Below are 72089 nucleotides of genomic sequence, written 5' to 3' on the forward strand. Positions count from 1 at the left end.
AAAATTTTGTTTCTAAGTTCGGTCCCAGCATAGCGTGATTCTCTTGTTAGCTTGAGCAATTCTTATTTTATTATCCAATTATCATATGATGCTTGTCTTAGATGTAAAGTGAATTTGTCGAGAATAATTAGGTATATGAAATTATATTTTTCTTTGTTGAAGTGGCAGACTGTAGCATGATAAAGGTGGATACGTTCTTGAAGATAATGTTTCATTCTGATTTCTGTCCACAAGTTTAATGGATTTTTTTAAAATAAAATAAAATAAATAAATATTTTCTTAAATTCAAAATTCGAATTTTATTTTTTAAGATACAATTTTTTTTTATAATTAAGAGAAGTTCGATATACTTTCGACGAACTATATGTTAGGTTTCGATAATAAAAACATAGTTGTTGGAGTGCAAATCATACTATTGGTTTTCATTTTTAAAGTTGATATTTTTGTTACGATATCAAAGAATTCATTATTATCCATTCAATAAGATGGTGAAATAGTATATGATGAAGAGAGTTCTATAGTTTTTAGATTGGGGCAACGGATATTCACCTACATGACACTAGAGGTTGACAGTTTAACAGTTTTGAAGAATTTGATATTGCATTCTGTCGGACAGCAAGAGGAAAAGATGGTTAAAAAAATTTACTACAGATATCCGACCGAAATAGATGGCAATTTGTTTTATAAAAGGTATATTACACTTGTATTGTGTTTGCATTGTTACTATTATGTTTTTGAGATTACGGTAGTGAGAAATGTGTTTGTTGTATTGAATTAGGTACCGTTTGTGCAATGATGAGGGCATACGACTCATACGGTTGTGGCACAACCGATGGACAAATATCCATTTGCTGGAATTATTCGTGTATCTCGTTGAGATGGGTGGCCGAGGATCATCTGCAGATACGGTTGATAATAGTCCGTTGAATGGAGCTGTTAGATGAACTATCAGAAGGACTATGGTGGATCTTAATATGCCACCTGAGGGGAGTCAGGAGGGGTCAAATGTTGAAGCTTGTAATGTTGACTTGATGGACGATGGGATTGAAAGTCATGATGGTTCAGCTATTAAAGATCTGATGATGGATCAATATGGAGTTAACCCCGATGAGGTAGACGACGCCAAGGAAGAACCAACTAAAATTCCCGACAATGGTGACAGGAAGAAGGGATGAACTACTACGGTGACACTCAGATCGCTCTTACACAGTCCGCCATCTCTTAACCGTATGACCGGCCGGATCATTTCACAAAATTGAATCTCGATACAATGACTTCGGATTGGTCGTTTACCCAGAGAGGTTCTGAAGAGGATCCAAACAATGAGTTTGAGGTTGGACAACAATTTAAGGACAAGGAAGAAGTGATGCTGGCAGTTAAGCAAAGCAAAGCATACCAAAGCAAAGACTTAATAAATCCAAGCAAAGCAAAGCAGCGAACATACAACCGCCGATGATGCCTCCGCCTCGGCTATCGCTGGTGGAACTAGGCAAATTACCTGTGAGTCAGCATATGGCGTCCACTCAACACAAATCAATACAACAGACGAGATTCAAATTTCAAATCGAAGACTTATTAAAGTAAATTAAATTTAAACATGTTATAATTGAATTTTCTGCACTTACATTCAGCAATAATCCAATCCCATTCAGGGTACGCTTGTAATTAGGGATGGCAATTTCTCCCAGCGGGGCTGGTATCTGCGGAGATTTACCCGCCGGAGAGCATATTTGGGGAGTAATTTTTTTCCGTGGGGTACGGATACGGATACCCATATAACAAATGGGGCGGGGGCGGGGAGCGAGGTACCCGCCCCGTGGGTACCCGTTTAATACCCGTAAAGTTAAAATTACAAAAATATCCATATATATATATATATATATATATATATATATATATATATATATATATATATATATATATATATATATGCTGAAATTTGAAACCCTAGCCCTCAACCCCAAATTAGTCTCAGTGCCTCTCTCATCACTTCCCTCTCTATCACATGAGCATCTCCCTCACTCAATCTGTCTAGCATCTTGCCATCTCCTCCTTTAGTCCTTCCAATCTTCCTTCTCTCGGTGTTGCCGTCCTCCTCCCTCTGAGTCCCTCACATCATCGTCCCTGATTTTCCTCTATCACAGCCGCCGCTTACTTCGTCGCTCACTGTTGGTTACTCATAGCTTCGCTGCCTCTTCCTCTGCTTTGCAACGCCTTTTCCTCTGCTTTGCAACGCCTCTGCCTCAGATCTGCTTTGCAACGCCTTTGCCTTAGATCTGCTTTGCGAATCGCGACTTGTTTCGTGACGCCTCTACCTCAGATCTGCTTCGCGACGCCTCTGCCTCGTGGCGTCTCTCCCTCAAATCTGCTTCGCGACGCCTCTGCCTCAGATCTGCGTCGTCGACGGCAACTCTACTTCAGCAACACATCTGCTCCATGAGGACTCTGTATCGCCTCTGCTTAGTGAAGCTGATGACAACTCTGCTTCGCGGCCACCTTGTAATAAGTTAGATATTTCTAATTTTTTATTAATTGAGAATATATGTTCTGATTTTTATTTGATGAAATTGCTATGAAATTTGGATTAAATTTTGAATTCTGTTTCTGGAAATTGGGTTTAGGTTTAGGATTTGGATTTTCTTAATGTGAAATTGGGTTTAGATTTGGATTCTGTTAATTGATAAATTTGGATATAGAGTTGGATTTTGTTGCTGTAAAACTAAATTTAAGGTTTTGATTTTTACTGTAAAATTGGAAGATTGGATTATAAAACTGAGTTGATTGAGATGTCATTGTTCACTAGATTTTTGTTCCTTTTATTTTTTTTCTTATTCGTTTCCTCTAAACCCGTGGATATCCGAATATCCGGCGGGTACGGGGTCCCCGTTATTCATTACAGGGACGGTGCGGGGACGGGGAGGGTTTTTGGAGGTGGGGGCGGGAGGCGGGGGGCATGTCCCCGCCCCCATGGGGACCCGTTGCCATCCCTACTTGTAATGCCTAAGCCTACCCTCGTCCCTGTCATTGTCCGGGCGATACTAAACTCACCTACAATGCCAACGACAACAATGTTTTACCGCTCAATTTAATTGACTTAGTAATAGTAACATAAACGATTATTATAAGTAAATATAATACCTCTCCATCAGGAAAAGTTGACGAGTATCAAAGTCATCGGGCTGTATCAGCGGGAGGTGGTGATAAGCCCAGGACAGCAACAAGCTGACGCACCCGCCCAAATTGCGCTGGCCATGCTTCGTGGCCTGGCACATCTGGCGATACAGCCAAGCTAGCACTGCCGACTCCCACGATAACCGATCCCACGTCTCAAGGTCCTCCAGCAGTGGGAGCTACCTAATGTGCACCCGAGAGTCAGAGACACCTGGGAACAGTATACCCCCTATCAGCTGCATAATGTACTCTCTCGTGTACCTCATCAGGCGCTCCTCTGTGGCGTCCTGCTCCAACTCTCCACAAACTGTGTTCTGGAACCACGTGAGTTTCACCGTCCACTTTGTCTGTGACTGTCGATTATCTAGGCCAGGAACAACACCAAGTAGCTGCTCATAGAATTCCTCAATGGTGCGTCCCTGATGGTGCTGCTCCCACCCACCAATGCATCCACTCACAGGATCACCGTCTATCCTGATCCCTAGCTGATAGGCTACCTCCTGCAGTGTGATAGTCATCTCCCCGCACGGTAGATGAAACGTGTAGGACTCAGGCCGCCACCTCTCTATCAAAGCCGAGGTAAGCGGCCAATCGTGCTTGAACTCGACTATATAGGCCACATACTGAAACCAAGCTCGTCTGAGATATGACCTAATCTACTCTGGCGGCCGTGCCATCAAATTTCGCCTGATGCACAAAATCCGAGGCGCCTACCAAACAGAAACAAATACCACACAAAAAAGGACGGTAAACACATAAAATAAAAAATTTCACTACTAATTAATTATACTAAATTAAAAAATACTTAAAAAAGCATACCACTTTATCAAGCCTGCCAGCAATGTGCTCAGCGTAATCCAATCTATACATGTCATCCTCGTAACGCAACAGCTACTGCTCCATCTAAATACAATCTAGTAAAATGAAAACACACACACTAAACTCAGCTCCTTTTACGTTAACCAAATTATTAAAGATATATATTTAATTGTCTAACTCGGCTTATAAACTTAATAATTCTAATTCTACCCTTAACCCTAACTGACGCGCTCAACTACCTAATTAATTAGTAAATAACTACCCTAACATAAAATCAGTAAGTTTGTCATTCTAACTAACATATAATCTATAATTAATTGTATTAACTAACATGTCAACCGTTATTCTAACTAAGCTAAAGAAAACTAACTCTAAGAAAGCTAAAAAATTAACTCTAACTAAATTATTATTCATTGACCTGGAACTGAGAAAGTCGTCTGCAATGAACTTTACGTGCGTCGAAAACACAAGATAAAAAAAGAAGAGAGTGAATTTGGAAGAAAGTGAAGGAAAAGAATAGGATAAATATAAATGATCCCACTAAGTTTTTATACTGTGCCGAACTTAACATAAAGTTCGCCAGGGAGTGCGGCGAACTCTATATAAATTATAGAATTTGCCGAGAGTACGACAAACTCTATAATTTATATAAAATTTGCTGGGAATATGACAAAATTTTTCTAATTATCCAAAAAAAATCATATCCGGAGAAATAAAATTTGAATTTTAGATTTTAAAAAATATTTATTTTTTTATTTTTTTGAGAAAAAAATCCCAAGTTTAATACACTTAAATGCAAAATTAATTAATGGTTACATGCATAGTGTTTATTTAATTATTCCGTCATAACATGTGTCATCTATGTGTGGTTTAAGTGTAATTTTAAGATTTTCTTTTTCACCAAAATTTCTGAACATATTTTGACACTTGAATATTGATTATATATATTAAAATAACAATAAAATTAGAAGTACAAGATTTTTTAAATTAAGTTTTTAATTATATGCGGATTATGTTGTTGTTTTTTCTTTTTTTTTTTTTTTGTGCTACGTCTTTTTTTTATTTTTTTTTTGTCATCGTTATCCTTTTTTGGGTGTTTTTTTTCAATATCATTGCCATTATTACTATTATGATCGTCGTTGTCATGACCATTGTTTTGTTCTTAATTCTCTTCTCTTTTTTCTTTTTTCCTATCATCTTTTATTATTATTATCATCATCTTCGTGATTTTCTTCTTCTTCTCTTATATATGTTTATACGGTCAATCGGTTACTGGACGGTTCGGGAGAGGGATTTGAGATGGTGGAAACGCCTTGATCGGTGTGACTGTGCGGGAGGTGATCAGCCGGAAAAACGAGGTCTCGATGTGGAGAGAAAAAAGGGGGTGTCACCTGCAAAGACACTCCGACGCCCTAGTCAGTTAGTGTGCAGGCAAAAGGTGGGTAAGTGGTGTTGGGGAAAGGGCAGGTCCTTCCCCATTTATGCCGTGTCAAAGGTGGACCCTGCAAGGATGGGCCCACCTTCCTCGAAGCTTCCTCACAGTTGTGGTGGAGAGCTGTCAGGACGCGTGTCCGGGTGGCATGGCGAGTATTATATGTCCGACCGTTCGGGTCGGGTCCTCAGTGGGTCGGGTTGACCCGCAAATGGCCTGAGCCAGGCCGTAACAGTGCCCCCAACGCTCCGGCAATTAGCCGCACGGGCTGTTGGCGGCGTGTTATCTCTTCGTTTGTGGTCGCCAGGTCAGTTGTCCGTGGAGAGGACGCGCCTCTTGTGTGCGTGCCCGTTCGTTGTTGGGACAATCATTCGTCGCCTCGTTCCTCGCATGGAGCATTGAATGCTCGTAATGGATTGAAAAACCCTGTATGTAAAGACCATTTTGCCCCCAAACCTTTCGCGCTCTCTCTACGGCAGTTTTAAACAGTTTCGCATTAGTTTTCTTTTCCCATTCTTACTTCTCCTAATCACTTTTGCTTCTCCTTTTTCTTCATTCTCCATTATCCAGAATCTCATTTCAACATTCCTGCGCGTCCCACTCTTTTTCAAGTTTTTTCCATTAATCCAGGTAATCATCGTTCCCTTTCCTCTTCTGCCTCAATGGTTTCATGCATGTTCATTGTATGTGCTTGTTGCTTGTTATTTGATTTTTGTAGGATAGACACCTTTTTTCTATCAAGTAGGGTGTGTTAGGGGGGTTACCATTTTGGAATAAGCCTTATTTGGTTTTACCTTTAGGTACACTTAGTTTGGGTTGTAGGATAGGTGAAGTGTGGTTTTTTGGGTTTTTCCGGGCTTCCGACCTCATGGACTAACCGAGTGGTGCCCCTACTGTAGGTATGCCTTGTGTCGTCGCCCGGGCTTCCACCTCCGATGTGGATTACGACCCATACGCTTGGGTGGTTTCCGATCTCAGGGACTCCCCCAACCAGATGGGTGAGGAGGAGCTCACGGAATTTCGTCAGGCCGAGTACCTGTGTGGGGGTACCGATGAAGAGGCCAATTATGACGTCTATGTTCCAGCTCCTCATGAGCGGTTGTATGAACTCAACTTCAATGCCCCCGAGTTGCCGACTGGATTTGGTTTTATAAGGCTATGTTCACCCAAGTAGGGGTTCGCATCCCTTTCTCTTCCTTTCAGATGGGTCTTCTTAATCGGATCTTGGTGGCGCCATCTCAGCTGCATCCGAACAGTTGGGCTTCAATCCGCTGCTTCGAGATGGTGTGCGAGTACTTGGAGCTGCCGATGTCTGTTGATGTTTTTCTTTATTTCTTTAATTTTACGAACCCTTCCAAGGAGGGGAAAGCGAGGAAGGGGTTCATGTCTTTCCGATCTGCCCAGGGGCGGAGGATATTTGGCTTGTTCGAGGACTCCTATCATGGGTTCAAGGACAAGTATTTTAAAGTTCGGCCGGTTAAGGGTCGTCACCCCTTTTGGTTGTCGTTGGAGGGGGAGCGCCTCATCCCGACGTACTGCAGCTTCGGGGCGGGGTCCAACCCTTTTATCAAAGTCACTTACAAGGGGATGTCGGCCGTGGACTGAAAGGTAGCCGATGTACTGTGGGCTATTTTTGGGAGGAATCAAGTGAATCTCCACCTCCTTATGGGTAGTCAGGATGTCGCCCGAGATTATATTCGCGAGTCGTCTTCGTCATGTTGTCATTAGCATGATTGTTTGTTTTGCCTTGCTGTGTTGATTACTAACTTGTTCGTTTCTTGCTTGTAGTGGGGATGTCTGCCAAAATGACCGGTCTCGAGATCTTGTTCAAGATTTTCTTGGCAGAAGATGCTGGGAAAAGGCCGGGGAGCAGCCAGTGGTGCCTCCTGGGAATGAGGGGGAACAGGTAATACCCACACCTCCTGACGTTGTCATGTCGGATAAGGATGCCGGTGCGACGCATGATTCCCCTGTTCCCGAGGAGGTGGCTGGCACCAGGCACTCATCTTCCGTTCAACAGGCCGAGGATGAGGAGTTGAGGGTTATCCCAACGCCAAAGAGGCAAAGGTCGCATTCTAGCCCGGAAGGGGTCCTCACCGTTATGGAGAGGAACTTTGATGCTGGTGCGTTTATAGACTCCCAACTGCTTCCCGACACAGAGGAGCATTTCCACGGTACCGACCTCTCGGGGCAAGCGCGGTGGATGTATTGTACTCTCTTTTGTGGCGCGGCCATAGCTTGAAAGGCCGAGTTTGAGTTGTCGGGCATGGCGTCGCTGCGCCGGAAGCTCGAGTCTACCGTCACGACCAATAATAAATTCAAGGTTCAAGTGGAAACACTCCAAGGGCAGCTGTCCAAGGCGAAGGAGGAGCTTAAAACTGCCGATGAGAAGGCCACATCTGCTGAGGAAAAGCTAAAGACCGCTAATGCTTCTGTGTCTCACTTGACCGAGCGGGAGATGACCCTGGAAAGCTATTTGAACGACGCGCAAAGTCGAGTGATCGCCTTAGAGAAGGAGCGGGATACGGCCATTGCGGCTGCAAGGTCAGCTCGGGAAGAGGTGGAGGAGTTCAAGAAGAAGCACAAGGAGGTGAGAGAGCAAGGAAAAAATGCGATCGTCATGACTGAAGATGCTCTCAAGGCTCAGGTGAAGATTATTGCTCCCGATTTTGACACGTCGGCAATCGGCGTTTTCAAGACCATCAAGGATGGCAAGATCGTCGATATCCCGAGGAAGTGATTTCCTGTACCTTATATTTTTGTGGGTTTGTTGTAGGACCTTTTTTGAAACTTTGAAGCTTTTTGTCGTACTTGACTTTGTTAACCATTTGGTCGGTTTATGGATACCACTTTTTGCTTATGTTGCTTTCGTTTCTGCTTATTATGTTACTTTCGTTTGTCCGTTTGCTCGTTTGTTCGTATTACTGTTACGCTGGTATTTCGTAGGAGTCGAGTTCTCTCTTTGTTGGGGCCGTTTGTTATGGCCTTAACTTGAGGGGCTCCCGGGGTGATCAGTCCCGGGGCTGCGTATTGTTTATATGGTGCTCCTTGTGAGGAATTCGCTTACACGAGGAGTGGGTTAAGAGAGGTAGATAAAACGCAACATAAAGTTTTGACAAGGACTATTCAACCGGTGATTAAACAAAGTTTATTTTCATAGTAAAGGTGCTATTACACAATGAACCACTTAGCTTGTTTGATCGCCGTGTATGAGCTAGGAGTAGAATCTTCTCAAGTTGCCCGCATTCCATGTTCTCGGGATTTCCTTGCCGTTGAGCTTTTCTAACTTGTAGGCCCCTTTGCCAATCACCTCTCTGACTCTGTAGGGGACTTCCCAATTTGCCGCAAGTTTGCCTTCTCCTGGGGTCGGTAGACCGATGTCGTTGCGCCTCAGGACGAGGTCGCCTTGTTCAAATTCTCTTTTGAGCACTTTGGTATTGTAACGCAGGGCCATTCTTTGCTTTAATGCTGTTTCTGACAAGTGGGCTATCTCTCTGGCCTCATCCACTAAGTCCTTTTCCACCGCTTCCTCTACTCCCTTTAAGAGTAGTCGTGGGCTCGGTTTACTGATTTCTACGGGTATTACCGCGTCTAGCCCGTACGTTAGTCGGAATGGGGTTTCCCCCGTGGATGACTACTCGGTTGTTCGGTAGGACCAGAGGACCGAGGCGAGTTCGTCGGCCAAAGCACCTTTTTTATTATCCAGCCGATTCTTGAGTCCTAGTAAGATGATTTTGTTTGCAGACTCGACCTGGCCGTTTGTCTGGGGATGTTCTACCGAGGAAAATTTCTACCTTATGCCCAGGCTGGTGAGAAACTCTGTGAACTTCTTGTCGATGAACTGGGTTCTATTGTCTGAGATGACGACCTCTGGGATGCCGAATCGGGTTATCACCTGTCTCCACATGAACTTTCTGCAATTGGATGAGGATATGCTAGCCAATGGCTCGGCCTCTATCCACTTAGTGTAGTAGTCGATGGCGATGATGAAGTACTTGACTTGTCCTTGACCAACCGGGAGAGGTCCCAAAAGGTCAACTCCCCATTGTGAGAAGGGTTGGGAAGACGTTAAAAGGCTCAGTTCGGAAGCTGGTGCTTTGTGGAAGTTGGCGTTCTCTTGACACTTGACGCATTTTCTCACAAATTCTTTAGAATCCGTCATCATCGATGGCCAATAGTATCCAGCTCGTATTAGCTTTCTTGCTAGGGCTTTGCCCCCTATGTGGTGGCCACAACACCCTTCATGGACTTCCCTAAGTACGTAGTCCGTCTGGTCGGGGTGCAAGCACTTCAATAGGGGTTGGCTGAGTCCCTTTCTAAACAGCTGACCCTGGATGATCGTGTACTTGACTGCCTCCCTTCTCAAGGTTTTAGCATCCTTTTCGTCGCCGGGGAGTTTTCCGCTTTCTAGGAAGTTAGTGATTGGGTCTAACCAGGAGGGGCTTAGTCTTGACAGGTGTAGGGTAACTGCTGGTTCCTTTATCATGCCCTGAATGAGAGATCGGTTGCCTTCTCCTGGTTTTGTGTTGGCCAACTTGGATAGGAGGTCTGCCCGTGTGTTCCTTTCCCTTGGAACGTGTTGGATCGTGAACTCTTCGAATGCCTTGCTCAATTCCTTGACTTTTTCTAAATACTTTTGTAATAGCGAGTCTCTGGCTTGGTAGCTTCTGTTTACTTGCGAGGTGACGACCTGTGAATCACTGCATATCTCCAGTCTTGTCGCTTCGACTTCCTTTGCCAAGGCTAAGCCTCCCAGGAGGGCTTCATATTCTGCTTGGTTGTTCGAAACGGGGAACTCGAACTTGATCCACTGCTCGTATATGACTCCAGCCGGGCTCTCGAGGATGATCCAGGAACCCCCGGACGTTTAGTTGGAGGCCCCGTCAACATGGAGCCTCCACCGTGTGCCCGTCTCTTCGGTTGGATCCCCCGTCACTTCTACCAGGAAGTCTGCCATTGCTTACGCCTTAATAGCATGCCGAGGTTCGTATCGTATGTTGTATTGGGAGAGCTCAATGGACCAAGTCATCTTCCTTCCCGCTAAATCAGGTTTCTGAAGCACTTGTCGAATTCCTTGGTCCGTTCTAACGACAATCTGGTGGCCTTGGAAGTATTGTTTTAATCTTCGAGAAGAGGTCAGGAGCGCCAGAGCTAGCTTCTCCAGTTTGCTGTACCTCAGTTCCGCCCCTTGTAGGGCTCTACTCACAAAGTAGACTGGTTGTTGAGCCTTTCCTTCCTCTCGTATCAAAATTGTTGCTAGGGCTTCCCCCGTTATGGCTAGATATAGGTATAGCGGCTCTCCGGCCTTGGGCTTTCCGAGTACAGGGGGTGTCGCTAGGATTTCTTTGAAGTGTCTGAACGCTTCCTCGCATGCAGGGGTCTACTCAAATGCTATTCCTTTTCTCATCAGACTGAAGAAGGGCAGAGCCTTTGTTACCGAGGCTCCGAGGAATCGGGATAACGAGGTGAGGCGACCTGCCAGTCTCTGAACGTCCTTGACAAAGCCCGGGCTCTTCATTTGGAGTATTGCTTGGTATTTCTCGGGATTGGCTTCCACTCCCCTCTGGGTTATCATGAATCCTAGGAACTTTCCAGCTTCCATGGTGAAAGTGTATTTGAGGGGGTTGAGCCTCATGTCGTGTTATCGGAGAGATGCAAATACGCTTCCCAGATCGCTCAGGAGGTCGTCAGGCTCGTAGTTTTTGCGAGGATGTCGTCCACGTAGACTTCCACTGTCTTGCCTATGAGGCTGCCAAATATTTTGTTCATCGGTCTTTGATATGTTGCCTCTGCATTTTTCAGGCCGAATGGCATCACCTTGTAGCAATAGGTTCCCCCGGGTGTTATGAATGCTGTCTTGTCCTCGTCGGGTCGATGCATCGGTATTTGATTGTAGCCGGAATAGGCGTCCATGAAGCTCAGATACCGGTACCCCGCTGCCGCGTCGACAAGTGCATCTATGTTGGGAAGGGGAAATAGTCCTTGGGGCATGCCTTGTTGAGGTCGGAATAGTCCACGCACATTCTCCATTTGCCATTGTGCTTCTTTACCAGAACTACATTTGACAGCCAGGTCGAGTAGTCTAGTTCTCGTATGAAGCCTGCTTCTAGGAGGCTGGCCGTCTGCCTGGCCACCTCCTCTGCTCTCTCTTGGGACATCTTCCTTCTCCTTTGGGCCACTAGGCGGGTGTCCGGCTTGACGGCCAGGTGATGTGACATGACTTGGGGGTCTATGTCCGGCATATCGGCCGGTGTCCAAGCGAATAGATCTCTATTGGCCCTGATCATCTCTACTAGAGGCTCTTTCAACTCATGTGGGAGGTTTCTATTAACAAACGTGAACTTTTCATCTGTGTCGCCGACCCTGAACTTCTCCAGGTCCCCCTCTGGTTCTGGTCTCGGCTTATCGTCGACTCTGGCGTTTAGGTCGGCATCCTCGTCGTCATGGTCACGATGTCGCCTCCTCGGCTCTCTTATAAGGTGTGAAAATTCAATCAGCTTTCCGTCCCTTATCGCCTGTTCTAGTGCATCCTTCAGGTCAAAGCAGTCCTGTGTTTGGTGTCCATAGCCCTTGTGGTAGTCGCAGTAGAGGCTCTTGTTTCCCCCGGTGCGGTCCTTGAGTGGTCGGGGCTTCGATAAGATTCCTTTCTCGGCTATTTGCTGATAAACTTCCATGATGGGGAGGGTGAGTGGGGTGTAGTTGGTGAATTTTCCTACCGGGGGAACGATCTGGATGCCTTGCTCGGGCCTCCGTCTCTGACTTACTCCTTCTGCCTTTCTCCGTTACCGTGTTGCCTGGGTTGATTGTAGGAGGGCTGTCGTTTGTTGGCAGCCACAACTCGGCTAACTTCCTCATCGTTTATGTACTCTTTGGCTACGGTTTGGATCTCGTGCATAGTCCAGACCGGATTTGTGGTGAGGTGTTTTCTGAAGTCCTCGTTAAGGAGACCGTTCGTCAGACAAAGGCTGGCCACCAAGTCGGTTAAGCCGTCGATCTCCAAGCACTCGTCATTGAACTGGTCCAGGTATTTCCTGGTCATCTCCCCGGGCCTCTGGGTTACCCCGAGTAGGTTGATCGGGTGCTTTGCCTTTGCTATCCGGGTTGTGAATTGAGCTAAGAAGGCACGGTTGATGTCCGAAAACCTATAGATAGACCCCTGTGGGAGGCCGTTAAACCACCGAATCGCGGGTCCTGCCAGGGTGACCGGGAAGGCGCGACATCGGACCTCCTCTCCTACCCCTTCTAAGTTCATCCTGGCCTCGAAGGCCGTCAGATGTTCCAGGGGGTCTTGTGTCCTATCGTACCTCATGTCTGTCGGCTTGTCAAAATTCTTTGGCAGCCGGACCTCGAGGACAGAATGGTGAAACGGGGTTGCACCCATTATTACAGGTTGCCGCGTTCTCTCGAACCTGCCTTCGTCCCTTTCGCGTTCTTCTTTGTTAGCTCGTGTTCTTCTGTTTCGAGAGTATATGAGGGGGTCGCGTCATCTCCTCGGGCGCTCGCTCTCTTCCTGACTACTTCCAGTCTCATATACTGGGGTGGATTCACGCCGGGAGTGGCTTCTTTGGGAGGTCCTTTCCCGACTCTCGGGAGAAGGAGAATAGTTTGGGTCAGAGGTGTGCTGGGTGCGTTCCTGTTCTGCCAGCTGACGCTCTAGATTCTGCATCCTGTGGCACAGCTCTTGCATTATTCGGGCATTGTCGCTGCCGATTTCCCCGAACGGGCGGCCTTCGGCAGCTCGTACGGTCGTCCCGACCCGTCGTGGGGGGGATCTTGCTCGTCCTCTGGATGAAGCCGCGGAGGCAACCCCCCTGGGATTAGCCCTGCCTTCGAGCTCTGCCGCACCAGTTGCGATGTCCATCTAGGCGATTCCCACAGACGGCGCCAATGTACGGTCAATCGATTACCGAACGGTTCGGGAGGGGGATTTGAGATGGTGGAAATGCCTTGATCGGTGTGACTGTGCGGGAGGTGATCAGCCGGAAAAACGATGTCTCGATGTGGAGAGAAAAAAGGGGGTGTCACCTGCAAAGACACTTCGACGCCCTAATCAGTTAGTGTGTAGGCAAAAGGTGGGTAGGTGGTGTGTGACGTACCTTGGGGGAAGGGCAGGTCCTTCCCCATTTATACCGTGTCAGAGGTTGTCCCTGCAAGGATGTGCCCACCTTTCTCGAAGCTTCCTCACAGCTGTGGTGGAGAGCTGTCAGGACGCGTGTCCGGGTTGCGTGGCGAGTATTGTGTGTCCGACCGTTCGAGTCGGGTCCTCAGTGGGTCGGGTTGACCCACAAATGGCCTGGGCCAGGCCGTAACAATGTTCAAGAAATTAGAGTATAAAAATTTTGGCATACAACATAAATATTTTAGTATCCAAAATATAAAATTTTAAAGAACCACATATCTAAAATATTAACACCTAACTAATAAAATATACACAACACATAAATTTTAGTATACAACATATAAATCTTAATGTATAGCACAAAAATTTTAGTATACAATACAATTTTTAAACGACTACATATCCATAATATTGATTCACTCAACTAACAAAATACATTCGTACAAGTACATTAGCAGCAAAAAATTTACGTATTATGTATAAAAATTTCTATGCTATACGCAAATATTTATGTGCTATATGTAAAAATTTTATACTATACCGATAAATTTGTGTTACACGCAAAAAATTTTGTGCTATATTAATAAATTTCTATATTTTCTAATAAAAATTTCTTTACTACAAAAAAAAAGAGTAATAATGACATATGTATGCATTTTTTTCGTTAAATTTATATTAAATTATCAGATTTAATTATAAAAATAATACATAATAGTTCATCTTTAAACGCTACTTGCTAAGTATGGAGTGCTGCACTCTTGTTAATTCAGCAAATCTCAACACTTTATTTATAGTCCCCATTACATTTGAAAATTTTTTTGAGTAGTATATGATAATAATATTTATTTGCCCCATTAAATTATTAAATTTGACCCCACAATAAATTTTTACTCAACTTTTAGTACTTCATAGTCAATTTAAAAATTTCATATTAGATGTCATTAGAATGATCAATTCTCAATTTAAATGAAATTTGTGTTTTTTCTTAGAAATCAACTCGAAAGAGTGTTATTTATCTTTTTTTATATTAGTTTTAATTTTTTTCTGTAACAACTACATTAATTGAAAGAACTTTTTTAACTATGAATCTCAATAAAAATTGACTTCTAATTGTATAAGAAGTAAATTTTTAAATAAGTATTTACTTATATATATGTACAAGAAGGTAAATTCTATGGTGCCTATAATTTGGTGCCTAACTTTTACCTAACTTATTTTTTGTGGTAATTTTTGAATATTTAATAATTATTTACTTTTATACTTTTAAAATTAAATATTAATTTTTAACCATTTTTAATAAGTTAGGCAAACACTTTTAGGCACCATAGCAATTACCGTAAAAGAAATTCTACACATCCAAATTTTTTTATGAATTAAGTCTAATTAAGTTAAACAATAAAACTTAAAATAATATTAGTCATAATTGATTTTTGTTGTCTTAGACAAATTTGATTGGACTTGGTTAACAAAAAAATATGAATATGTAGTATTCTCCTATATAAAAAGATAGATATTTATAAAGGTAAAATATATTTTTTGTCCCCGAAGTTTGGCAAAAGTTTTAAAATACTCTTAAATTTTATTTTGTTTCAATTTTATCCAAAAAATTTTCGATTTGCATCAAATATACCATCGGAAGCTAAATTTTCAAATAATTTAAGACCAATATAACAATAATGCATGAAAATTATGCTTGATTTGCTTGTGTTGAGGGGTTGTTCTTATGAAATTGTTGTTGAATTGATCTTAAATTTTTTGAAAAATTAGCCGTCAGGAGTATATTTGATGCAAATCGAAAACTTCTAGGACAAAATTGAAACAAAATAAAATTTAAGGATATTTTTAAAACTTTTGTCAAACTTTAAAGATAAAAATATAGTTTACTCTATTTATAAATGATTATTTTAATATTTTAATTTATAAAATTAGATATTATAAAAACTAATCATGTTATATTTACATCGAAAATAACTATATATATATATATAAAAATAAAAAATACACATTAAAAATAAATTAATCAATACATATATTTATATACAAATATATAATAATTAATAAATAATTTAATAACTAATTTTTATATATACATAATATTTTTTATTATAAAAATTATTATTATTATTATTATTATTATTATTATTTTGCCCTACTATTAAAATTTTTTAAATCTGTCACTGATCACGTTGAAGATGAGCTACTAGTTAAAGCATGATAAAGATGCTTAAAGATACCAGATGAGTAACAATAGAGTAATAGAGAAGAGTTTCATCAAGTTTTGCTGAGTACTTCGCTGGTGTAATATGATTGTTTTGTCTCGGGTCGTGTTGAATGAGGGATTTTTTTTTCGGTCTATACAAGCTTATTCGTTCATAAAAATCAATACCAAATTGGATAGTTAAAATATTAAATAAATTGATAAAAAAAATTTTTGATGACAGATTTGTTTAAATGATATTATTTTATAAGTGTGGAAGCACTTGCTATGTGTCATGCGCAAACATTAATGTTATTCATAATCTTTGTTAAAAGTTATATACATAAAAAGATAAAGTGAATTAATTGTGTTATATATCTAATTAATTTATTTTAAAAAAGTTAATAAAAAATAAAAAAATTAATATTAATTTTTTTTACATAATACATCTCTTTGTCATGATATAGTTTCACAAAATCTATATTTTAAATATTTTATGCATTTACCATTCATATTATATTAAATAATCTATATTTTATGAATTCAATCTATATATATATATATGTCACATTTTATTATTGACCAAATTCAAACCAAATAAAAAATAAAGCTAAATCTTTATATTTATTTTTTTCATGTTTCGATATTATAATAGTTCTTGCAAAAAAAAAAAGAAATTTAATCAGAAAATTCATATAAAAAATATTGATATGATTTTTTTAATAACAAAAGAATTTGTTAAAAATATGTTATTTTACTATATTTAAAATAAAATATATTATTTGAAAAAAATAAAAATTTATTATTTTGCATTAATAATATTATTAAAAATATATTATTAATTTTTCTTAAGATAATATTTTTTTATTCATCAAATAATATAACAACAAAAAATTTTTAACAATTGGATGTACTAAATAAATATTATATTTATTTAATTTTATATTACAAGTAAAATAAATAATTAATGTTTAAAAAAATAATTACATACTTTTATCTTACTAAATTATAATAAATAAATAAAATATATAAAATAATACAATAGTAAAATATCAATTAATTATAATTTAAATAATATGATTTTTTATATTAATAATAAATTAACTTTTAAAAGATATTATACTCTCTACTTTATCTAAAGTGTACTCACTTTTGTGGGTTTGTCATCAGATGTAACATCTAACTTGTTATCTGTTAACTTGGCTAATACATGATGATGTATAAAAATAATACTTCAAAAAATTTTCTTTATTTAATTATTATTTCAATAATTCACAAGCGATGTGCTAACGCAAGCGCATATGCTTAATTATTAATTCAAAAGAAAATTCTGGACAAAAACTTGTGGATATACAAGATAGATATAACAATAAATTAAGAATGTTCAAATTAGTTCTTAAAAAGTTACTTATTTTTTAAATTAATTTTTAAAAAATTTTATTAATTAAATTTATACTTTAAATATTTTAAGTTAGTTATGTTAGTTCTTCTGTCACTTTGTTTATAAATAGTATTAAAATTTATTAATGTGACACATTAAGCGACACTCCAACACACATCTAAGAGTCCTATTAATTGATTATTAACATGATTAGTTTATAAAATTAAATCAAATCAATTCTAAATTAAAGGACTCTAATGTTTCTTGTTTTCTCCTCAATTAGGTTTAATTTTGATTTGATCTAATTTCATAAGCTTATTATATTAATAGTCAATTAAAATATTTAGGTGTACGTTGGAGATTTGAAGTGTCACTTAGCGTGTCACATTAGTAAATTTTGACACTATCAACAAACAAAATAACGAAACATGACTAATTCAAAATTTTTAAAGGATGAATTTGATTAAAAAAATTTTCAGAGACCAATTTAAAGAACGAGTGATCTTTCAGAAATTAATTTGACTATTTATTTAACAAATTAAATATTACAGTAATAAATAACTAGTCATCACATCTTTTATAGGAATGGCAAAATGGGTCGATTCAGTCGGGCTGATCCTGCTAAAAGAAACTGGTCGAATTAAAATTTAAAACTCGCTAAATTTTAAAAAAATTTGCCAAATTCGCACCGCCAATTTTTCGAATTTTGACAGGACGGGGCAAGACGGACCAGTCTACAAAGTCAAAGATTTTTATTTTATTTTTTATTAAATAAAAAAATAATTATTATTACAAAATTAATAATTATATAATTTTTAAATATTTTTTATTTTTATTTTTTTAATTATTAATTTTATTTTATAATTTTGTATTTATATTTAAATTATGTGATTTATTTTTTAAAATAAAAATAATTTTATTAATAAGTATTATTTAAATAATTTTATTAAAATTAAAAATTAAAAAAATAATAAAAAATTTATATCATAATTTAATTATTTTTTATATTTAATTTTTTAAATAATATTTTTTAATTAATTTTAATAAATTTTATTTAAAAAAAAATAAAGTTACGTGGACTAACCTATCAATTTGTCAATCTACTGTAAAATAGAATGAGTTAACATTTTAAATTTATTTTAGTTGGTGAAACGAGTCTATCCTTCTATCTTTGCCACCCCTTGATTCTTCACATTAAAAGGGAGAGGACGCAAGGCAGAAAAAACACACCAATCACATTCTATATAAAAGAAATTAATTAATTAATTAAAAGTCGAGAAATTTAATTAATTAATTAATTAAAGGTCAAGGAATTTGTTTATCATTTTAATAATTATAAATTTCTATCCTATAATGATTTCAGATCTCGGTGTGTTTTTATTTTTTATTTTTTATTTTTTTAGATTTGTTTATCTTTCTATTTAGGAGTTTTTTTTATCTTATTTATTTATTTCAAAACCCGATTTTACATTTTAAATTTTACCCACTCAATTATATCTCCACCTGCGGCCGCTGCTACCTATGATGTGGAAATTATTAAATTAAAATATATATATAGGAAAGAATGTTCCGACTTTGGACCCATTTGAATTTGATTATTGAACTTTAGTTCTTAATAAGTTAATATATTGATCTTACAAATTCTGGTACATGATATCATTTTATACTAATTACCCTGAAATACCTTCAATATATATCCTTAATAATTTAATATATTTGGCTGATTTCATTCTCTGTTGGCTTGTCTACAATGAAAATATGAAAGACAGGAGTTCTTGAACAGTATTATTCTTCCTTCTCTTTCTTCTGATCTAGTCTTTAAAATTAATTTCTTGAAAAACGTTAGGTGGGAATATTTCAAACACTCAGGCGTTCAGTCTTAGACGACAGTACATCTCTTTAAAATAATAATAATAACAACAACATCAATAAATAACAACAACCACAATAACAATAACAATAATAATAATAATAATAATTGTTATTATAAGAAAATGGCAAGCCGCCGTGTATTGTTCATGCGCGGCCATATGTTCAATTGAGGTGAGATTAGAGATGTCAATACCATCTGAATCCACTGATACCTATTTCGTTCCTATTTGTTTGAGGCGGGTAATTATCCGTTTCATATCGAGATAGGTTTTTAGCGAGACGGAGTCGAATTTAGGTAATACATGTTCTTACTCGCTTCGTTATATATATAATATATATAATATATATAATTTTAATATATAATATATATAATATATGTAAAATAATTAATAAATAATTAATAATATTGTATCATATTTAAATTTTTACTTTAATTTATGTTATGTATCTGATAATAGTTATATGAATTTTAAAATTTAATTTTATTTATTGAATTTTAATAATTATAGAGACGGATAGGAATAGAGCAAGTACCCGTAGGAGTAGATAATTAGGATTCAACGTTTTACTACTCACAGATAAAAATAGGACAAATTCTATGCGAATTGTTATACAGCAGAACAGAATCGGATAGAGCAAAAATCCGCCCTTACCCACTCCGTTGCCACCCCTAGGTGAGGTCAATTCTTCATTATATGTTGATGCTCTTGGTCAACGTTTAATTTGTAGTTAACGTAATAATCTTGTTTCAAATATCACTACTTAATTGCGTTACTTATAATTTGAAATAATAAGTTTATCACATAATATCAAAGATTCTATTAGTAAATACTAAATAGTCAGTAATTTGATTATAGTGGTTTCGTTTGTATTTGGATTAGTATTTGTAAGGGATAAGTATGATTTTGGTCCCTAACGTAGGAGCCAAAAATTTATTTCGTCCTTCGGCTTTTTTTCGCAACAAAAAGATTCCTGAGGTTCCAGTTTGTTTTAAAATCGTCCCTCGGACAATTTTACCCCTGTGGTCGTTAGGTTTAGTTACGACCGTTGTAACGGATATTGGAAACATTAATTAATATAAATAAATAATAATAGAAGGATTAAATAAAAAGTGAATGAATGTCAAGTGCAGGGGAGGGAGGAATAACGACGGGAGCTGCTGTTGATGGTCGACGGCTAGGGTTCAGGAGACAGCGGCGTCCATGGCTTCCCAGAGCTCAAGAGCCTCACGTTTTCATACAGATGCAAAGGAGTTGCTCTGTGGCCATGGTGAGAGGCCGATTTTGCGAACTTCATCGACGAAGGATAACCCGGGACGAAGATTTTGGGGTTGTGTATACTATGAGGTAAAATATTCTTCCTATTTTGCTATTGTGGGTATGAGAATTTGAGATTTCTTCATATGTTTGTGTGGCTCCTGTTAGGTTCAGGATGACTGTGATTTCTTCAGATGGGCAGATTCGGAACCTAGAGGTGTTCAGCAAGAGGTTGAATTTGCAAGAAATAGGACGAAGATAACGAAATTAAAGGCAAGATTGAAGGAGGTGGAGACGAAGCTTTGGGTTGTGGATGCTCTATGTATTGCTGGGTGGGTGGGGTTTTTGTTCTTATTTCTGTAGAATCATTACAACTTAAAGCACCCAAATAGAATGCACCTAGGTTATAGATGATTTGGTAGGGAATGTTATGAGGTTTTCTGTCTTGTGTGGGTAGAGTTTGAAGGTATTCTGTGATGTTACAGTGGTTTAGGTGTGTAGCATGTTAAAACTGTTTGAATTATTGAAGGGAAGTGCTGTTTAATGTTGCCCAAATTATCACCTTCTTTAATAGTGGAGTTGTGTTATTTTGTAATGTAAATGTAGTTTTTGAGCAAAGCAGAAAAGCATTGAGTACAAGATCTGAAAATTCAATAATTAGTAATGGCATATTTCATTTGATGACTAGTTAAAACATACACAAATAAACTGTTTGCCTCCATATGCTTAGTACCAAAAAACAGAAAAGCAACACTTCAAGTGTCCTCAGGTACTTAATACCAAAATACAGTAATCAAACCAATGTAACTAAGGTAATGTTCTTAATGTAAATAGCCAGTACCAAAATTAAAAACACTACTTGTAAAACATTAACACAAGAGTTACAAAAGATTTCACACTCAAATCTTAAAGATTTTTCCACTGAGATGGAGGTAACTTGGCCATCAACCTCAGCTTCTGCAGGGGTAGATGAGGTGCACTGCATTGAATGACAGAAAATTCCTCTTTCTCACAGATGGCTGGCTAGGGGATTGTTTGTTGTTGGTGGAGGTTGCAGCTGATGCAGCCTTGTTCTTGGGCTGGGCCAGGATGTTGGACTGAGTGAAAGGTTTCTTAGGCTTAGTAAAAGCTTTCTTGGGTTGAGGTGCTTCTGTGGTGGGTCGGGCTTCACGTTTTTTGGACCTTGTGGGAATTTTTCTGGTATGAGATGCTGACAGATTGGTTGGTGACGGTGTAGTATTTCTCTTTCTCTCTCCCCAAACTGTCTGACCAGGTGCCAGCTTAGGTGCATTATTCTTAGCTCTTTTGGTTGAACTTTGGGCCTACAAACAAAATGTAAATCATAGAGACAGTTACACACATATTATATAGTAGTTAAATTAAATAGATGGCAATCATAATGGTAACTGAACCCTAAAATAGCATATCACAAACTCTTTTACCATCTTCTTAGGCTGGTTGTAGCCGCTCTTCTTGTGTCCCACTCCACCACAGTTGGAGCATCTTTGGACTTCTCCCCTCCGTGACATGTGAGTCTGGCTTCTGTTATCTTCATCTGCAGCCCATCGTTTCCTCTTCTTCACCGGTCTGTGGCTTGACTTTCTGTATGAAAGTGGGATGACATCATCATATTGAGTCCTCTCCCATAGCTCTAGGCCGTTTAAAGGGTGTATAACCTCCTGGTAGCACATGATGTAGGCTTCCTTCTTGTAGCAGTCATCCACATATGACTCCAAATTAAGGCTCTTGAAGGTGATGCAGCTGATGGCATGAGGACAAGAAATCCCACTCATTTGCCACTTCTTGCAAGAACATTCACCAGCAGCCAGATCCACAATATACTTATCTAGACCACACATAACCTCGTACTTACTAGTAGATGACCAGTATGGCCTCTAGTCCCTAGCTAAGCTTGCCCGTTTCTCTAATTTCTTCCTAATCATTGGCATAATGTTTTCTGGATAATTAAGAACCCTTTCCCTATTTGCAGCCTATCTAGTCATCATATAAACCCTAATATCCTCTAACATGCTCACAATTGGTTTCTCTCTTACTTCTACTAACACAACATTGAAACTCTCCCTCATATCATATTATTAACGAGGCTGTCACATTTAGATAGGAAGGTAAACCCGGATCTTGACCAGAACGTTGATGGAATGCCATTCAGATGTTTAAATGCTCCCTCATTCAGACCTTACAAAGATTTCATCTTTTTCTCCCAGCTCTGTCAATGACTTGCTTTAGCACACCTCCACATCTTGTTCTTTAGCTCTAAACCAAAAAACTTTTTCACAAAAATAGAGAATATATTTGAGTTTTCTTCTTATTAAAAAAATATATATTTTTTTTCGAAAAATTGGTATCACACTAATAAAAAATAAATCTTTTTAATTATTAAAAAAATAAAAAATATAAAGTATAATTTTTAATTTTTTATTATTTTTTATATTTATTTTTAATCCTATTTATAAAATTAATAATAACATATCACATTTTATTTTTTAATTATTAAAAAAATGAGAGAACCTATTCCCAAAATGGTGGCTCCAGCGAATTTCTTGCTCAATTTGCTCTATGTGAACAAATTAAACATAATCAGTCCAAGAAAAATTTATCAAAAAGAAAAAAACAACACAAAAGAAAACAGCTAGACCCACTCATTTAATTAATAATTTAATATCATGAAGCGAACGAGTAGTCATCTTTCACTTGCTACTATTAGAAGTAATTTGTAGATACTCATGTGCAAATCACTGGTCCCATGTGCCATGCCTTGTTGAATATTGATGATGACAGTTTTGAATTTTTAAAATCAAAATCTAAAGTAATTAATTTAACAACTCTACTACTAGTACACTGAAAAACTATTGAAAAATAAATAAAATATAAGTATATAATTCTAGTTATAGTTAGTAACTCGTCCTATTAGAGAAATGAGTTATTGCTAAATTTTGATATAAATATTATTATATTGTGTGGTGTGTATGATGAGAGGGAAGGGGGTAGGTAAGCAACTTGAAAAGGTGTGTGTCGTCGTGGACTCGTGGCTATACGGATATGTTAATAGTAACAGAATCTATATATGTGGCTAATTATTTTTCGTATGATAGATAAAGTTGTGAAATATACTAATATAAGTTTAAATAGGTGTATTTTACAAGTGTAATGATAATGACTAGTGAATAGCTAATACAAATTATGAGTATGAATTTGTATAACAAAAAAAATTATAATTTATAATTTTATAAATTATAAACTTTTTAAAATTAAAAAACTGAAATAGTAGTTCATAATTTTTAATTATTTTTTCACCCTGCTATTTGAAATCATATTTACGATTTTTTAGTTATTTTTTATCTTTTATCTTATTTAAAAATTATTACTCATAATTCTTTTATCTTAAATATCCTTCGTATCAATATATTATAATAAGATATTATAATATTAACGAAAATTACGGATAATACTATAATATAAAAATATCAGAAATTCAGAATGTTTGGGATTTGAGGACTCATCACCTATACACTTGTGTGAATTTGTGGCCCCAACGAAGCCAAGCATTTGTTAAAAAATTATGCACCTATAGTCAACCTTTAAACGAGAGTAAATAAATTTTCTTGTCCTTAACTTAGGTCCTAGGGAGTAAGTTTAATTTCGTTAGTACTTAGTAATATTTTGAAGGGTTTATTAGTAAAAATGTTTTAATAAATGCATAATAAATATACAAAAATTTAAAATTTTATTATTTTTTATAAATAAATTTTAATTATTAATAATCTTAACATGTTCTAATAAAGTACATATTAACGGTATTCTGTTTTTAAAATATCTTATTTTTACTTTGAATATTTTATTTTTTTGTTAAAAATATTTTTATTATTATCTTTTTTTTTTCTCTTATTCCTCTTTATTTCTATTTTTAAAATCACTATAATCATTATAATTATAATTGCTGTCACTAATACTTAAGAAAAAATAAGAAATACTATTTAAAAATTAAAATTGCCAAGCTTGAAATTAAAGCTGTTACATCCATGACATATCAGAGGAATTCATTCCAGAAGAGTAACTCAAACTAGAACCGTGGTAACTGATTCTACATATTCCATTGGAAGAGTCAAATTAAATTCTTGAATGGTCTTATTTTTTTCCAAAGCCACATGTTGATGTATGTGGTTTAGGCCTCCACATCATTTAGAACTTTCCTTGTTATAATAATTCAAGCAAAAAAAAATTATTTTCTTCCACGCCGGCTTTTTTCTTTAATTTTCTTACATTCTCATTTCAATGCCTAATTTCTAACAAGACATATCTTAATAAGATTATCAATTGAAATACTTTTGTAGAAAATATACAAAATTTAACATTTATAATATATTATTATGTATTTTCTAAAATATATTTATAATATATTTATTAAGATTGTGACCATCTATTTTAAACCATGAACCTACTAGTTTTGTTTTTTTCTTAAAGAATATTATGTATATATTAAAACTTTTTACTTAATTAATCAAAATATATATATTATTTTATATATTTTTAATATTATTTTGTGTTTTAACATATATTTTATAAATTTAACTATTTTGTGTTTTAAAAACATATCATAAGAATATAATAATTAAATGTTCTTAAATTTTATATATTCAATATATTAAAAATAAAAAATTATTTTTTTATCATTTTTGAATAAAATATTTCTTTTGTTAATATTCTTAAAAGTCTAATTAGAATTCTTATATTAATTTAATATTTAATATTTAATTTTTAATGTACCGTATTATGACTGAGATATTTTATCGAAATATTATTAGATCACGTGAGTATCCGTATCTCACATAAAACATTGTACTTTCTATACTTTATAAAGTTTAAAAATATGATCGAATAATCGACGAAACATTGGTTTTTGATAAATTGGTTAGGTTAGGTATGGCAGAAATTATAAGATTTTATAATTCATTAACATTCCCTGGGAAGAAGGGAAAATGATTTTATATTACAAATAGACGAAATTGATATATTTATGATAGTAGATGGAACTATAATTACTTCCGTACAATTTTCTGTGACGACGGAAATGACAATCGAAAATCATGTAGGGCTGTCAAACGGGCTAGCCCGGCCCATTTAGGCCCAGCCCATTAAGTCTATGGGTTAAACGGGCTGGCCCATTTAAGCCCGCTTTATTCGCGGGCCAAAATTTTTTAGTCCGGACCATTTATAGTCAGCTCGATGGGTTAAACGGGCCAGCCCGTTTATCATTTTATTTTATTTTTTGAAAAATATTTTGACAAAAAATACCACTTTTAGGTCAAAAACCATTAAAAAATTTTTTTTTTTAGTTGATGGGTCAGATTTTTGGGTCGGATCGAGAAAAATATTAGCTAAAAGTGTTACTTTTTTTTAAAAAAATGAAAAAAAAAATTAAACGGGCCACCCGTTTAGCCCGCGGGCTAGCCCGTTTAACCCGTCATTTTTTTCGGGTTAATCGGGCTCAGCCCGTTTAACCCGAAATTTAAACGGGCTTAATTTTAGGGGCAAAGCCCGCCCATTTAAACGGGTAAACGGGCTGGCCCGATGGGTTTAGCCCATTTTGACGGCCCTAAAATCATGTACATCAGTACATATGCTCCTTCCAATTTTTTATATTAATATATCGTTACTAAAACTGTATTTTAAATTGATCTAGAATGAATAATTATTCAAAATTTTAATTAAAAATAAAAATAATTTATATTAGTTTAATTTTACTGTATATCAATCATATTTTTTATAATAAATACAATTTACAAAAATATTATACACTACTAAATTAATTTATATATATGTGTGTATTATTTTATATTTTATATAAATAATTAATTTCATGACTAATTGTTATATAGTAAGATGATTGTTCTATTTAAAATCAAACACCGGAATCTTAACAATAACTACCTTATTATCTAATAAGATTTCTATATTTTTTAAAAGCAATGAAATTAAATCCCAAAAAACTTACAAAAATTCTAAATGCAAAAATTAAATCACAACTTTTCTTTGCATTCCAATCCAATCCTAAATAATCTTTCCATAATACATGAAATTTGTAATACACCAAGAACAAAGAAGAAAAGAATAAATTTTCCAAAACTTTTTAAAAGAACTTATTATATACTAAACACATGATTTGATCGACAAATCAAACCACTTTCATCTTCCACCACCCCCTCCTTTCTTTTTCTTTTACCTTTTTTAGAACACAAACTATTAATTATTAATAATTACAATATCTACTTTGGTATATACTCAACCATGATGCTTCCTATGCTGACCAAACCTTTTCCAACAATAGGGGCTAATGTTACCACAATATTTTCATCTTCTTCAGCTTCCAAAATCTCCAACACCTTTGATATAGCAACCAAATACTTAGTCTTTGATTTATGGCTACCATGTGGCACACTTGTAAAAGTGCCAACAAACTCTGCTTTATCTGGCCCACTCAGCATTTCTTCATCATCATCAACATGAACATCAAACTTCACATCTTTATCACTATGCAAATCAATAATCTCCATAACCAAAACCTCTTCCTCTCTTTCCTTCTCCAATTTACTTCTCAATTTCTTAGGCCTATTAACAACAACACTTACCTTAGAATCCAAAACCAAAGGAAACTTGGTAATAGTAGTAGTCATTGGATCTTGTGATGATGCCAAAAGTGAAGCCTTCTTTTCTTGCCTTTGCAACTTGCTTCTACTTGGTTTTGGAGAAGCATTAAGCCAAGGAAGTTCAACTTCTTCATAAACATACCCTAACTTCTTAGTATCAAGAGAATCTCTTATATTAACACGAACAAGATTCAGATTCTCATCATAGAAGAAAAACTCGGAATCTAACCAGTCTTGATCATCTCTATAATCTTTTCTACCACCATCCAAAGAAGTCCAAATCCCCCATAACCTATCCAAATTCGAATGATGAGGATAGAAAATGGGGTCTCTGGCCGCCGTATAGAACGTTCCCATGTCTTCCTGGCTCGGAAGATCCGCCCTTCCGACCCATTTATGGACGGTGTTATGGGGAGCAAGCTCAACCGACCCAATGGCCGGCTGAGCTTGATCCCCATGACGATAAACACCGCCCATGAAAACTTCTTTAGTATCTGCCAAAACCATTTGCTTGTACATGAATGCAAGATTATATTTGACTTGTTGATCTTGAGTAGTGGATTCAGCATTGACGTGGTAGTTAAGGTCAACGATATAAGGTGGTAAGTGTCTTGGGTCTCTAAGGTGGTGGTAAAGTGAAGAGTTTGGGTTTGCAAAGTACTTTGGCATTTGCATGCCTTCAATGGAATCCCAACTCCAATATGGGACAGCGAAATTTGGATCCCCAATTAAATTCCCCAAGATTCTCTCAAAGAAATAGATGTACCAACGGTGGAAAGGGTAGAAAAGCCATGATCTATGGATGTCAATCTTTAGGTTTTGGAAGGGGGGTTTTTGAGGGTAACCACCATTGCAATAAACACAATGGACTTTGGCTTGTTGTATGTAATTACGTGGGTCATTTTCAGGTAGTGATTTCATAATGGCAATGCCCTTTTCTAATTTGGCCATGTACTCATCATCTAGCAAGTGGATTGGTTTTCTAACCCTAAGAGGAGCATTTGGTTTTGCAAATTCTTTGAAATCTATGATCTTTAAGGGTGAGGGTAGAATTGGACAACAATATGGTAGGGTTATTGCATTTGGAGGTAGCTCTACAGGGCCACACTTTGCAATATCTGGGGAGATTGCTCTTGATATGTTTTTCTTTGTGAAAACAGAGGAGGGTGAAATGTCATTTATACCCTTGAATGCAATGAAAGGGTTCCTCCATGTGGATCTCCGTAGACTAAGATTGGGTTGATCTGTTTGGTCATTGGAGGAGTAGTGGTGGTTGTTTTTGCCGTGAAAAGTGGCCAAGAAATGAGAGAAAACACTGGTGTAGGTGAAGAATGAGGTGGAGATGGTGGTGGTGTTGATGAGAAAGAAGAGGACAATAATGAGAGCAAAGAAAGTAGATAGAACCCGTGAAAAAGGACTCATCTTTTTCTCTGTTTGATACCCTCTTTACTCTGATTCATTGCCTATGCCCCTTGCTTGTTGGGAACGTGTGTATAAATAAGAGAGAAAGAGAGAGGAAAAGTAAATTTCAAACTTCAAACACATGCACAAAGGTCTATAATGTAATTGCCAATAAGGCCATATTATTCACAGAAAACAAAATATCTTTGGTATGTAATGGTTTTGGACTCCAGGATGAAATCGTGGAAGAAATGTGTCCAGTAATTTTAAACGTGCGGGAGTCCACATTCTAGTAAGCTACCCTTTTTAAGTTGAATTATACTATGCACTGCAAGACTTGGTCTAATAACATTTATGTATGTTTTGCTAGAGTATATTAGGATTACGACTAAAGTAAAACTCATGACGAGAAAAGAAGGGGTGTGTGTTAGGATGTATGATAAAAAAAAAAAAAAAGTTGAACTATATTACGGTGAAATTGTTGAAAAGTGTTATATAATTTAATATATATTTAATTAAATTAATGTTTAATCATTTTTAACTATTAATTTTACATGAATTTTGGTTACTATATATTTTTTTAATGTTTATAAATTTTAAAAAATATTTATTTTATTAAAAATATTATGTGCATGTTAAAATTGGTCACTAAAATTAACTATTATATATTTGTGTATAAATATATATGTAGTTTGACTCATTTTTAATATATATTTTATATTTTAATATATATTTTATACTTATAATTAATTTTAGTAGTTGATTTTGATATACTCCTAACATAATTGTCAATTTATATCAATTTTATTATTAATATTTAAAATTTATTTTAAGTTAACTTCTATACATTTGTTTCGCCTATTGGTATACCAATAGTTTAATTAAGAGTAGGAAACATAATCATAAAATAAATATTAAAAAAATTTTAATGGAGTATTTTAAAAATTTTAAATTTGATGTGTATATAAAGTAAAACAGTTCTAAATTTTATTTTGCATCGAAGATAATTGATGAAATGAGATCAATTTCATTTTAAAGAGATAGTTTTACTTTGTTGAATGAATCAATTAAATTTTATCACTTTGTATAAAATTTTAAATAAATTAAAATCAAACATTTAAATAATAAATATCACCTGTAATCTTAAATCACTATTTATGATATATAGTTGTATAAATACTGATATGTTATTTTATAAAACTTAAAATAAAATTGAATTGAAACTATGGGACAAAAATAGTTACAAAATTTTTAATTGGACACAATGCTAAACGAAATAAACAAAATATCTAATGAATATATGAAGATAAACCTAAAATTTATTTAAAAAATTAGGGGTGAAATTGATTTTATTATAATTTATAATTTCTTGTAAACGGTAGAGGGACAATAATTCCTTGTAGGAAAATGAATGACTTGAAAAATCCCTTGCTAGAATTTCGTCTTACAAGACATTATTGTGGCTTTCAGGATCTCGGTGTTATGTCTTGCCTTCTTTCGTCATATGAACAATTCCTTCAACCTATGTTTGATAGGTGGTGTAGTCTATGGTGGCCACAAATTTTGGTGTCTATGATGGTAATGGACTTTACAAAATAATATTTTCAATCAAATAAAATGAAAAATTGAAGCACGTTTTAATTTTATTAATAAATAATAACATGTTTATGAGTGTAAATAAAAGAAAAAAATTAAATTAGATCATTTATCATATTTTTTTGACAAAAAAATGAACTATCGTTTTTTCTCGTCGTCGGAAATGAAATCGCTACCAATACTCAAAATTTAAAAAATGATAGTATTTAAAAATACTTACATTGCATTAATTTTTTTCTCACGTTAATAAATAATTATTTATATCTTTTATTTTTAATTAAAATAATTATTTTATTCTGCAATAAAAATTTTGAAGTCTAAAGTTACTGTTATTAATTAAATTTTAATATTAGTAAAGTGAAATTTAAAATTATTAATTACAAAAAAGAAAAGTATAAGTAGATAATAAAAATATTAATGCAATGTAAGTATTTTTAGATACTATTATTTTTAAAATTTTGGGCATTAATAGCGATTTCATTTTTGACGACGAGAGAAAACAATAGATTTTTTTTTTGTCAAGAAATATGATAAATGGTCTAATTTTTTTCTTTTATTTACACTCATAAACATGTCATTATTTATTAACAGAACTGAAACGTGCTTCAATTTTTTATTTTATTTAGTTAAAAATATCATTTTGTAAAATTCATAACCACCATAAACACTAAAATTTGTGGCCGCTATAGACTATACGTTGATAGTTTGTGCTTTGTCTGATTAAATTTGGACTCACAGAATTATATTTTGCTTAGTTTTTTTTGGGCATACAAAAACTTACTCCATTGAAAAATAAACTGAAGAATATTAAAAAGTTTGGTGCCCTTGAGTAACTTAAATATATAAGGCTGTGGAGTGTGGATTTTCTGTTATCAATAATTAGTTATTTGATTTTATTAGAAGATCACATACACGTCATACTAGATGGTCTTTAAGAAAAATATATATCTTATCTAAGAATATTTTGCTGAATTATTATATATATATATATATATATATATATATATATATATTAGATACAATATTAATATTTGTTTAATACAGTTGTTTTTATGTTTAACCATGTTATAATAAAAATATTTTTTTTTAAAATATTTTTAGACATATTTAAATATAATCATGTGTCAGTATTTTTTAATCTTATTTTTAATATATATTTTTAAAATAAGTTTATAAATAATATATATTATTATTTATTAAAATAAAAAATATTTTAAATATTTTATACAATTAAAAAATAATAAATAAATTAATTTATATTTTAATATTAATAAAATAATAAAATATTATTATATTTTATTTAAAAATATTTTATATTTGTATATATTATGTCTCTATATTTTATAAAAATTTAAAATATATATATTTATATATTCTATATCATTTCGTATTTTGTATTCATGTCACTGTTTTGTTGGTGCATCAAAGAATATCACTATTGTTCAATTTAGACTAGAAATCTAGAGTGTTTCTCGTTAGTAAAGGTAGAATCTCTACTTCTTGGGCATAAAGAAATACTGGATCTTGGAAGAGGTTACCCTGGCAGCAAGAATTAAATGCAGATGTTATTTCAGAGGAGGTAGAAGTTTTCAATACAAATAAAAATGAGTCTAAAATATCAATGTCTTATTTTATGGAAATGATAGATTGATAGACTAATTTATCGTAATTCAATACAAATAAAAAATAATTTATTTTTCATATTTTTTTAAGTTTTTAATGTTAACAAAATTGTTAGTTATTACTATATATGTCCTCAAATTACAAAAATAAAAAATATGAGTTTTAACTTAATTTTCAGTTGACAAACAATTTTAAAACTAAAACAAAATTTACAATACAATACAAAAATAGAGATAGAATTTTATAATAAGATAAAACAAAAAAATCATCTTTGTAGAGAAATTAAACAAATTAGAGAATACTTTTACAATATTTAATTGCTTTTAAACGGTTGGTTGATTTAATTAAAGATTTTAATTATAAAAATTTTATTAAAAATTTGATAAAATTATATATACAAAAAGTCTTGATAGAGCCATCAGATATTTTAGTAATTTTAGTTATTAATTAGTAACACAAATATTAAATTGTATTCAACAAATAAATTTTACTTATTTATATATATAAATTTTAGTAAATATAAGTTTAGACTGTGTTAATTCATGTGTATGTAAACTTTTATAAATATATATAAATATAAATTATTATTGATCAAGTATTGAGTCTAACTAACTGAAATTTTTAGAGATTAAACAAAAATGTCTAACTAACTTTTTATTCTATTATATTTATATTTTTATATCAGTAACATTCACATATCAGTAACATTTTCAATGACAGCTTATGAACTTACTAAGCAAGTTTTGATTTGTGAAATTAGTACAATCAAAATTAAATACAGTAAAAAAACAAAATTATAGTAAAGATCATTCTTAGGAATTAACATTTTTCCTTGAGCTGGGATTGAAGATGTCTATGAGACCAAATTTAGTGAAGCATGTCTGGAAGGGTCTTGGTGCAAGAGCTTTAGTAAGGATGTCAGTATTTTAATTTTTTGTCGAGATAGGTAATAACTTGATTAGGTTTGAAGTTGATTTTTCTCTCACAACATGACAATCAACCTTAATATGTTTAGTTTGCTCGTAGAACACAGAATCGGATGCAATGTAACGAGTAGATTGGCTATCACAATATAGAGGGATTGGGTTAAAGAGTTGAATGACAAGATCAGATAGCAAATAAGAGATCTACTGTGCTTCACATGTGGCTAGTACTAAAGCTCGATACTCAACTTCAGAAGAGGATCTTGCCACTGTTGGTTATTTTTTGCTCTTCCACGAAATTAATGAAGCGCCTAAGTAAAAATAGTAGCTTGAAATGGAACGTCGTATGTCTGTGCACGATGCCCAGTCTGCATTTGAACAGCCTAAGAGAGCCAAATCAAAAGTGGTTGGAAAGAAGTAGGAGATTATTTAAGATACTTGAGCATGCAGAGACCAGCTTAATAGTGCGCAAAGGTCGGGCAGTCAAGGCATTGGCTGAGCTTTTCAACAGTATAGGAGATATCAGGTTTTGTAGTTGTCAAGCAAACAAGTCTCCCAATTAGTCTTCTATATGATGAAATGTTGTCAAAAGGTGGTGTTGAGTCCTTTGCTAACTTAATGTAATAATCCATTGGTGTTGACATTGGTTTGCAATCAGTCATACCATACTCATCTAAGAGATCTAGAACATATTTCCTTTGATGTACTACCATGACTTTGCCGTTCCTTGCAATTTTGAGTCCCAAGAAGAATTTTAGCTCCCCAATGTCTTTGATTTTAAAAGATTCATGGAGTCTGAACTTAGTGTGTGTAATTTCTTCAAAATCATTTTCGATGAGTACTAGATCATGAACATAAATTAATATGGTAGTGAACTTATCATTATTTTTCTTTGTGAAGAGTGAGTAATCATGTTTGGATTGTGAATAACCAAGGCTCAACAACAAGGAAGTCAATTTGACATTTCATTGTCTGTTGGCCTGTTTTAATCCATAAAGTGTATTTTAGAGCTTGCACACTAAATCACTTCCATGAACACCCAGACCTTGTAATATTTGCATGTAAACTTTCTCTTCTAAGTCACTATGGAGGAAGGTTGTGTTGACGTCTAGCTAGTGTACATGCCACTTCTTGGCAGTTGCTAAGGCCAATAATGTCCTGAATGTTGTCATTTTTGTCACTGGACTATAAGTATAAAAAAAATTATAACCTTCTCGCTGTGTATACCTTTGCGCGACTAAACTGGTCTTGTACCTTTCAATTGAATCATCAACCTTTAGTTTGAGTTTAAAAATCCGTTTGCAGCCTATAGCCTTTTTGCCTTGAGGTAAAGAAGTGATAATCCAAGTATAATTTTCTTTAAGAGCTTCTAACTCAGCTGATATAGCTTCCTTCAAGCAAGATTGAGAAATGGCCTCCTCATAATGTCTTGGTTCGGGTGAAGCAGAGATGGCCACAGACAATGCATGATGTGTTTGTGAGAGATTGTCATAAAAAACATAGTTAAAGATATGATACCTTGAGGTTGGTTTGGCAATTGAGTCAATAGAGATTTGAAAGCAATAAAAGTCATTCAAGTATGAAGGTTTCTTTCTTTCTCTACTAGTTCTTCTAATGTTGTGATATTGTGTGTCATTGGTAGGTACAACATGAGAATTGTGAGTGATTTGTGAGTCTTGAGTGTGATTGTCATGAGAAGTTATGATTGGAGGTGTTAAACCTAAATGAGTATGCTGTGCTTCATCATAGTAATCAAACAAGATGTCAAAATTGTGAAAATGTTGATTATGAGTATTTGATGAAAAATAATAAAAATGTGTATCACGGTAGTTGGTGAATTAATTATTGAGTCTTGTGATAAAGTTTGATTATTAGTGGATGATTGAAATTTTTTGAAAGATAAAATGTGTCCATAAAAAACTGTATCCCTTGATAATGTGATTTCATTGATTCTAATATCTAAAACTAAGAACCCTTTGGTTTCTGGATTAAACCCTAAAGATATACATTTCTTAGTCCTTGGGTCCAATTTTCTTTTGTGATTTATCAGTGTAAAAATGTATACTAGATTTTCAAAAACTTTAAATTTCGAAAAATTAGGTTTTGTGTTGCACAAAATATCAAAAGGGGATTTATTCTTAAGTAATTCAGTTTGAAGGCAATTAATGATATCAGTGGCATATAGGACAGCTAAGTCCCAATAACAGTTTGGTATTGAAGAGTGGAATAGTATAGTTCTAGTCACTTGTAAGAGATGTTAGTGTTTTCTTTTTACAATACCATTTTATTGGGGAGTTTCAACACATGATTTTTTGTGTAAAATTTTTTGTGAGCTATAAAATTGTGGTTGTTGAAACTCTTTTTCATTGTCTGATCTAATACACTTAATTTTACTTCCAAATTGAGTTTTTGCAAACTGAAAAAATTGTTGGATGAGCAAACCAGATTCAAATTTTAGTTTCATAGGAAAGACCCAAGTGAATCTGCTGTTGTCTTCAACTAGAGTTAAAAAGTACTTATTGCCATTGATGGATGTAACATGAATAGGTCTCCAAATATCAGCATATATTAAATCAAAGCAAGAATTAGATTTTGAAGCACTTAAAGAAAAAAGATTTCTTTTGTGTTTGGCATAGTGACATGAATCACATGAAGAACACATAACATTTTTATTTATTTTGAGTTGTTGGATAGAGGGATACAATTATGACAAAGTGTATAATTTATTGAAAGAAAAGTGACCAAGCCGGAGGTGCCACATTGTGGTGTCATCAAGCTTTGGCAATAGTGTGGTGTGTAATGCAATGTATGATGCTTGTGCTATAGAATGTGAAATAATCAGTTCTTTATTTCATATAAACCTGCATTGACTTCAGCTGCTCCAATCTTCTTCATTGTATAGTAGTCCTGGATCTCACATCCAAATTTATTAAAATTGACAATCAATCGATACAATTAAGGCTGACACAAAGACTAAATTTAGTGCAAACTCAGGAAGGTATAGAACATTTGTGAGATAAAGAGAATTTGATAATTTGACAATATCAGAAATTGATGCAATTAAGATGGATTTGTTTGGTAATATGACTCTAATAGAGTTAATTTTGTAATATGAATAGAAATTGTTAATGTTGTATGAGACATGAATGGTTGCACCAGTATTAATGATCCAAGATGCATATGCAGAATTTTGATTTTGTGAAGTAAGTTTAATGACCAAGTTACTTTCATTTTGATTCTTTGTATCTGTGGCAAGGGAAAATTGGTTGACATTGTGAGGATTGGTGGCTCCATTTTATTGTAGGAGAACTAGAAGAGCCTATTTCTGCTCCAAAGTAAAGGATGTGCATGGGTCAATGCTTTCTTTGTATAGCTCAAGCGCGTCACTGTCTTTTGCATCATCAATATTAGCAGTGAGACTATTGGTGGACTGTACCATTCTTTGCTTGATGTAGGGAGGAACTCCATGTTTCTTATAGCATACATCAATAAGATGGCCTATCTTGCCATAAAAGGAACACTGTTTAGGTTGTGATCTACCACCAAAGGTTTGATTTCGACCTCCCCTTCCATCTCTCCCTCTGCCTCTACCTTGGTTAAAATGAGTGTAGCTGGAATTTCTATCAACTGCATTAATGAAAGGTTTTGAATCAAAATGCTCATTGTCAACAATTTGTCATTCTTGTTGCAAGAGTAGAGAAAAGGCTTCATTAATAGAGGGGAGTGGTTTTGAATCAAAATGCTCATTGTTGAAGAATAATTAACGTAAATTTTTTTAAAACTCTTCTTTAAAAGAATTTATGTATCTGCAATTTAAAAAAAATCAATAAAATTTTAAAAAATAATGCTAAAAAGAATTAACAGATTTTTAAAAAATAGTGTTAAAATATAAAAAAGAACAATCTAAGTAAAATCTAAATAAAATTTAAAAAATAACAACTTAAACAACAATCTAAATAAAACAATTTAAAACTTAAAAAATAACAACCTAAGTAAAACAACCCAAACTTAAAATTTGAAAATAACAACTTAAGCAAATAATAATTTATAATTTATAAATATAAATCTAAAAATTCCTAGTGACGACACCTAAGCAAATAAACTCCCAGACTCAATGTATGAGCGCCACGTCAGCAAATTGGCTCCCCATTTGTATTACTATAAAAATAAATATATGCTTACTCTTCAAATTATTTAACTAATAAATTAAAATAATAAAATAATAATATAAACAATAACAAATAATTTAAAATTTCATTATTCTAATTTCATATTTTAAAAAAATTGAATAATCTTTTTATTGTCAATGCAATTAAATATCTCTCTTTCTATATATGTGACTAAACAATCAATTAAAAATCTTTTTATACAACAGAAGATTAAAAAGATGGCGACGACGTCTCTGCTTATGAATGTCTTCAATTGCGGGTTAGGGTTTTTATTATCTTATCGTTACTTGAAACCTTCTACATTCACCCATTTTCTTCTTTTGGTCTACCGATAAGATAATGCAATCTTATCCTGAACCAAAACTTCACCCCACCCGACCCAAAACCCAAGCCCACCTATCATACCACTATTTACACCAACCACAACCTTGCACCACATTTCACTTCACAGTATCCACATTGCTTCATAAATTGATAAGACCATCTATACTAACAAATAAAGGGCTACTAACAATTGACATGATCCAATAACACCAGCCTGCCTAGCCCATACTTTAAATACCTCGCATTATGGCCCATACATTTCTCAGCTAATCGTTCCTCTAACTCAGCTGGCTTTCAATTCCAGCAAAGCGCCACCAAGGGGTATTACCGACTCCTACTCCACTATAAACTACCTAACGGGAGATAACCGCAGCGTCATATGATGCGCTACAAATTTGATGCATCACTTTAACTAAAGCCATCTCAATCAGAACTCTTTGTTTATTTAATTATTAAATCAAATGGACACTTTATTTGGACCATCAAAGTTCCAAAAAAATGGCCTGGACCATTTGAAAAGTTTCCTAAAATATAAGTATATAATTCTAGTTATAGTTAGTAACTCGTCCTATTAGAGAAATGAGTTATTGCTAAATTTTGATATAAATATTATTATATTGTGTGGTGTGTATGATGAGAGGGAAGGGGGTAGGTAAGCAACTTGAAAAGGGTCCTATTAGGGAAATGAGTTATTGCTAAATTTTGATATAAATATTATTATATTGTGTGGTGTGTATGATGAGAGGGAAGGGGGTAGGTAAGCAACTTGAAAAGGTGTGTGTCGTCGTGGCTAGGGCCGGAAGGAGTCAAGCCAACTCATGAGCTAGTTCGAGTTCGACTCATTAATAGTTCGATAAGCTAAGCTCGTGAGCTAGTGAGCCAAGCTTGAATTTGAAATTGAGCTCATAAAATAAATGAGTCGAGCTTGAGCTTGGATAAGCTCGACTCATTAGCTCGTGAATTAACTCGTATATATATAATTATTAATACACATATCTTATATGCATTTAATCTATACTTTTAATATTATATATATATATATATATATATATTAATGATTTTATTTATTTAAAATTTTATATTTATTTTTTACATATAATTTTGATGTAGAACATAAATAAAAAATTTATAATTTATTGATAGATAATAATATATAAAATTGATATTTTTAAATATTTTTTAAAATATATAAGTTATAATGTATTGATATAAAATTATAGATTATGTATTTATGTTTCTATTATTTGAGCCAGCTCGTGAGTTCGAGCCAGCTCGTGAGCTTTTGGTGAGTCGAGCTTGAGCTTAAGAAATAAGTTCGATTGTTAATGAGCCGAGTCGTGAGCCAAGCTCAATTTTTGTGAGCCGAACTTGAGCTTGGTCTAATTCGACTCAGCTCGGCTCACTTCCAACCCTAGTCGTAGCTATACGGATATGTTAATAGTAACATAATATATATATATATGGCTAATTATTTTTCGTATGATAGATAAAGTTGTGAAATATACTAATATAAGTTTAAATAGGTGTATTTTACAAGTGTAATGATAATGACTAGTGAATAGCTAATACAAATTATGAGTATGAATTTGTATAACAAAAAAAATCATAATTTATAATTTTATAAATTATAAAATTTTTAAAATTAAAAAACTGAAATAGTAGCTCATAATTTTTAATTATTTTTTCACCCTGCTATTTGAAATCATATTTACGATTTTTTAGTTATTTTTTATCTTTTATCTTATTTAAAAATTATTACTCATAATTCTTTTATCTTAAATATCCTTCGTATCAATATATTATAATAAGATATTATAATATTAACGAAAATTACGGATAATACTATAATATAAAAATATCAGAAATTCAGAATGTTTGGGATTTGAGGACTCATCTCCTATACACTTGCGTGAATTTGTGGCCCCAACGAAGCCAAGCATTTGTTAAAAAATTATGCACGTATAGTCAACCTTTAAACGAGAGTAAATGAATTTTCTTGTCCTTAACTTAGGTCCTAGGGAGTAAGTTTAATTTCGTTAGTACTTAGTAATATTTTGAAGGGTTTATCAGTAAACATGTTTTAATAAATGCATAATAAATATACTAAAATTTAAATTTTATTATTTTTTATAAATAAATTTTAATTATTAATAATCTTAACATGTTCTAATAAAGTACATATTAACGGTATTCTGTTTTTAAAATATCTTTTTTTACTTTGAATATTTTATTTTTTTGTTAAAAATATTTTTATTATTATCTTTTTTTTCTTCTCTTATTCCTCTTTATTTCTATTTTTAAAATCACTATAATCATTATAATTATAATTGCTGTCACTAATACTTAAGAAAAAATAAGAAATACTCACTATAACATTTTCAAGTTGAGGCAACATTTAAAAAGTGTTGTCTAAAAGCTGACAAAAAGTTGCTTTTGATTTATGGCAACACTTTTGGATCTAAGGCAACATTTTTTAGCGGCGTTGCATATGCAGCTGTTGCCTTAGATCAAGGCAACACTTTTTTTGTTTCAAAAGCAACGCTTTTGAGAGCAACACTTGGTAAGTGTTGCCTTTGGTTGAAAAACAACAACACTTCAAAGGTGTGTTTGAGACAACACTTTTGCAGTGTTGTCTCTTCTCTCGTGTTTTGGTCACTACTAAAAAGTGTTGCCTATTTGCAATAAAATACAACTCTTTTACGTGTTGCTTATAAGTTGGAATTTGCAATCCTTTGAAGTGTTGCCTATTAGTTTTGAATATACAATCTTTTAAAGTATTGCCTTTTCTTTTAGATATGCAACCTATACAAGTGTTGTCTTTTCTTTTGGATATGCAACCATACAAGTGTTGTCTAATATTCAAAATATGCAACTAATAGAAGGGTTGCCTTTTTGACAAAAATAAAACTTACTTTTGTAATAAAAATACAAAAAAAAATAAAATTTACAATAAATTTTTTTATTCATACATGTGTAATTATTTTAATTAATAAATTAAATTTGTGCACAATAGAAAAAAAATTATAAAAGAGAAAAAATAACTAATAATAAAGTTCTAATTAAAATAGATATTAAAAGGTTAGATTAATATTTCAAATACATATTTATCAATAATTCTCAACAAAATAATACACAACAAAAAATAAGCAGCATTTTTCTTAATACACAACAAAATAATACACAAAAAAATAATTCAAAAGCTTCCTTAATCTCCTGCTTTTTCTGCTGGGTCAAATGATCGTGTCCTTTTGATTTGCTGTGCTTCTTAGATTCCCCTCTATATGATTCCTTTCTATATATAGATGACTGGAAAAACAAAAGAAGAGTTATTGTCTAGGAAGCAGCATGCTATTCCTTTACTAATAAACAATGATCAATGATCAAAAGCATAGGTAAATTCTGTGTTGAACAATCTATGTTGTACTCGCTGTGTCTCTCGCTCAAAGGATTAAGCCAATAGCTACACTAATCAGAAATTTGCAGCAATTGTTGTGCAACTTATTTTAAATTCAGCTACAATAATCAACCATAAATTTCATGTATTCTTATCATTCAAAGCTACAACTAAGTAGAGTTATTTTTTAAATAAAAAACTAAGGCAATAGATTAAGTAAGAGAACCTGCAAGGTCAGAATATGTCCGAATAAGCTTAAGCCAATTCATTTGACTATATCCTTTTTCAAAAGGAAGTTTGGTCCGAGCTGCCGGCTTTGCAATAGGACTCTTCAGTTCTAGAGACCTCTGAATCGAATTCATCCCATCACTCATAACTGATTTCTTATTCAATTCATTCGGCTGACATGAAGTCACACTGGTTACGGTGAAAGACAAAGAACCAACCTTATCCTCCTTTATAAAGTCCAAATTATAAACCATCCTTCCACAAGAAACCACCATCTTGATTACAAGTAGTAGTGGGAGAACTTGAGGATTTTTCTTTTATGAAAATATCAGCAATATCCGAAACAAGGTTTTTTGTTTCAATACTCTCCTGCGAACTAACCTATAAATCCAAGGCATCAAATTAGAAGAATAACACTAGATATACAAATTCTTATCAAATTCTCAAGTAACTCAAATTCTTATCCTATGGAAAGTGCTTGGATTGTATAAAGAGAGATCATAAAGATGGAGACAAAGAGATATAGCAATTGAGATAATGACACACAAAAATAGTTTCTACAAGAGTCTAGTGAAGGCTATTATGATTTGTCTTTAAACAAAATTTTCAAAAATAGAATCTAGCATGCCACCCTTATAGTGATAACACTTTTTACCTTTTCTTCCCAAATTCCTAATCTTCTAATAAGAACCTTACCTTAGTCAATTCTCATCAACTCATCATGGATTTCAACAAGGCTAAAGATGGGATTGGCATTGTTTGTGTGCTGCTGCTGGAAGTTTTGAAGACACAAGTAAGAGAAAGGAAGCAGCTAAGACTAGTGATAGATTTGATAATATAATAGTAATGCTAATCTTTTTATTATTCATTGTGTGTACTTTGTTTGGAATAGAAAATTCTAAGTAGACAAAAATCTTCTTGTAACTCACTTTTCTTCTTTGGGGATTGTTAATAGGGCAATACTTACAGGAACAAAATGGATGAAAGAAATAATGGAGTATATATCACCTCATCTAGCTTATTACAAATTAAATTTTCTGCACACATAGGCTTTGCAGATACTATATGCTATAAAAATGTTCATGTGGAATCGTACAATATAATCCCCCAATTAAATTTTAATAAAAGGCTCACTTGCAAGCCATGACAGGAATGGACATGAATGAAAATACTTATAATTCCGAAAACAATGAAATCAATGGTGGTGCAAATTAGGTACCCTTGGGCTCTGAAATGCTTATAATTTTGAAAACAATAAAACCAATGGCGAAGATGCTTATAACTAATTCTAATTAAAAAAATAATATTTTACCTAGTATCAACTAAATAAAACATAATAAACAAACAACCCTATGCCTTGTCCTTTTGGTACTTGTAGAAGACATCCCAATACCTCTTGCCTTTTTGTCATACTTCTCTGCCACGTGTATCAGCAATTCAACTAGTTAGTGCTTTAATTTCTTTGAATTTGCAGCCAATACTACTTGATTAACTAACTTTCATATATAAATTAAACTTCTAATAAATTTCTTTGAATCACTGCATGCACAAAATAACACAAATAAAGTAAGACTAATTACATATTAAAAATAATTACAAGGATGCTATTTATTATTATTAGTTACCTTGAGTTCTTGTAAGGATGAGTGACAAAACCCTCTTTAGGTGGCAGTGGCACTACATTTTTGTTAAATATATTTATGAAAAGAGTTCTTATATAAACTGAGACATGTTCTTCAATTCACTAATTAACTCTAATAATTTAGACCACTTCTAAAATGCATAAAAAAATAAGTGAAAAAATTAGATGAAGAAAAAGCATGAAAGTAAAACCTACTTTTCATAAAACCCCTAAAAGAAATACTGATCTGAACCTTTGTATAGGAAGGAGAAGAACTAGTAGATATAATCACCATGTAAGAATAATTCTCCTGGCTCTTCAGCTATTCAACAAAGTAATAATTTGAGATGTCAACGTAAATAATTACATAAATAAGCAAGATTTCAGCTATATACTTATTCATATTTTAAAAGCGGCATAATTGCATTCACAACTTCACTTTCTTAATCATTATCAAGTTCAAGTTAACTTAAATATCAAACAGCATCTTTAATAGTTACAAGCAAATAATTTTTTATGCCAATATATTGAATAATGAAAGTAAATTTGTTAACAATTAAACGAGGAGACAAGCTTCCAAATGCAAGCCATGGTGAGAACTTAGTGGAGTAATCAAGTCTTAACATTCTATTTCTGGTCTCTTTATATACCTTTAGCAAATCCTACAAATGTGAAATCTCACAGTTGAGTTAGATAACCCAATGTAACAAGACACAGATTTTTCAAATCGACTATAGTCTTCATGAGGCTTATGGCATTGTTTGGATTCCAATTTCCTTTCCAGTTTAATTGGTCTTCCTTGGAATTTTTCTTACCAATAAGTCCATTTAAGCCAAATATAAATTTGACACTGCATAAGTGCTTACAGGTGTTTTCATGGATGGAAAGATATTCCAGAAGCACAATGTCTCATCATCTCCTGCACCAGTGACTATTGTTTGACCATCAGGAGACATTGCAAGGTAAAACACTCTCATATTGTGGCTAGTTAGAGTTGCAACCTAATAATCAAATTCAATATTTTTATTACTTGAAATTCTCTACTGCCATAATAAATCGAGTAAAATATTACCCTTGCTAGTGATGGATATTTTCACACCATGATATGATTCCATGAGTGCTTACTATCTCATTCATATTTTTACTCCAAACAAGGTTGCAAACCTAGTCAAACATTGTTATTGTCATTATTATAGAACCATTGTACATTATTCATTCATGTCTCAATAGACAGCTTAGGAAAGAAACCTGGCTTCCAGTGTCAACAAAGTCCAACTGATGGCCATTTATAGTGTTCCAGAAACGGATACACCTATCGGTGGTGGAACCCCCGGACGCAAGGAGACCGCTCTGGTGAGGCAACCATGCTATAGCCTTCACGGCAGCTGTGTGCTCCATGAGTCTCAATGCCGGTTGCTGAGAGTGCTGATTCCATACCAATAGCTGCTCATATAATAATAAATCATTACATTCAATCATGTTTTGTTTTTTAATCTACACTAGTGTTAATAGAAGCATACCTGATTATCATTACCTCCAGAAGCAAGTTCCCTGTCATCACAGGACCATTTCAAGCCACATAAATGGAAATTGGTGACATGCATAAGTCTCGAACCAATTATGAGGTATTACTGCACCATGGAGCACTGAAGAAGTCGAAGAAGAAGAAGAAGTAGAAAACAAGTCTCTGAATAGTTTTGTTATTTCAACAATTCAACCAAATTAATTATGTAAAATCTGGAAGAAATTTTTGTCATGCCTGAGAGATCTATGCAAGTCTTCAAGGACGACGGCGCCTTCAAGGAAGAGATGCCTGAGGACCGAGGCAAGAGGCGAGAGGCTTGAGAGGAAGAGGTGAACGGCGGAGAGTTGTCAACTCGCCTGAGATGGACAGAGCACGGCACCACGGCGGAGCAAAGCAGAGGTTTCAGAACGGTGGAGTGGAGAAGAGATTTCAAAATGGCGGAGAAGAGCAGAAGTCTCAGAACGGCGCGGGTAGAAGAACACATCAGATCAGACTATAGCAGAACGCGATGCGAGCAAAAAGAATACAGCGCGAGCAGAGTAGAATACGGCGCGAGCTTAAGCAGTGATGAACACGACGACGAGGAACAGAGAGGAATGCAGAACGCACGTCAATTTCGTTAAAGGGGAAAATTGAGTTAGGGTTAGGATTTTGATTCTGAAATGGTATGGTTCGAGACTTGAGTTTTGTTTCTAAGTAATGGTAGCCAGGAATGTGATGAATCAATTATTGCTTGATGTGTTTTGTGCTTCTTTTTTTAATTTTGGTTGAGTTTAGGAGGAGAAAAGTAATTTTAAAAAATAAATAAAATAAAAATTTAGTGAAATAACTTTAGACAACACTTACAATGGGAAGTTCATTAAACATTTAAAGACAACTCTTAGAGAGTATAATAGATAAATACTATAAATGTTGCCTATTTAATTTATAAAGCAACGCTTTTTCACATGTATCTTAAATTGATCAAAGAGAACGTTTGTAGCATGTTGGTTAACAAAGAGTTGTAATAATTTTATTTTTTTGCAACAAATCTTAAATGTTGTTTTTGACTATTTTAGACAACACTTTTTAAAAGTTATTTATATTATATGTTGCAATAGCTCAAAAATGTTGTAGTGACTATTTAAAAATTAAAATTGCCAAGCTTGAAATTAAAGCTGTTACATCCATGACATATCAGAGGAATTCATTCCAGAAGAGTAACTCAAACTAGAACCGTGGTAACTGATTCTACATATTCCATTGGAAGAGTCAAATTAAATTCTTGATCTTACTTTTTTCCAAAGCCACATGTTGATGTACGTGGTTTAGGCCTCCACATCATTTAGAACATTCCTTGTTATAATAATTCAAGCAAAAAAAAATTATTTTCTTCCACGCCGGCTTTTTTCTTTAATTTTCTTACATTCTCATTTCAATGCCTGATTTCTAACAAGACATATCTTAATAAGATTATCAATTGAAATACTATAGAAAAGATACAAAATTTAAAATTTATAATATATTATTATGTATTTACTAAAATATATTTATAATATATTTATTAAGATTGTGACCATCTATTTTAAACGATGAACCTACTAGTTTTGTTTTTTTCTTAAAGAATATTATGTATATATTAAAACTTTTTACTTAATTAATCAAAATATATATTATTTTATATATTTTTAATATTATTTTGTGTTTTAACATATATTTTATAAATTTAACTATTTTGTGTTTTAAAAACATATCATAAGAATATAATAATTAAATGTTCTTAAATTTTATATATTCAATATATTAAAAATAAAAAATTATTTTTTTATCATTTTTGAATAAAATATTTCTTTTGTTAATATTCTTAAAAGTCTAATTAGAATTCTTATATTAATTTAATATTTAATATTTAATTTTTAATGTACCGTATTATGACTGAGATATTTTATCGAAATATTATTAGATCACGTGAGTATCCGTATCTCACATAAAACATTGTACTTTCTATACTTTATAAAGTTTAAAAATATGATCGAATAATCGACGAAACATTGGTTTTTGATAAATTGGTTAGGTTAGGTATGGCAGAAATTATAAGATTTTATAATTCATTAACATTCCCTGGGAAGAAGGGAAAATGATTTTATATTACAAATAGACGAAATTGATATATTTATGATAGTAGATGGAACTATAATTACTTCCGTACAATTTTCTGTGACGACGGAAATGACAATCGAAAATCATGTACATCAGTACATATGCTCCTTCCAAATTTTTATATGGTGTCTTTTGTTTATTGTTTAATTTTTATTAAAGTTATTTTTTATAGTAATTTTAAAATATTTAAAATTTTTTAACTTTTATATTTTTAAATTTAAAATTAATTATTTTACCTATTTTAATAATTAGACAATATTTTTTAAACACTATAACAAACACCTTTTTATATTAATATATTGTTACTAAAACTGTATTTTAAATTGATCTAGAATGAATAATTATTTAAAATTTTAATTAAAAATAAAAATAATTTATATTAGTTTAATTTTATTGTATATCAATCACTTTTTTTAATAATAAATTCAATTTACAAAAATATTATACACTATAAATTAATTTATATTATATATGTGTGTGTTATTTTATATATTTTTAATATTTATTATATATTTTATATAAATAATTAATTTTATGACTAATTTTTATATAGTAAGATGATTGTTCTATTTAAAATCAAACAGCGGAATCTTAACAATAACTACCTTATCTAATAAGATTTCTATATTTTTTAAAGGGTCATGCTACTGTGAGGAAGTAAAACTTTTTCCTTACCTGAAGAAATGTCGTGGATGCTCCAAGAGGATACGCGTGTAGTTTTGGTTCCCATTAACCCCGGTAAGTTGTGTGACAATTGCAGAAGGGACAGAAATTGTCGAGGCTAATTAAAGGCAGTTGATCAGCACATAATCTTCTAATCAGTTAGTTGGGCTTTATTGTTCTGAAGTGAAGTTTTGGTATACAATGGTTGGAATGAGCTGGGTTGTGGTTATGGGCTAAAATTTTTGCTGCTCCATTTCAAAATAATAACAACAATAAAAAGGGCTTTGGGCTCTGCCCCTTTATCTTACCAAAATAGTAATAATAATGATGATGATCATGACAGGAAAAAATAATTTTGTTTACAACAAATTTTTAAAGAACAGTAAACGATGATTTAATTTTTCTGTAAAAATGTTTCAATGTAAAATGAGCAATATACAAATATGTTTCTAAAATTTCTATTCTGGACAAGTAAATAAACTTTTTATCATACATAAATTATTTAAAAAACAGATATAAATTGTTAAAATTATTAACAAAAATTTAATATGACAAAATTCAATTTTTGTACAAGTATTTTTTATATTATTTTTATTTTTTTTATTTACAATTTATTAGTACTTTATTATTTAATTAATGATAAAAAAATTAATTTTATGAAAAATTATTTTTTGTATAATCTTAAAGAAGAGACCAATAAATCAGTTTAAAAATTAATATAAAAATGATAACTTAAATAAAAAATAGTTAATATTCAAATTTTTAAATACAAGAATAAACTGTATACATATTGAAGATACAAATATAAAATATATGTTTAAAAAATAAAGAAGACAAAAATAATTATTTATTTTTCATGAATACTCCCAATTTATCTGTTTTATATATTTTATGCATATATTTATATTTATCTTCTAAATACTTATACAAATTATATTTGTATGTAAAACTTTTAATATTAAATAATTTTATTTAGAATTTTATTTTTACCTTATTGTTTAAATTATTATATTGGTCTCTTCCCTAAGATAATACAAAATTTAATTTTTCGTAAAAATAATTTGTTTTGTTATTAATTAAATAATAAATGCGTAATAAATTGTAAATTTAAAAAATAATAACATTATTAAAAATACAGTAATAAATATGACATGTTATTATTTTAAATTTGTATTATTAATTTTAATGATATATGTATTTTTAAAAAAATTTATGTATCATAGATAATATGTTAACTTGGTTAGAGAACAAAATTTAATTTTATATTTATATGTTCATGGTTTTAAATATATTTTTAATTATTTAGAATACATTTATTTTGTTATATTACATTTTACATATTAATATATATTCCATCATGTAATTAAATAAAAACATATTTTTTAAATAAAAACACCAATAATAATAATACTAACAATAATAATAATAAACTGTGAACTCACGTACGCAGGAGCAACAATTTTTGGCTTTTAGTAAACGTGCTTTTAAGCTGTGAAATCACTTATGCATTTAGAAAAAAAGGATTGCCAAACATTAAAATACAGCGTTCAAAGAATTTCAACGCACTTTTAAAAAAGAATAATTTTGTATATTATTTATCTTATCGAGCAAGTTTGGCTGACAAGCCCACGCTTTTAAACTCAAAATACTACGACTAAATTTTTTAATTTATTTAATTTCAAAATTAAAAATAATTAAACTAAAAGAATTAAATATCTAAACAAATATTCTTTTTTACAAATAAATAAAGATATTAAATTTTTTTATTCCAAAGAAAAAAATTTCAGAACTAAATAACATCGACTTTACAACAACATAGACCAATAAAAAACATCTTCTCTTTGTATCCTAAATTCTTAATTTTAGAGCTATCTTCTCCCTTTATTATTATTATTATTATTATTATTATTATTATTATTATTATTATTATTATTATTTATTTTCTTTGATTTTATATTTTTATTGGTTATTACTACTATAGTATTTTCATGATCCAATTTTGGGTTCATGTCCAAAAAACATATTTCAAGGCCCAAACCATCAAACAAAATTTATTTTATTTTTGTTCCATACCATAACAAAAACAATGACATCAAATATTTATTGGATCCACAAAAATAGGCCCAATAACATAATTGACATCATTAACACAACATTATTTTCTCCTAACCAAATTTTCAGCATACATCACTATCAACTTTAACGCAGAAATTGTCGGCACTTGGGAGACATCAGTGCCACGCGTCCTTTCCTTCTCCTTGCCACACATTTTCAGCACCGGCAGAAAAAACTTCTCTTAAGCACCGTAGCACTGGCCATATCTTAAGAAATAAATCACATAAGCATATATATAAAAGTCTAAAATAAAATAAATAAAGTTAATCAATAAAAATTAATGAACTATTTAAAAAAATGTGTTCGAAAATCTCTAAACCCTACCTGCTAAATCCTAAACTCTAAATTCTCAACAATAAACTCTGAATCTTAACTCCGAATCCAAAATTCTTAAATCCTAACTCAAATCTAATACTATAAACTCTAAATTACAAACGTAAATAAAAAATACTAAATAAATAATCCTTAACCATAAATACTAATTCATAAATTCTAAATCATACATCACACTTTCTAATGTATCAACAATAAATACTAATTTCTTAACACTAAATCTTACTTAATATTATACACAGTAAAATATTAATAAAAATATTTTATATCACTTTTTTAATTAAAATATTAAAACTTTAACGTTCATTGTATACAATCCTTTAAATTAAATTTTTTTTACCAAAACCTAATATTTTAAAAGGTCAAATCTAATATTCTAATAAGTAAACGAGTTTCTATTTTTTATGCAAAGATAACTTTATTTCAAAGGGTTTATTAAATAATTTGAAGTTAACCCAAACTCTTTTTCTATTGTTTAGTACTCATAAGACCATTTATAAATGCACATCTATAATTTTTACAAAATTGCACTCTTTTTTTTTTTACTATGCAAATTAAATTATGTGAATAGACTGTGACCCGTTAACAAAGAATAGTCTTCCGTTAACAAAAAACGACAATCACAATATTTTTTTCCTCTTTTATCCAACCAAAAAACAAGTGAATCCCATGTAACCTTCATACCAAAAAGCCCAAAATCATAATGACTTTCATTAACACATAATCTCTCATCTAATTTTTTTTATAACTTCCAACACCTACGACAACTCCTGCGAAAAGAGCAGGACTCTTCCAGATGTTGTTTGCGTATGTGAATACACTACTATCACACGTCACCCATCAAGTTGGTCCACGCCATTTCATCACCTGCTGAAAAATAATCGTTTCATCACAGTAGCAACGGCCTTTTTTAAAAGCTATGAAATTAAATCCCAAAAAACTTACAAAAAATTCTAAATGCAACAATTAAATCACAACTTTTCTTTGTATTCCAATCCAATCCTAAATAATCTTTCCATGATACATGAAATTTGTAATACACCAAGAACAAAGAAATCCATGTAAAGAATAAATTTTCCAAAACTTTCTAAAAGAACTTATTATATATACTATTTCAAACACATGATTTGATCGACAAATCAAACCACTTTCATCTTCCACCACCCCCTCCTTTCTTTTTCTTTTACCTTTTTTAGAACACAAACTATTAATTATTAATAATTACAATATCTACTTTGGTATATACTCAACCATGATGCTTCCTATGCTGACCAAACCTTTTCCAACAATAGGGGCTAATGTTACCACAATATTTTCATCTTCTTCAGCTTCCAAAATCTCCAACACCTTTGATATAGCAACCAAATACTTAGTCTTTGATTTATGGCTACCATGTGGCACACTTGTAAAAGTGCCAACAAACTCTGCTTTATCTGGCCCACTCAGCATTTCTTCATCATCATCAACATGAACATCAAACTTCACATCTTTATCACTATGCAAATCAATAATCTCCATAACCAAAACCTCTTCCTCTCTTTCCTTCTCCAATTTACTTCTCAATTTCTTAGGCCTATTAACAACAACACTTACCTTAGAATCCAAAACCAAAGGAAACTTGGTAATAGTAGTAGTCATTGGATCTTGTGATGATGCCAAAAGTGAAGCCTTCTTTTCTTGCCTTTGCAACTTGCTTCTACTTGGTTTTGGAGAAGCATTAAGCCAAGGAAGTTCAACTTCTTCATAAACATACCCTAACTTCTTAGTATCAAGAGAATCTCTTATATTAACACGAACAAGATTCAGATTCTCATCATAGAAGAAAAACTCGGAATCTAACCAGTCTTGATCATCTCTATAATCTTTTCTACCACCATCCAAAGAAGTCCAAATCCCCCATAACCTATCCAAATTCGAATGATGAGGATAGAAAATGGGGTCTCTGGCCGCCGTATAGAACGTTCCCATGTCTTCCTGGCTCGGAAGATCCGCCCTTCCGACCCATTTATGGACGGTGTTATGGGGAGCAAGCTCAACCGACCCAATGGCCGGCTGAGCTTGATCCCCATGACGATAAACACCGCCCATGAAAACTTCTTTAGTATCTGCCAAAACCATTTGCTTGTACATGAATGCAAGATTATATTTGACTTGTTGATCTTGAGTAGTGGATTCAGCATTGACGTGGTAGTTAAGGTCAACGATATAAGGTGGTAAGTGTCTTGGGTCTCTAAGGTGGTGGTAAAGTGAAGAGTTTGGGTTTGCAAAGTACTTTGGCATTTGCATGCCTTCAATGGAATCCCAACTCCAATATGGGACAGCGAAATTTGGATCCCCAATTAAATTCCCCAAGATTCTCTCAAAGAAATAGATGTACCAACGGTGGAAAGGGTAGAAAAGCCATGATCTATGGATGTCAATCTTTAGGTTTTGGAAGGGGGGTTTTTGAGGGTAACCACCATTGCAATAAACACAATGGACTTTGGCTTGTTGTATGTAATTACGTGGGTCATTTTCAGGTAGTGATTTCATAATGGCAATGCCCTTTTCTAATTTGGCCATGTACTCATCATCTAGCAAGTGGATTGGTTTTCTAACCCTAAGAGGAGCATTTGGTTTTGCAAATTCTTTGAAATCTATGATCTTTAAGGGTGAGGGTAGAATTGGACAACAATATGGTAGGGTTATTGCATTTGGAGGTAGCTCTACAGGGCCACACTTTGCAATATCTGGGGAGATTGCTCTTGATATGTTTTTCTTTGTGAAAACAGAGGAGGGTGAAATGTCATTTATACCCTTGAAGGCAATGAAAGGGTTCCTCCATGTGGATCTCCGTAGACTAAGATTGGGTTGATCTGTTTGGTCATTGGAGGAGTAGTGGTGGTTGTTTTTGCCGTGAAAAGTGGCCAAGAAATGAGAGAAAACACTGGTGTAGGTGAAGAATGAGGTGGAGATGGTGGTGGTGTTGATGAGAAAGAAGAGGACAATAATGAGAGCAAAGAAAGTAGATAGAACCCGTGAAAAAGGACTCATCTTTTTCTCTGTTTGATACCCTCTTTACTCTGATTCATTGCCTATGCCCCTTGCTTGTTGGGAACGTGTGTATAAATAAGAGAGAAAGAGAGAGGAAAAGTAAATTTCAAACTTCAAACACATGCACAAAGGTCTATAATGTAATTGCCAATAAGGCCGTATTATTCACAGAAAACAAAATATCTTTGGTTATATATGTAGTTTGACTCATTTTTAATATATATATTTTATATTTTAATATATATTTTATACTTATAATTAATTTTAATAGTTGATTTTGATATACTCCTAACATAATTGTCAATTTATATCAATTTTATTATTAATATTTAAAATTTATTTTAAGTTAACTTCTTTACATTTGTTTCGCCTATTGGTATACCAATAGTTTAATTAAGAGTAGGAAACATAATCATAAAATAAATATTAAAAAAATTTTAATGGAGTATTTTAAAAATTTTAAATTTGATGTGTATATAAAGTAAAACAGTTCTAAATTTTATTTTGCATCGAAGATAATTGATGAAATGAGATCAATTTCATTTTAAAGAGATAGTTTTACTTTGTTGAATGAATCAATTAAATTTTATCACTTTGTATAAAATTTTAAATAAATTAAAATCAAACATTTAAATAATAAATATCACCTGTAATCTTAAATCACTATTTATGATATATAGTTGTATAAATACTGATATGATATTTTATAAAATTTAAAATAAAATTGAATTGAAACAATGGGACAAAAATAGTTACAAAATTTTTAATTGGATACAATGCTAAACGAAATAAACAAAATATCTAATGAATATATAAAGATAAAACCTAAAATTTATTAAAAAATTAGGGGTGAAATTGATTTTATTATAATTTATAATTTCTTGTAAACGGTAGAGGGACAATAATTCCTTGTAGGAAAATGAATGACTTGAAAAATCCCTTGCTAGAATTTCGTCTTACAAGACATTATTGTGGCTTTCAGGATCTCGGTGTTATGTCTTGCCTTCTTTCCTCGTATGAACAATTCCTTCAACATATGTTTGATAGGTTGTGCTTTGTCTGATTAAATTTGGACTCACATTGAATTATATTTTTCTTAGTTTTTTTGGGCATACAAAAACTTGCTCCATCGAAAAATAAACTGAAGAATATTAAAAAGTTTGGTGCCCTTGAGTAACTTAAGATAAATATATATAAGGCTGTGGAGTGTGGATTTTCTGTTATCAATAATTAGTTATTTAATTTTATTAGAAGATCACATACACGTCATACTAGATTGTCTTTAAGAAAAATACATATGTTATGTACGAATATTTTGCTGAATTATTATATTTATATGTTAGACATATATATTTTAGATACAATATTTATTGATATAGGTGTTTTTATGTTTAATCGTGTTATAATAAAAATAATTTTTTTTAAATATTTTTAGACATATTTAAATATAATTATGTGTCAGTATTTTTCAATCTTATTTTTAATATATATTTTTAAAATAAATTTATAAATAATATATATTATTATTTATTAAAATAAAAAATATTTTAAATATTTTATATAATTAAAAAATAAATAAATTAATTTATATTTTAATATCAATAAAATAATAAAATATTATTATAATTTATTTAAAAATATTTTATATTTATATATATTATGTCTCTATATTTTATAAAAATTTAAAATATATATATTTATATATTCTATATTATTTCGTATTTTGTATTCATGTCACTGTTTTGTTGGTGCATCATAGAATATCACTATTGTTCAATTTAGACTAGAAATCTAGAGTGTTTCTCGTTAGTAAAGGTAGAATCTCTACTTCTTGGGCATAAAGAAATACTGGATCTTGAAAGAGGTTACCCTGGCAGCAAGAATTAAATGCAGATGTTATTTCAGAGGAGGTAGAAGTTTTCAATACAAATAAAAATGAGTCTAAAATATCAATGTCTTGTTTTATGGAAATGATAGATTGATAGACTAATTTATCGTAATTCAATACAAATAAAAAATAATTTATTTTTCATATTTTTTTTAAGTTTTTAATGTTAACAAAATTGTTAGTTATTACGATATATGTCCTCAAATAACAAAAATAAAAAATATGAGTTTTAACTTAATTTTCAGTTGACAAACAATTTTAAAACTAAAACAAAATTTACAATACAATACAAAAATAGAGATAGAATTTTATAATAAGATAAAACAAAAAAAATCATCTTTGTAGAAATTAAACAAATTAGAGAATACTTTTACAATATTTAATTACTTTTAAACAGTTAGTAGATTTAATTAAAGATTTTAATTATAAAGATTTCATTAAAAATTTGATAAAATTATATATACGAAAAGTCTTGAGAGCCACCGGATATTTTAGTAATTTTGGTTATTAATTGATAATACAAATATTAAATTATATTCAACAAATAAATTTTACTGATTTATATATAAAAATTTTAATAAATATAAGTTTAGACTGTGTTAACTCATGTGTATAATATTTAGTAAATATAAATATAAATTATATATTTTTTTTATGTATATAAACTTTTATAAATATAAATATAAATTATTATTGATCAAGTATTTACTTAAATTAATTATATTTATTAATCATGTAATAATATGAGTATATATGTATAAACGCTTATTAAATATTTAAACTTTTAGAATATTTAACAAGTTCGTTTAACGGATAAAGTAATCATTTAAAAATTATTTAGAGACATGGTTATTTAAGAATCTGATCTGATCTCTATATGTTTATAAATCTTTATAGACAAATCATTTAAAAAATTTTACAAACTACTAATAAGTTTTTATGGATAAAACATAAAACCTAATAGCCTACTAAAATTTTAAAAAAATTAAAACTAAAGAAGATACAAATGTAACAAAATTTTGTTTATAATAATTGAGTAGTATGCTATATCTTTTTATTTTAATTATGTAACAAATCTAAGTTTAGACAAATGGAATTTGTTAGGCATGCTTAAGTTTTAGTAACTACTTTTAGCTAAGTTAGTTAGAATGCAACCAGTTTCGTTTCAAGTTAACACAATAAGCTTGAGATAATTGGTTAGTCCATTAGTCACTGAACTGGAATTAATTAATTGTTAGAAAATTCTAGAAACTCTTGATTACAAGTAGCAATACCCACTGCTATAGTAACCATTTTTTTGGTTCACAATACAATTCATAGATTTATTCCTTTCTCCTCTCTATTTTTCTCTCTCTGTTCTCTAAACCTCTTTATCAGATCTCTGAATTTTCTTGGTTCAGGTTCTTGATACCTTCAGAATTATGCAAAGTAGTATTTAAATGTTATGCCAGAGATATGTCCATTTTAAGGTGATTGCTATGGTGTCTAAAAGTGTTTGCCTAACTTATCAGAAAGGGTTAAAAATTAATATTTAATTTTAAAAGTATAAAAATAAATAATTATTAAATATTCAAAAGTTACTACAATAAGTAAGTTAGACAAAAGTTAGGCACCAAGTTATAGGCACCATAGAATTCACCCTATTTTAAACACCGTAACCTATGACCAAAAATAAAATAATAAAAAACCTAACCTATCACTTACAAACTTGAACACTACTCGAGGACTTTATATTTAAATAATCATATGCCAATGCAATAAATAATGGACAGTTTTCAAACTTTAAAGTAAAATCCAAAGAAATTAATAAGGCACGTTTTATGTTAAAAAATATTATAAATATTATTAATTTATATAAAATTAATTTTATATATCCAAAAAAACATAAACTAAGATAAATTTAATGCTAATAATATATAGAAAGATTTTCAAGTATACCATTATATCGATGTATTAATAATTTTTAACCGTTGATCTTAATTATATATATAATTAAGATTAACGATTAAAAATCACTGATACAGCATGACGGCACACTTGAAAATTTTCCTTATGTATACGTGCTTATGAAGAGTTTATTGACTTTCTTCTAGGCAAGAATCTTTCCCTATCAACACAACTGTCTTTTGTATTTACAAAAGCATACACACGCCAAAAAAAATATTATTTCACAATCTACATTGATATGATTATTTATGTGTTTTTATTTAATTGTTTAGATTTTGAGATAAATAATTTTAATTTATATTATAATATCAATTTTTATAATTAAAAATTTAAAAATTAAATATTGTCACACATGCATTTTAAAAAAGAAGTTTTTATGTAATTAAAAATGCGTAGTAAATATACTATTAATGTATTTCTATTTAATCACTTAAACTTTTGGAATAACATTTTTAGCAACTTTTGTTAAATTATTATAATACCAAACCTTAAAAAATGTTCATATAATTAGTAACCCAAAAATACTTTTTTAAATTTTAATGCAAATATGATGAAAACTTTCTAATCCAGAATCATGTAAGTGTTACTCTCAATGATCAATTTTAATTAGGCATGTAGATTAAGAAATTTTTTTTTCACCTGTACTAAGAAAATAAAGTTTAAAAAAACATTTTGATACATATTGAATTATTAAATAGACAAAAGTTTAAGAGTCATAATTTTAATTTATATTTGTCAATATTTTTAGTCAATAGTGTAACACTATATTTTTAGTTAATATTTTAAATATTATTGATTAATAATTACTAATTAAAAACAATAAATAATACTGACTATGTATCATTGCTGTATCAAATAATTTAACTGATGGTATTCAAAATTTTTTTTGTTAATTAATTTTTCATATACTCATAAATTAGTATATCGACGACTTTTTCTACCCTACAGACAAAAATTACGCTCCACGAAAGTGACGAAACCATGATAAGTATTGATTGGATTATTTATATTATAAAAGAACAACTAATTAAGCGACCATTTATTTAATAGTTACGTAATAAGTGGCAGAAGCAAAACTTTAAACTCTAATTATATGTATTAACGTCTTGTTAGTTGTTAGACAGTTTGTATTAGTTAAGCCGTATTTTTGTTGATTAATTGATAAAAAATTTGGTTATAATATTCTTTAAATTAAAAGATTAGCACTATGGCACTATCTCTAATGGATAGAGAAGAATATTTTTTTTTTAAAGAAAAAGCTAAGAAAGGAGAATAATGAAGAAATGCAAAAGCAATTTCTAGTGGAGCAGTAGTTTTTTGTATTCCCATAATTTTTGGGTCGAGCATTTATTGGAAAAATTAATAATGGTGTGATAAAAGATAAATATATGTATACAAATTCTTTTACCAAATTATTATTTATTTTTAAAAAATTAAAATAAAATAAACGATTGATTAGAATTTTCATGAAGGAGAACACAACAAATGCATTATGTAGTAACAAACTAATAGCAGTGAACTGTGTTGTGATAAGATTGAATAGGTGGATGTCCATTCTTAAGAGAGATTGAATTTAATGAAAGTTGAAAATGTTACCTTTTGTATGCCTATAAATAAGAGGCTTTTCCTCATGCAATACATACAAAAGCAATAAAATAATTCTCTCTCTCTTTTATGTTGCAATACTTTTCTCACTCTCTTTATACTTCTTTATATTTTATGTTTGTTACCTCTTCCTTGTTTATTTATTTAGTTATTTTATAACACGTTATCAGCACGAAGCTCTAACGAGATTTTAGGAAGACTCCAGGTAACAAATTTTTATTATGTCGAATCTCTTTCATCTTGAATATAATGCTTTTGATATATTTAGAAATAATTATTTACCATGGATATTAGATGCTGAAATCCATCTTAATTTAATGGATCTTGAAGATACCATTGAGGCTGAAAATAATATATCCCAAAAGGATAAAGATAAAGTCATATTTTTCCTTTGTCGTCATCTTGAAGTATGATTAAAAAATGAATATCCCACATTAAAAGATCTTGCAGATCTGTGGAAAGACCTTGAAAAAAGGTACAATCATGTGATACTTCCTCAAGCCCGATATGTTAGAGAAAATTTTCTCGACCTTCCATGTCTCGAATGTGCTCCTGCAGCAGCAGTATTGAGAAAAAGAAATTAAAAAGTATTCTGAATTAATTTATTGCTTTCTTGTTGCTGAATGCAACAATGAGTTACTTTTGATAAATCATGAAGCGCGTTCAGTTGGCGCCGCCCCATTTCCTGAAGTAAATGCGGCAAATTATAACCCCAGAAGAGGTAAATGGCAAGATTTTGATGACAAGAAAAATTATGGAAGGAAATTGAATTATGTTCACAAGAAAAGATCTCACCAGAAGTGGGATAAAGAAAGAAATAATGGGCAAAGTATATCAATTGAGGATTAATGCTTCCATTGTGGTGGAAAGGGCCATTGGTCACGTACCTGTCGTACCCCAAGGCACCTAGTTGATCTTTATCAAGCATCTTTGAAAAGGGATGACAAAGAAAAGGAAACAAATTTTGTTTCAAATGATGCAAATTCCACCACTCATTATGATGTATCTAATTTCTTTAAGGATTCTGAAGAAGATATTGGCTATTTGATCAATGATGGAATAATTTGATATATGTATGTGTTTGTTAAGTATTCATGTGAATAAATTTACTGTGCATGTATTTTTACTCATTTTATTATTATTATTATTTGTTTTTGAAGAAAAATGGCAAGGATATATTCTGAAGATATTTGCCTTGCGGATAGTGCAAGTTCGCACACTATTCTTAAAAGTGATATATATTTTACCCATCTTGTGCCAAAAGAAGAGTATGTTAATACTATTATTGGCTCAGGTAATGTGATAAAAGGCTCCGGAAGAGCTATAATCTTGTTTCCTGGAGGAACAAAATTTATAATAAATAATGCACTATTATCTACCAAGTCTCTGAGGAACTTGTTGAGTTTCAAAGATATTCGCCGAAATGGATATCATGTTGAGACGATGAATGAAGGAAATCATGAGTATTTATATATCACAACTCATGATTCAAATAAGAAAGTTATATTAGAAAAATTACCCTCACTTTCATCTGGGTTGTATTATACCAAGATTAGTACAATTGAATCACATGCCACTGTAAACCAGAAGTTTACTAGCCCAAATGAATTCATAACTTGGCACGACCGTTTGGGTCATCCGAGAACAACCATGATGAGAAGAATTATTGAAAACTCTCATGGACATTCACTAAAGGACCAGAAGATTCTTAAAACTAGTGAATTTTGTTGTGCTGCATGTTCTCAAGGGAAGTTAATTTTAAGGCCATCACCAGTAAAAATTGGATTTGAGTCCCCTGAATTCCTAGAAAGGATTCAAGGTGATATATGTGGACCTATTCATCCACCATGTGGATCTTTTAGATATTTCATGGTCCTGATAGACGCATCCTCGAGATGGTCACATGTGTGCTTATTATCTTCTCGCAACCTGGCGTTTGCGAGATTACTGGCTCAAATTATTCGATTAAAAGCACAATTTCCAGAAAATCCAATCAAAACAATTCGTCTTGATAATGCTGGTGAATTTACTTCCCAAGCATTTGATGCTTATTGTATGGCTAATGGAATAAGTGTTGAACATCCAGTAGCTTATGTTCACACACAAAATGAGTTAGCACAATCACTTATTAAACGCCTCCAATTGATTGCTAGACCCTTACTTATGAGAACAAATCTCCCAACTTCGGTTTGGGGGCATGCTATTTTACATGCCGCAGCACTTATTCGTTTGAGGCCAACGAGTTACCATCGGTTCTCTCCTATGCAATTAGCTTTTGGCCAGCAGCCAAATGTCTCCCATTTAAGAATATTTGGGTGTGCGATATATGTTCCCATTGCACCACCTAATCGTACCAAAATGGGACCCCAAAGAAAATTGGGGATATATGTTGGATATGATTCTCCCTCTATAGTGAGGTATCTTGAGATACAAATGGGAGATGTATTTAAAGCCCGGTTTGCGGATTGTCATTTTGATGAATCAAAATTTCCAACATTAGGGGGAGAGAATAAGCTTCCTGAAAAGGAACTTAATTGGAATGCATCATCGGTGATGCATTTAGATCCTCGATCAGGGCAATGTGAATTAGAAGTTCAAAAGATTATACATTTGCAAAGAATAGCAAATGAATTGCCTGATGCATTTTCCGATACAAAGAGGATAACCAAATCTTATATACCAGCGGAAAATGCCCCAATTCGAATTGATGTCCCAGTAGGACAAGTAGCCACTGAAGCAAATACACGCCAAAAGCGTGGCAGGCCTGTCGGTTCTAAAGATAAAAATCCTCGAAAGAGAAAAGAGGTAAATATTCCTGTTGAAAAAGACATAGTAAAGACACCTGCAGTTGTCCAAAATTCTGATATAACGCCAGAAGACGTTCAGGTACCTGAAAATTGTGAAAATGACGAGATCTCGATAAATTATGTCTTTACAGGAGAGAAATGGGATCGAAATAAGACAATTGTCAATGAAATATTTGCATATAATGTGGCATTAGATATCATGCATGAAAGTAAGGATCTTGAGCCAAGATCAGTCGAAGAATGTCGACAAAGGAATGATTGGCCAAAATGGAAAGAAGCCATGAAGGCTGAATTAGACTCACTTGCAAAACGTGAAGTCTTTGGACCTGTAGTCCGTACACCTGAAGATGTAAAACCTGTTGGATACAAATGGGTATTTGTGAGAAAACGAAATGAGAAAAATGAAGTTGTGCGCTATAAAGCCCGACTTGTGGCACAAGGTTTTTCACAAAGGCCCGGTATAGATTATGAAGAAACGTATTCCCCTGTAGTGGATGCGATAACATTGCGTTATTTGGTCAGTTTATCTGCATATCATAAACTGCATATGCATTTAATGGATGTGGTAACAGCCTATTTATACGGCTCATTAGATCGGGATATCTATATGAAAGTCCCTGAAGGACTAAAGATATCTAAACCATCTAATGAATATTCGCAAGGGTTATACTCAGTCAAATTGCAAAGATCTTTATATGGTCTAAAGCAATCTAGACGAATGTGGTATAATCGTCTTACTGAGTATCTGGCCAAAAACGGTTTCAAGAATGATGATATATGCCCGTGTGTTTTCATAAAGAAAACAGCTTCTGGATTCATTATAATTGCTGTGTACGTTGATGATTTAAATATCATTGGGACTCCTGAAGAGATTCTAACAATTATAAAAACTTTAAAAGAAGAGTTTGAGATGAAAGATCTTGGAATAACTAAATTTTGTCTCGACCTGCAGATCGAGCATATAAAAAGTGGGATCTTTATTCATCAAACAACATACACAGAAAAGATCTTGAAGAGATTTTATATGGATAAGTCACATCCATTAAGTACCCCAATGATTGTAAGATCTTTAGATGTGAAAAAGGATCAATTCCGTCCTAAAGAAGAGAATGAAGATATCCTTGGTCTTGAAGTACCATATCTTAGTGCCATTGGAGCGCTAATGTATCTTGCTAATAATACGCGACCTGACATATCATTTGCTGTGAATTTACTAGCAAGATATAGTTCCTCTCCAACCAGAAGACATTGGAGTGGAATCAAACAAATCTTTCGATATCTTCATGGGACGGTTGATATGGGATTGTTTTATCCCTATGGATCCAAGTCACAACTAGTTGGCTATGCAGATGCCGGATACTTGTCTGATCCACATAAAGGGAGATCTCAAACAAGATACCTATTTACATATGGTGGAACAGCTATATCATGGAGGTCCACGAAACATACGATTGCTGCAACATCCTCTAATCATGCCGAAATACTGGCAATTCATGAAGCTAGTCGCAAGTGTTTTTGGCTGAGGAGTCTGATTCAATATATTCTGTCATCATGTGGACTGATTGATCATAAGATAGCTCCAACTGTCCTGTTTGAAGATAATACAGCATGCATTGCTCAACTTAAGGGTGGATACATCAAAGGTGATAGAACAAAGCATATTTCTCCCAAATTCTTCTTCACTCATGACCTTCAAAATCAATGGACAATTGATGCCCAACAGATCCGTTCAAGTGATAATCTGGCAGATTTATTCACAAAGTCACTCCCAAAATCTTCTTTTGAAAGATTGGTACATCAGATTGGGATGCGCCGATTTCGAGATATAAAATAATGTCGGCAAGAGGGGGAGACTGTACTCTTTTTTTCCTTGGTCAGGTTTTTTTTCCATTGGGTTTTTCTTGACAAGGTTTTTAATGAGGCAATCCCCGTCACAAAGGATATTGTACTCTTTTTCCTTCACTAAAGTTTTTTCCCATTGGGTTTTCTTTAGTAAGGTTTTAACGAGGCATAATCCTAAATGGACATCCAAGGGGGAGTGTTGTGATAAGATTGAATAGGTGGATGTCCATTCTCAAGAGAGATTGAATTTAATGAAAGTTTGAAAATGTTACCTTTTGTATGCCTATAAATAAGAGGCTTTTCCTCATGCAATACATACAAAAGCAATAAAATAATTCTCTCTCTCTTTTATGTTGCAATACTTCTCTCACTCTCTTTATACTTCTTTATATTTTATGTTTGTTACCTCTTCCTTGTTTATTTATTTAGTTATTTTATAACAAACTGTTATAAATTGTGACCTTTTTTTCATATTTTTTTGTAAGCGACAGACAAATAGTGTATTTGATCTAATTTTTTTATAAAAATATTGGTATAATTATTTAAAAATACATACAAAATATTTGCGACGAAGTTCGACATCTAAATCTTTATCTTATTTTAATTTTTACCATGTACATAAAATTTTTTTGTCAAAAGATGCACTAATTAATGCAGTATTACTAAATTTAGGATAGAAATGTCTATTTTTAAAGTAATTTAAAAAAAAATGTTTTAGAATGTGTTATATAATGTTTTTGAAATGTGATTTTTGTATTTGGTATATTTTGTCCAATAAAAAAGTGACAAGTCAAAATATATTTTTTTTGTGTTAAATTTTATCAAACGTTGATAAAAATGTGATCAGAGAAGATAAAAGCAAAGATTAAAACTTAAAAGGAAAGAGTGATATTCATCTATTGATATGAGATGGAGCTAGAATCCTCAACCTCTAACAATACAGTGAAGTTTTCTTATATACACATGTGTAAAGGGTTTAGTCTAACTAACTAAAACTTTTAGAGATTAAACAAAAATGTCTAACTAATTTTTTACTCTATTATATTTATATTTTTATATCAGTAACATTCACATATCAGTAACATTCTCCCTTAAGCTGCATTTTAAGATAAAATGATGGTTTATAAGCTTACTAAGCAAGTTTTGATTTGTGAAATTGGTACAATCAAAATTAAATACAGTAAAAAAAAGTAAAATTACAGTAAAGATCATTCTTAGGAATTAACATTCTCCCTTAAACTAGGACTGAAGATGTCTATGAGACCAAGTTTGGTGAAGCATGTCTGGAAGAGTCTTGGTGCAAGAGCTTTAGTAAGGATGTCAGTATTTTAATTTTTTGTCGAGATAGGTAATAACTTGATTAGGCCTGAAGTTGATTTTTCTCTCACAACATGACAATCAACCTCAATATATTTAGTTTGCTCGTAGAACACAAAATTGGCTGCAATGTAACGAGTAGAGTGGCTATCACAATATAGAGGGATTCGGTTAAAGAGTTGAATGACAAGATCAGAGAGCAAATAAGAGATCCACTGTGCTTTACATGTGGCTAGTACTAAAGCTCGATACTCAGTTTCAGAATAGAATCTTGCCACTGTTGGTTGTTTTTTGCTCTTCCACAAAATTAATGAAGCGCCTAAGTAAAAATAGTAGCTTGAAATGGAACGTCGTATGTCTGTGCACAATGCCCAGTCTGCATCTGAATAGTCTAAGAGAGCCAAATCAAAAGTGGTTGAAAAGAAAAGTCCGGATGTAGGAGATTATTTAAGATACTTGAGCATGCGGAGACCAGCTTGATAGTGCGCAAAAGTCGGGCAGTCAAGGCATTGGCTGAGCTTTCCAATAATATAGAAGATATCAGATTTTATAGTTGTCAAGCAAACAAGTCTCCCAATTAGTCTTCTATATGATGAAATGTTGTCAAAAGGTGGTACTAAGTCCTTTGTTAACTTGTATAAAACAAGCAGTAAAAGTATAAAACAAGGAAGGAAGAAGAAGAAAAAACTAGAAAGCACATGAATTCTTTCTTTCATTATTTATTTATTTTTCTTTCCAAGGACCAAAAAATTAGCATAGCATAACATGGATCAAGGAACACTGCCTTGAGCTGCACCTTAATGACCCGACAAAAGATCTTGGAAGGAAGATCGTACACAGGCATGTGTTGGTTAGTCACCTGATTTGTTGACGCTTCCACCTAATTTCATGTGCCACCAAAAACAAACACACACCCCTCATAAGTTAACAAAACTCCAAGAACGCAAACTTCAAAGAAATCCCAAAACCCAAAAACAAATCTTTTAACAGTGAAACACATGCACAGACATCAAAACATACATATAGCACCTAAACAGAACAAAATGCCTAGAAAATTCTAGAGCAATATAAACTGAATCCAAGACATACCTTCATATTAGGACAAACCTTGAGCCTAAAGGTTTTTTCGTTTTTGAAAGCATTGTTTGGTAGCTTCTCGGGTACCGGACGGGTCGGGAAAGGTTTTCCGGAGTTGAGTGGGATCCGCTTGATTCCGGGTCGTAGAGAGGCTGTGGGAGGAGACGACTTCCCGGGTTTTTCGCGTGCAGGAGAGGGTGTCACCTGCAAAGACACTCCGACGCTCAAGTTAGTTAGGTGTGCAGGCGAGAAAAGTATGGAATATTGTTAGTGACGTACCTTGGGGGAGGGGTAGGACTCTCCCCTTATATACCCTGTTAGTGGGGCGGGCCCTACGGGAGGAGGCCTCCTTCCTGGAAGCTTCCCTTCTCACAGCTGGCGTACAGCTGGTGGCGTGGGCGTACCCGGATGGTAGACCAGACGGACCATGTTCGTAGACCCGACCGAGGAGATCGGGTTATCCGTAGACCGGGTCAACTTGGGCATTAGCTGGGCTGGGCCGTAACAAGCATCAAAGAAGTATCTTAGATGCTACGGGTCAATTCAAACCAAAAAAGATTCAACATAAAATTAATTACATGTTTCACCTCATTCAAACATAGATAAAAAAATCAATTATATGTTTCACCATCTTCATTAGACATTTTGTATTTTTGTCCTTAAATCAACATTTAGATTCAGTTGCAAAGTTATCAAAGTTGATAAAATGAATAAATGATAAATAACAAATTCAGATTTCAAGATTCAATTGCCAAGTTATCCACTAGTCCACTATCAAAGTTGATAAATTCATATCCAACACAGCAACACTAACAAGTAACAACTACAAATTACAAGAAGCAGCTATTAAAAACAAACTAAACTAATCCTAACATTTCAGAGTTTCAGTATTTCAGTTTCAGATATTCAAATTCTTCAACAAAAAAAAAACTAATTAAGTAACTAACAGTCTAAGTATCTAACACTAATTAAACTATTAAAGCATCAGTTTAATTTTTTATACATTATTAACTTATTAAAGCATGTTTAATTTTTTTTCATCAAATTTCAATAACCAATTTCTTCATTCATCACACCAGATAACCAGAATTTAAAGTAAAAAAAATTAAACTATTAATATCAGAAGTCAGAACTAAAATGGCAGAACCGATGGAAGCTCAAGCAGAACCAAAATTATTGATATTAAAATTTGGAAAAAAAATTACCTTGGAGAAGGAAGCTCAGGCAGAACCAAAGAAGAAAAAAGGCAGCTCAGGCAACCTTCAGCTCAAGCAGAACCACAAGCGCAGAACAGAGGGCGAGGAATGCAGACCAAAGGTGAGGAACAGGGAGAAGAACAGAAGTGCCGTGAAGCGTCGAGGAACCTTCAGCATCGCTGTCAGCCTTCAGCTTCACCGACGAAGAGAGGACTGAGGAGTGGACATGAATGATGGTGGCAGCGCTGCACCACGAGGAAGAAGATGGCACAGGATCCGTCCAGCCTTCGACGTGGCGGCGCAGACAACGGTGCGAGGGTTGATAAACAGCTATTGGGTTGATGGGCGAGGGTTGATAAACAGCTATAGGGTTCGACAAACTGAGGGTCAGGTGCGAGGGTTAGAGGAAGGGCATGGGTCATTGGCTCTGTGCGATGAAGGTTACACAGATGACGATGAAGCTCTGTGTGATGAAGATGAATATGATGGTGTGGCTTCACATTTATGGTTAAAAGAGAATTTGGTTCAATGTAACTAGTGTGCTGGTCTTAGGGTTAACATTGAAATCTTAGGAAAAAAAAAAGTAAAATGTGTAAAAAAAGGGTGGGAAACTAAATATTAGGGGAGGGAATTCTATGGGGACGTTTTTGTAGGGCGCCAAAATAAACATTTTCTATGGGCATGCTTTAAAAAAGTGACCATTGAAAGACAAATTAGCCATGCTTTTCAAGCGTTCCGATTTCTCTCTATGGCCATGCTTTTAAAGCGTGGCAAAAAAAAACATGGCCAGATTTTAAATCAGTGGCCACCCTTGTAAAAGCGTGCTGATTTCTCTCTATGGGCACACTTTTCAAGCGTGGCAATAAAAAAGTGTGGCTAAATTTCAAATAAGTGGTCACCCTCGTAAAAGCGTACCGATTTTCTTCTATGGACACGCTTTTCAAGCGTGGCCAAAAAAAGCGTGATCAAATTACAAATTAGCGGCCACCCTCACAAAAGCGTGGCAAGAAAAAAGTGTGTCGATAGGCCTTTTTTCTTGTAGTGCGGGAGGCATCTATCAGACACGATCCCGAAGCCATGTCAGCTTCAGGGAGAAGGACTCATTCCTCTATGTTCTCTGCTGCTGGACTGGAGGAGGCCTGGCTCTGAGTAGCCTCTGAACTAACTCCCAGGCCTTGGTACCGTACCACGTGTGAAAATTATGAAAGCAACTACCCACGGGCTCTCTATTAGTGCATAGCCCGAGGTGGTATGCGATGTCGTGTTGGGTGATTGTGCACTCACCCCACGACATGTGGAAGGTGGAGGTCTTTGGGCGCCAATGCTCAACGAATATCGTGATCAAAGAGTTTTCAAACACAAAATCCTTGAACGGCAATGCATCACCAAATCCGGTCTCCTTCAGGTACAGGACAATGGCATCTGATGGTGGGAGTGTGTGACTCACCTTCCTCGAAAGAAGTAGGCAAAGCCTCTGGTAAACAATAAGAATATCGAATCAGGAATTAATTTGGCTTATAAGTAAACTATTCAAGCAAACAAGTACAAACACTTAAATTTTGAATTTATTTACATAAAAAAATTTACTTGAATAATGAAAATGTTTAGAAAAATAATTAGCTTTAATGTCTATGTAATATAATGCAAATGAAAATGTCTCCTATGATAACTAATGACTACACTAATAAACATTTATTTTAATTAATTTAAATAAATTTATTTAGAGAAATAGTGAATAATGAAATTTATTTCGCAACTCCTGTATATGATAGATTAAGTACACACATTTACTAACCAAGCAACAAATACAACTGTATAGATTACTTAGTCTAAGTAACAACAAAACTCCATAACAGACAATTTATTTAGATATTTAGTACATACAAACATAAAACTTGTGCTATATCATTAGGTTTATTACAAAATTGTTAATCCCTTAAACTAATAACGACATTAATAAACATATGCTTAACAATAATATAGCATATTAGCATCTGAACCTAACATCATATCCGTGTATTTAAACAAATTCTAATCTTAGTTAATAACCTTAATTAATAACTAAATCAATAGCATCTAATTTAACTTGTACCTAACATTATATTCTAACATTTAAACTGATCCTAACATATACTGTATACTACCTACGTAAAACTACCCTAATTAGGGAATTACATCTATGCTTTAACATAATCATAAAACGAAAAACAATACCAACCTCAAAGTTCTCTATCCCTACAATGTGCAAAGTCGCGTTGAGTCTGTTAATATCTCCATCGTGGTTATCAGCGCGCGCCATATTTTTTGAATAACTAAAAAATATGATTAGAAAGGGTTAAAAGTGGGAGAAAAGGCCAAAAAAAGAAAGTCAAAGGGTTAAAATGGATGCTATGGACAAGATATATATATAGGCCCCTTTTATCTTTTTTACAGTGTAAACGAGATAAGGCCATTACACAACACGTGTATAAACGTGATACGATTACGTCTTTTTCAGCCAGTGTAAACGAGATACGTATTAACTTAAACGAGATAAGTAATGTGATACTTTTAGATAAAAATGCTCATAAATGTATATTTTGATAATTAATATATTTATTTTATTGGAAAAACTACCAAAAGTACCCATGAAGTTTACGAACGCTGACAAAAGTACCCGTAAACTAAGAAAATTAACGTTGTACCCATGAAAGATGGATTCTGTATGACAAAAGTATCCAAATCCTAAATTTTTGTTAATTTTTTAATAAAATTCCTAAACTACCCTACACTTAACCTCAACTCATTTTTTCAACCTTTCATAACCCAATCTGCACCAACCCTTGCCATGGAGTCCAAAACTACTCCTACAACAAACCAGACCGAAATCAATGGTGGTGGTGGTGGTGGTGGTGGAGGATCGGACCTCAACCGATTCACTCATAAGTTTACAATCCATACCCAAACCAAATCAATCAAACACCAAAAAATACTCAACATATAAAAATTTTCAAATTCATTCATCCAATTTCAATTCACGTTAGCAAAACTAGAAGTAGAAACAACCATCAACCATAAAAAACCAACAAATCCAGTCATCAAATTTGAAATTTATTTCAGCAAAAATCAGAAGTAGAAGTAGCCATAAACCTGATCTTCTATAAATCAATCTCAGCCTTCATAAAAAATAGAAGCATATTTAAAAAAATACAACATTATCATTTTAGTAGTAACTAAATCACTTTTTGAAAAGAAGAAAAATGAAATAAAAAATGTTTTAAAAAAAGAAATACCTTTTCTTCGACAGCTGTAATATCGTCAATGGCAGAACCTCCATCCACAGCGCCACCTCCCTTTTTTCTTTGATTTCTCTTTACCGAACTCTCTTTCTGCATGCAAGAGCACCATGACTCCTCTCTCTTCTCAGGTGTGCAACGATGGTATTCTCCTACTCTGCTGGGTCAGGCGCGCCACGATGACGTTCTCCTCGGCTGCAACAGGTGCGCCACGACAATATTCTCCTCAAGTTGGGTCACAGGCGCGCGATGAAGGTGTTGTAGTCACTTTAAGGGTGAAAGGGAGAAGACTATGTGAGGGTTTTTGAGAGAGGGATAAGTGAGGAAAGAGGAAGAAGTGAGAAGAGAGGGAGTGACGGTAGAATGGGGGTAAGGGTGGGGTAGTTTGGGAATTTTATTAAAAAATCAACAGAAATTTAGGATTTAAATACTTTTGTCATACAGAATCCATCTTTCATGGGTACAGCGTTAATTTCCTTAGTTTATAGATACTTTTATCAGCGTTCGTACACTTCACGGGTACTTTTGGTAGTTTTTCCTATTTTATTTATTTAAAAAAATCCGCGTTGTGCACGTTACAAACCACGTTCTCTTTTGAATAAAATCGGATTATGTTATGTGTATAATAAAAAAAAAGTTAATTATTAAATTATTTATTTATATAAAATATATATTAAAAATAAATTAAATAATATATATTTATATATAATTTTTACGTGTGTATAATATTCTATTTTTGTTTTAAATAAAAATATTTTCAACACGATGATTCAGTATGATAGTGTCTTTAATCTTTGTTGAGCCCAAAGCAAAAGTAATTTATTGCGTTTTAAATTATGAAGTTAAAAGACGAAATTGCTTAATTTGTAATTATTTGCTGATCTTTATGGGATTAATCTTGGTGTTTAATAGTATAGAAGAGTATATTTATACCATTATTATTGAATTGTATTTTATATTTTTATTATTGTTAGATCCTTAAGATGTAAGAGTCTAGCAACTTATTATCAAATGATTATTTTAATAGTATATAGAGTTAGATATCGCTCCTTAGATTTGGGGTATACATGTTTCCATGCCGATTAAATTGAAAATGAACTTGACTCCCATCTTTTTAATCCTATTATTTCCTTGAACTAAACTTAACCGAATAATACCACCGGGTCAACCTAATATTTAATATACACACATGCACATATACAATAACATAATTCTATCATTATTTTGTGTTTTCAAACAAATTTCAAATATTAAAAAAAAAAGGAAATACGTGAATGTGTTCATGTATTTTATTTACACTATAATTAAAGTTTAGTTTTATGAACTATTCATTTTATTAGTTTTTTTTTTATTAAGAATAAAACTTAAATATGAGACTACTAAATAAGAATAAAAAGACTATACAATTTAAACTTAGTTAAAATTATATATAAAATGTTTTCGATTTCAAACAACGTAAAACGAAAAATGAAAAATAAAGACAGGTATGATGATTGGTTTGTAACTTGTAAGAGATCCAGTTGAGAAATATTTTTTTAACACCAAACTTTACAAACACATCATATGTATTATTGCCACTAACTTTATATTATATATATTTAGATTTTTATATGCTTTCTATTCTCTATGTATATTTCAAAGTTTGAATAACTTCTAATTTTGTTCTTAATTTTTAAAATATTTTATTTTTGTCATATATCCAATATTATTCTACCATTATTAATTCTGCATAAAGATAAACAAAGTTATTATTGCGGCCTGACCCAAACAGATTGCAAACCAATCCGACACATAGACCACCCGATCCGAACGGTCGGGTACGAGCTGCTTAACCACCGACCCAGACACTCGTCCTTGACAGCTCATCACTACAGCTATATAAGGAAGCTTCGAGGAAGGTGTGTCTTCTCTGGTGGGACCCACTTCTGACACAGTATATATGGGGAGGGTCCTAACCCTCTCCCAAGGTACGACACTTACCACTCTATCCCTTTTTCGCCTGCACACAGAACTGACAAAAGCGTCGGAGCGTCTTTGCAGGTGATACCCCCCTTCACATCCAGAGCTCGGGATGTCGGCTACTCCAGTATCACCCTCGCGACCTGGTCCCAGGCCACACCCCACCTATCAACTCAAGGATCCTCCCGAACCGTCTGGTACCCGGTCTACCGAACATTGGTGCCGTCTGTGGGGATCGCCTAAATGGACATCGTGCAAGGTCCAGGGGACCATGGCCGCGCGGCGGGCCTTGAGGGGGCGGCCTCCGTCGCCTCCCCACGGGAGCAGCTGAGGTCCCCCCCCCCCCCCCGCGACGTACCGAGCCGCAGTCGAGAGCCCAAGAAAGACGCCCCTTCGGGGAAACTGGTAGTAATAGCACTAGGATAACGCATGAACTGCGGCATAGGGTGTAGAACCTGGAGCGCCAACTAGCGGATCAGGAGCATCGTCAGCAAACTCCCGACCCCGACTACTCCCAATCTCCCGAAAGCCGAGGAAGAACCTCCCACCAAAGTCGATCCCGGCATACTCTCGCCTCAAGATCAGAATCGAAAAGTAGCCGGAAAGATCAGAAACACCCGAGGAGACGACATGACACAATCATCTACGCCCGAGGTAACGGGGCGCACGCCACGAGGCGAGATCGTGAAAGCGGCGAAGAGAGATATGGGGGAACACGGCGACCTGTGATAATGGGCACCACCCCATTCCATCGTTCCATCGTCGAGGTCCGGTTACCAAAGCACTTTGACAAACCAACGGACATGAGGTATGACGGAACCCAAGACCCGCAGGAGCACCTCACGGCCTTTGAGGCCAGGATGAACCTGGAGGGAGTAGGAGACGAAGTAAGGTGCCGCGCCTTTCCGGTCACCCTGGCAGGGCCTATAATACGGTGGTTCAACAGCCTCCCACAGGGCTCGGTGGCCGGCTTCTCGGATATTAGCCGTGCCTTCCTAGCACAATTCACCACCAGAATCACGAAGGCAAAGCACCCGATCAATATGCTCGGTGGTGCACGAAATTGCAATAACACTTTTGCAATCCCGCACAACTAACCAGCAAGTGCACTGGGTCGTCCAAGTAATACCTTGCGTGAGCAAGGGTCGATCCCACGGAGATTGTCGGCTTGAAGCAA

General features: G+C 33.0%; 4 protein-coding genes across 4 annotated transcripts; 1 reads left to right on the top strand and 3 right to left on the bottom strand.

Moving 5' to 3' along the window:
* Nucleotides 1–12182: 12182 nt before the first annotated feature.
* LOC130975744 (uncharacterized) lies at nucleotides 12183–12803 on the bottom strand. Its single transcript, XM_057900485.1, has one exon. The coding sequence runs from the start codon at nucleotides 12801–12803 to the stop codon at nucleotides 12183–12185; it is 621 nt and encodes a 206-aa protein (XP_057756468.1).
* A 7390-nt stretch (nucleotides 12804–20193) lies between these two features.
* LOC130975745 (uncharacterized) lies at nucleotides 20194–20610 on the top strand. The gene is made up of 2 exons (XM_057900486.1): nucleotides 20194–20337; nucleotides 20416–20610. The coding sequence occupies exons 1-2, from the start codon at nucleotides 20194–20196 to the stop codon at nucleotides 20608–20610; spliced, it is 339 nt and encodes a 112-aa protein (XP_057756469.1).
* A 5670-nt stretch (nucleotides 20611–26280) lies between these two features.
* On the bottom strand, nucleotides 26281–28392 carry LOC130974233 (polyphenol oxidase I, chloroplastic-like). The gene has a single exon (XM_057899022.1). It carries the CDS (start codon nucleotides 28332–28334, stop codon nucleotides 26532–26534), a length of 1803 nt encoding a protein of 600 aa, XP_057755005.1. The 5' UTR covers nucleotides 28335–28392; the 3' UTR covers nucleotides 26281–26531.
* Nucleotides 28393–50039: 21647 nt separating this feature from the next.
* On the bottom strand, nucleotides 50040–52056 carry LOC130974084 (polyphenol oxidase I, chloroplastic-like). Its single transcript, XM_057898835.1, has one exon. It carries the CDS (start codon nucleotides 51997–51999, stop codon nucleotides 50197–50199), a length of 1803 nt encoding a protein of 600 aa, XP_057754818.1. The 5' UTR covers nucleotides 52000–52056; the 3' UTR covers nucleotides 50040–50196.
* Nucleotides 52057–72089: the final 20033 nt, after the last annotated feature.

The sequence above is a fragment of the Arachis stenosperma genome, chromosome 4 (genome assembly GCF_014773155.1).
Source record: "Arachis stenosperma cultivar V10309 chromosome 4, arast.V10309.gnm1.PFL2, whole genome shotgun sequence".
In the NCBI taxonomy this organism is placed as follows: domain Eukaryota; kingdom Viridiplantae; phylum Streptophyta; class Magnoliopsida; order Fabales; family Fabaceae; genus Arachis; species Arachis stenosperma.

Coding starts and splice junctions, on each gene's coding strand:
- LOC130975744 (XM_057900485.1), bottom strand. CDS start 12,803: ATGGGTGCAACCCCGTTTCACCATTCTGTCCTCGAGGTCCGGCTGCCA.
- LOC130975745 (XM_057900486.1), top strand. CDS start 20,194: ATGGCTTCCCAGAGCTCAAGAGCCTCACGTTTTCATACAGATGCAAAG. Junction 20,338..20,415: donor GGGGTTGTGTATACTATGAG/GTAAAATATTCT, acceptor GGCTCCTGTTAG/GTTCAGGATGACTGTGATTT.
- LOC130974233 (XM_057899022.1), bottom strand. CDS start 28,334: ATGAGTCCTTTTTCACGGGTTCTATCTACTTTCTTTGCTCTCATTATT.
- LOC130974084 (XM_057898835.1), bottom strand. CDS start 51,999: ATGAGTCCTTTTTCACGGGTTCTATCTACTTTCTTTGCTCTCATTATT.